The sequence below is a fragment of the Staurois parvus genome, unplaced genomic scaffold (genome assembly GCF_062004578.1).
Source record: "Staurois parvus isolate SC_StPar_1 unplaced genomic scaffold, SC_StPar_1.0 ptg000287l, whole genome shotgun sequence".
NCBI classification, from domain to species: Eukaryota; Metazoa; Chordata; class Amphibia; order Anura; family Ranidae; genus Staurois; species Staurois parvus.
Window position 1 is genome coordinate 12,412,228 of NW_028318083.1, and position 72,089 is coordinate 12,484,316.

The window sequence follows — 72,089 nt, forward strand, 5'->3', positions numbered from 1 at the left end:
TACTGTGAGAGAAGAGGAGACATGCGCAATGGCAGGAGCAGAGGAATGATGTCCAAAGAAGGGTGTTTTAGTGCCCCCCCACCAATGTCAGGGCTCTGGATCCTCCTTCTGGGGATGTATAGAGGCTGGGGATGCTGGCTGCTCAATTAGGGAAGGAGCTGTAGTACCTCCCGCCGCCATTGGGGGTCCGGAGCTCATCCTCAGGCTTACGGCCGTACTTCAGGCCGGGGATTGCGGCCTAGCGAGGAACCGCTGGAGCGGAGAAGGCCACGGGTCTTGTGGCGGCAGGGAAGGGGGCTTCCAGCACCCCATCTTCCCCATTATTCCTCCCCCTAAGTGCCAGGCTGGGTGCAGGGCTTATGTGGGGAAGGGGGGAAAAGTCAACCCCGTAGTATACACAGGAGAACACCTTAAAAGAACATCAGGTAGGCTCATCGCTGAAGCTAGGAGGACGTTGTGAGGTACGAGAAAGACGCTTCCGGCCCCCACGAACTGGTGTCCAAATCTTGTTGGGGGTAACGGAAGGGTGAGATGGAGTAGGTGGCAATGAGGAGGAGTCGTCCGCTAAAGGAGCAATTGGTAAGTTTCTCCCCCCTGAAAGCCTGGTCTTCCGGAAAAACTATTGGGTCCCTCCTCACTGATCAAGCACTGGTTCTGACAGTAGAAGACTACACATTTACCTGCCGATCACTTGTCCAGCTACTTCTACCTCATCAGATGTGACCTCGATGAGCTTCTGAAGGAGAGAAAATTACCTTCTTTGGGCATGCCCAGGAACACAGGGAGGTGTGGGGAAAGGAGGTAAAGGAGTTGTGGCTGCAACTGAGCATGGTAAGTAAGCACTCTTCTACAACATAATATATTTGATCATTTGCCTTGAAAGCACCTCAGAATATCTTTTCTCTTGGCAAAAATGTTTCTTTCTACTCCAGTGCTCTATGCTGGCATAGCAGAGCATTCACACCCCTCAACTACCATAGGAATGGAAATTATTAGAACAATTTGAATAATTTTTTTCTGTGTCCATTGGCCTTTAAACCCATGTTGCTATTTTCTATTTGCAAACCTTATAAACTAACAAATGAAAGGACAGATGAGCAAATGATGTGTTTCATTTGTATTTATAATGACAATAAATATCTATTATTATCATTGCTTTAAAAATAAAATGAAGGAATCTTTCTGCTACAGGTTTAGCGACTTTCTACAGGTTGAATCCTGCTGTAAGGAAAATGAAAAATGCAGATAGTATAAGATGCACCCTAAGAAGTCTACACAAGTCAGCAGGGAGCCAACGTGCTTTGATACCAATGCTGACAAGAAATCTGCGTATATTTATTGATCTAAGTATTAGTGTTGAAAAGACAGCAACAGGAAAATAACACTACAGGCAACAAACAGACTGATCAAACAAAGGGATGTCAGTTTTCTAAAGACCGTCTTTTTTTTCTGAAGTGTGCTGCCCTGTTCTGATCTATGACCAGGTTACTTCTAATTACCAGAATGCTGTAGTCAGCAGGTCTTGTGAATGCCCCAGGACCACCTCATCTTAAAGTTGTTTTGAAGCTGGTCATTAATTGCTAAGAACACTTCATTTGTCAACCTCTCCGTACAAAGAAAATACTTTTTTTTCCAAGCTCCTTTTCACTGGTAGTAACTTCTTTAATCCTGCTGTATAAAACTTAAGGACAGAGCAAGGTCAAATCCATATCTCATAAGGGAAGAATAGACTTTTGCTCTCATCCATTTGCCAGAGCTTGCAATCTAGAGGACTACAAAGGATAAATAGTAGGGTTCTTTTCACGAAAGCACAAGCAGTGACCTCAGCTGCTTCAGTAAGAGAAATGGCTGCTATTAGACTGAGGTAATGGTTGCAGCAACAATATCACTCTTAACTTTTCTATCTCTACCAGGGTGCAGAATAAGAACTCTACATAGGTGTTTATTCTTTTGGTAAAATCTATTGATTTAGGAATAGAAAATAAATCCTCTATATACTGTAGTATATAGAAATTGCAGAATTTGAACTGTATATCCAGGCAATATAACAAAAACATATTTATTACATCAAAAACACTGCTGTTTTTGATCTTCCTCCTCAGAAGACCCATAAGTGCCTCAAAACCAGTTTTGGATTTATATGGATTTCTTTCTGGGTTAGCACCTGGGCATTTACCTTAAAAAATAGAGTGCCTTGGCTAACCTTGGAACTGAATTTAAAGTGTATAGCCAGGCAATATAATAAAAAAATATTTAGTACATCTGTATAATACATTTCTCCACAACGTTTTGTAAAGCCGCAAGTGCAGAAAAATACCTGTTTTCTGTGGTGTTTAACTTCCTGTTTAGGATCACAATATACTGCCTTTGTCTTGTGTCTTTTCTGCACTAAAATCCTGGCCAGCATTGAAAGCCTTGCCTGCTGGACTACAGAACTCCACCTATCCTCCTCCCCAATCTGTCTCTTTACACATGCATCCACTGATTTTTTTTCCTAGCAAACCAATGCTGTGTCTTGACTCTGTGTAGGAGAAGGGCTCTTAAGAGATGTAGTTCTGGGGATGTGCCTATATTAATAGGAAATTACCCCCCCCCCCCCACAGTTGCCTTTGGAAGAATTTTGCAAGCCTGGTGATGATGTCACAGGGAGTAATAAAAGCTGTTTGTTCCCACAAAGTAAAAGTATAACTGGGACAAGCTCTAGAATGGCAGAATGAATGAGGTTTTGAGTAATACCTACTTTCAGTGAATGTCGCACCCCTAATTAATATCAAGTTATTGCAAATATGAACACACACAATTTATCACTAAAGCAAATTAATAAAATTGAAAAAAACTAAACATAATATCTTTTAGTGATAACTGAATAGTAATAGTCCCAAAAACATAATGTGATCAAAAAACAAAATGTGATCAAAAAAACATATCGTGAATACAGCAAAAAAAAGTCTCTGGTGATGAAAAAAGTGACAAATCCCAATAATGTGATTCAAGATAAATAATTGCAATTTCCAGTGATTCTTTATTGTGATTAGGTTATGCGCTCACCTCCTTTTCAGCCTATAAAAGGCTTACTGCACTTACTGTGTGTTTGTTCATATTTGCAATAACTTGATATTAATTAGGGGCGTGACATTCACTCTCTATATATTTGTACTGTATACACACATGGTCAGAGGATGTGTTTGATGTCAGCGAACCTCATATAACTATAACAAGTGGCTCACAAGTAATATTTAATTTATTTGAGTAATACCTAGACACACATTTTGCTAAAGCGATACATAATGAATCAAATCAAGTACTCAGTCACAAAACTACTTATGTCACCTGTATGCATAGTTTATTAAAAGAAAGTGGTCAGGATTAGGGTTGGGCTTCATGTTTGAGTTGAACATCAGTTCGACTCGAGCATGGGCCATTCCTGAGTTTGGCGAACACACAAACAGTAAGGGCATTCGGCAGGCTGTTCGACACAATGCACTGCGTCCTGTGCCTTTTTTAGGTTGGCGGTGGCGACAGGCATCGTGATTGACATTGGATCACCTTCTTTGGGGACATTTTACCCCATACTCAATCACATAGGGAAGAGCTGGGATCTGGGGGTCCCCTTGTTGAAAGGGGCTTCAAGATTCCAATAAGCCCCCCGCCCACAGACCCCCACAACCATCGGCCACAGTTGTGGGGAAGAGGTACTTGTTCCCATCAACATGGGGACAAGCTTCTTTGGAGGGGAGCCCCCCTGCCCCAAAGCACCCCCGATGTTGAGGGCATGTGGCCTGGTATGTTCAGGAGGGGAGGGCACTCGCTCCTTCCCCCCCTTTCCTGACCTGCATGGATAAGGGTCTGATATGGATTTTGGGAGGATCCCCACGCCATTTTGTAAAACATTTGGCATGGGGGCTCCCATCAAAATCCATACCAGACCCGAAGGGCTTGGTATGGATAGGGGGGGACTCCATGTGTTTTTTTAATTGCTGGACAACGTCGGAAATTCTTTTATATTCATCTGTGAGCGGGGAACCCAGCTGGCAGCTGAAACATTAAAGAATGTTTTAATTTCTAAAATACCGCATGACCTAATAATATAACTCATGAGGTATTTTAGTAGCTGTGCGGTATCTTACCACATACTCTGATGAGGTAAGATACCGCTTAGTGAATTTTCCCTCTTCAACGTTTGTGGTTGAACTTTCAGTAGGTTCGAAGGTTCGACCGTGAACCGAACAGGGGTTATTCGACCCATCACTAGTCAGGATAGAAATATGGAGGCTGTAATTGCTGGTTTATTTCTAGAGGTGCATACTCAGTGGCTGTTTTCATAATTATTGCTTCCCTTCACAGTTGCAGAGTATGTTTGCAGCCTCTGATATTGTCACTCCTGACCTGCACACTTGTTTTGGGTCAGTGACTCACTAGGATGAGAATGGAAGGCTCATTATTTTTGATTAAAAGAGAGATAGATGGTTGTCCTAAAAGTCCATAATTATTTAGTGCTGAGACAACAATAAATTAAAAATAGCCAACCCAATTCAAGGCCAACAATCCTCCTTTGGAAAGTGGAAAGTGTTCTATGTCACGGAAGTGGCTATAGGTGTGTATTGGAGATGCAGAGCCCCGAGACATGTTGACTACCCTTTATTTTCCTGTGGTCTCATTTTTTCAGCCATAAATGATTATGGACTCTTATGACCATCTGGTGTTCTTTTTGTGGCCTTGCACTTTAAATTTTCGGTTGGGGAGGCCATTGTCCCTTGGGTGCCCTGATTTGTAGTAGAGCTGCTTTGGCTAAGTCATCAAGCCCACACAATACCACATACATTTTTTTCTTTAGTGTTCCTGTCACCTCTTAAAGATCCTCCTGCTTTCATGCAAAATGACATAGCTCCTAGATAACACAAGGGAAGGTTAATGCTTCACTAATAAAAGTGCACTGTTTCTTAAAGGGTTAGCTCACCTTTGCCAAAAAAAACTGTCTATGCAGATAAGCACTGCCTGTGCAAAAAAAAAAAACTGTGCAGCCTTGAAATGAATTAAATAATATTCTTGCTATAGGTGTAGGCCATTTACATACCTCATGAAGCCTGACTGGAAAATTCCCAGGACATTGCTAAGTGAAGTCCAGTCATTACTACTCACATATAACGATAAAAGGTATGCAGCGCTATATAAGGTATTGCAATAAAATGGTACAAGAATCATCCGTATAACCCAGAATCAGCATAAATCAATTCATAGAGAAAGATCCATATGAACCGTCAATCAACCGTGAACAGTCTTAAATGTGATGTAAATGGTGAGGAAGAAAAAGTGACAATAACACAATAGTGTTTGGTGTATTCCAGATCCAGTTGGACTTGTAGAAGAATCCAGTAAAATTATGCGCTTACCACAAAGACATACAAACTGAGCGTTGTATGTATAACAGCAGACATCAGGGCCTGGTCAGTAAATAAAGCAGCATACGGTCACCATGGTAGACACTTGGGGATGATTGGATACACACACGGGGGTCACCTCAGGTTTCACCGGCAGGTCCAACGGAGTCCACTCCTGATAATACTCCTCCAAAAAGCTCCACCTTGACGGGGCTCGTAAATAACGAGCCAGGGGGCAAAATGGTGGTGATAGTGAAGTACGTGTTTAATAGGTGTAAAGAAAATTGAACATATATTGAACTCATATCAAATAACATTGAATGGCCTCCAGGCCTAATATCTAGGCTCCCTGGTGGCTAATGGCTCCCTGGTGGTTAATGGCGTCAGTTGGGCGGATCCCCTTTTAATGACAATTCATCCCCCTGCCATAAAAGAAACATGTCATCTATGTACCGTCTATAAAATATCAGTGGTGGCCAATCTCGGGAATAAATCAGATCCTCCTCCCACCTGGCCATGAAGAGATTGGCCAGGCTGGGGGCAAACTTAGCCCCCATAGCAACACCAGTGGTTTGCAAGTAAAAAACCTGGTCAAACCAAAAAAAGTTTCTTTGCATAGCAAAATCCAGAAGTTCAAGAATGAACTCCTTTTCTTGTATAGGAATGTCTGATGAGGTATTAAGATAGAACTGAGCCGCCTACATACCATCACCATGCTTAATGTTGCTATATAGAGCAGATACGTCAGCCGTAACCAAATAGGTTTTCTCATTAACTTTAAAATCCTTCAGATCAACTAGTATCTGCTTCGTGTCTCGTAAATAAGCAGGTGTTGTTTTAACCAAAGGCTGCAGGAAGAAGTCTACATATTCACCTATACGAGAATTAAGTGATCCTATGCCACTAATGATGGGTCTTCCTGGGGGACACAATGGATTTTTGTGGATCTTAGGGAGGCAGTACAGAACCGGCAGCCGAGGAGCCGCTGGGCATAAGTACGCTCTTTCTTTTTTAGTTATTACTCCCTTGTCAAAACCCTTTTTTATGATACTCTTTAATTCCTTCTTATAAGGGGTCAGCGGATTTTTTGGGAGTGGCTGATAAGTTTCCCTATCATTCAATAAAAGAAACACTTGGGTCATGTAATCTTTCTTATCCATAATGACCACTCCCCCTCCCTTTTCAGCGGGTCTGATGACAAGATCCTTATTGGCTAACAGAGACTTAATGCCATCGTTAATCTTATGTTGATTACGTAAATTTTTCACTTTGATCTTATCCAGATCTCTTAAGACCATGCTCTAAAAGGTGTTGATATTTGACTGCGCTGGGGGGATAAAAAGTGAAGCGTTTCTTAAATTAGAGAGTTTAAAAACACTAACATTATTAAAAGAATTACGTAAAGGAGGCGTAGTTAAAAAATACCTTTTTAAGGATAATTTACGGGTGAACCTGTGAATGTCCACATAAGTACCAAATTTGTCCAGTTTTTTCTTAGGTGCAAATTTTAAACCTTTATTCAATAAATTGAGCTCAATTGTGCAACCTCTGTAGGGTCCAGGCATCGCCTCATGCTACCAGTAATGACACTGACCCTAGCCAAATGCAAAATTAGTGAAAAACAATCAGAAAAGATGAGTAGGGAAAAAAATTACAGTGGCCTCCACCTGTAAAACTCCTGTTTTGAGGGTCATCTCATTGTTGCCCATCTAGTGCACCTGTTGTTAATTTCATTAAGACCAAAGCAGCTGAAACTGATTAACAATCCCCTCTTCTACTTAACTGACCAGATCAATATCCCAGGAGTTTAGTTGACTTGATGCTATACTCTGATTAAAAAGTGTTCCTTTAATTTCTTTGAGTATTGTATTTCCAATGCATCCAGGTCAACTTCGTACAACGAAGGCATTTGTTTTTCATTTAACAATAACCAAGGTAAATGTCCTAACAATTGTTGGTACAGGCATGAATGTGCATTTTGTGTGGGACCACATCCTGTTACAAATTGTTTCAGGAAATTGTCCATCTCTATGCAACCACAATCTAAAAAATTCTTTCTTAGAAGCTCCTTACCAGTGATTCAGTGAAACATCACACCATGGCTACTCAAATACCCAGACAGACAGATGGTTCAGCTACTTTCTAACGTTTTCAAGGATATTTTTCTGTTGTCGGGCTTTAATAGTGTAGGTTGCAAATTGGTTGACAATTTAAAATCTGTTTCTGAGTTGCCTAAAGTGATCAGAGCAAAAATTTCCAAAGAATTATTCGAAGGTAGATTAGCAGGCCCATTTAAATGCCCACCTTTTGTTAACTTTTATATTTCCCCTTAGGTATTTTACCAAAAAAAGGACAAAATACTTTTTGGCTCAAACACCATTTGTCATTACCTTATGGTAGTTCTCTCAACGATAAAATGCTATTCATATGCTGAGGAATTTAGGCCAGGGTAAAAGGGGATATAAAGTCAACATTACTACCAATTTATCTACACAGTTCCTTAGGATTTCAGTTTGAGGGGCACTAATATTTTGACTTTGCCCATGGGGTGTTCGCTTTCCTGTTCCTGCTTTGAATCCTTTTCAACTTTTGTGTAATAGGTACTAAATTATGAAACAGGGTCCTCATTAGTTTTAGATTTGGATGACTTCCTAATTTTAGGTGCATCTAAATCACCTGCTTTCCTCTCAATGTTAAATTCTTTCTTTAGTATCTGTTCACATTTTGTTATTCCTTTAGCACAAGAAAAAAAACATTTTGGCATTATTTTCAATTGAAACACTTTAGAGGGAAGCTTCCAAAGCCTGTAAAAGAGGATTGTAACCCTTTTGAGCATTTGTTAGATACACGGAAGATGGGAAACACAGAACTTCTAAAATATATAAGATTCTCACTAAAATAAATGGGGCGGAACAGTGGCTAAATGGTTAGCACTTCTGCCTGGCAGTACTAGGGTCGCTGGTTCGAATCCCAGCCACGGCTCCACCTGCCTGGAGTTAGCATGTTCTCCCTGTGCCTGTGTGGGTTTCCTCGGGGTACTCTGGTTTCCTCCTACACTCCAAAGACATGCAGGTAGGTTCATTGGATCCTGTCTAAATTGTCCCTAGAATATGTATGTCTGAATGTAAGTTAGGGACCTTAGATTGTACACTCCTTGAGGGTTAGGGCCTGATGTGAATGTACAATATATATATATATATATAAAGCGCTGCATAAATTGACAGTGTAAGTACCTGAAATAAATAAATAAACACTGATATAAGGCCTCCATTTATAGAAAAATGAGAAAGGGATATAGGAATAATATTGGATGCAGAAAAACAGAGGAAAATGTATAGAATAATTAATGTAAATATAAATATGCAGGAGGTAGAAATTAATTATAAGTGTTTGGCAAGATGGTATATCACACCGAGTGTGGCACATAGATTGAGTGGAGATAATTCACCCTTATGTTGCCGTGCATGTGGAGATAGAGGCACAATGTATCATATATGGTGGGAGTGTCCTAAAATCCAAGAGTATTGGGGAAAATAGTAAGTTTGATTCAAAAAATTTCAGAGGTTGATGTATTAAAAGACCCAGAGACTTGCCTTTTTCATAGAAGCAAGCTTTCAGTCAAAAAATATAAAAAATCGGGTTTATTGTATTATTTGAATGCAGCAAAGGGATACCCAAGTTCTGGAGGAGACAGGTGGTGCCGAAAATAAAATATTGGGTTGACAGGGTGGATCAAATATGTAGATTGGAGGAACTTTATCATATGAATGAAGATAAGATGGAGAGTCACCATATAAGATGGAACAAATGGGATGAATTTAAAAAGTCAAAGTTAAATCTAGAGTTGATGGGGGGCTAACATAGAACAATATGGTTTTACTCGCTTCTTCCTTTGTTGTGATTGGGATCTTCAGAAAGGAATAAGAAACCGCAGAGTTGAGGGGGGAAGGGTTGGAGGGTGGGGGGGGGGGGGGCAGGTGGTGCATAGGTAGGAGGGGGAGGCTTGGGGGGGATAAGATGAAAAGATTAATGTTTTTGATACTGTGTTTATGTTTTTATAAAGGCTATGTTTGTATAACTTGTTAATCTGAAAAATCAATATATATTTAAATTAGAAAAAAAAGAAAAAAACAGTTTTTCCTACTACCTGTTTAGATTTTTTGGGGGCTTTACACTACATGCCTGTCCTATGGCCTTTCACTTTCCTACAGAAAAATAAAAAAAAAATTCAGATTCTCTCCTTACTATGGTTCGTACAAAAAAAGTTTTAATAAAACATATGCAAAATTTATTGGCATTGCTAGCATTCGCAACAAGGGTTTCGCCAATTGGCAGATTTTCAAGAAGACTCTATTTGGCCATATCTGGTTTTAAAAAAACGCCAATTCACATGTGAGAATAACTTCAGACATGCAAGAGGATATGTTAGTATTGATCCAGTTTTTGGTGCATTTAATGGTAGAGACATATTGCAGCATGCTTTTATTTTAGATAGTCAAGTTTGTTTATTCACTGGCTCAGCAGGTTCAAGATTTTAAACAAAACATAGTTCTATTAGAACTTTTTCCTATAGTGGTTGCAATCTAAATTTGGGAAGAGCATTTTCAAAATAGGAGAATTCTGCTTAGTATGGACAACAAAGGAGTCATGATTTCAATTAATTGTTTATCTTCCAAATCACCACCAGTGATAAAAATATTGAGATATCTTGTTTATAAATATCCTTACCTGAATATATGGGTTAAGGCAAAATATATTCCAGTAATCATAATATTGTCCGAGATGCTCTTTCTTGGTTTCAGATGTCTTGTTTTTTTGATCTTCTGCTGGAAGCAGACATGGAACCTTATGCCAGCAGCACTTATGGGATTTAATTTGATATATAATTATACTCCTTAGCACCATCTACTTGTTCATCTGCATGGTTTCTGTAGTTGTCTTTTTTGAATGCACATCATACTTCTTTGTTATCATTCTCTGAAACTTTAGTTTTTTTATTCATTAATTCACTAATGTAAAAAAATTATTCATGGTCACATGTCAACAAAATTTTGCTTGAAGTTTCCTTTGTCCTTAAATTACAAGGTCTTCCATCCTATTTCAGTTTCTTTTCAGTACAGCAGGCAATTAAAAGTTATAGGAAATTAAAATATTCAGCTGATAAAAGATACCCTATTACCCCAAAAAATTTATGTAAGCTTTGCTGCTGTACTAAAGACATTTGTTTCTCCCCACTTGAAGTTAGTTTGTTTAGTGCTGTTTTTTCAATATGTTTCTTTGTGGCTCTCTGTGTAACAGAGATCGTACCACCTAATATAAATAATTAGAGTGGTCTTCATTTTAATGCAATAAAACTTGGGATGGATAACGTTAAAATTTTTCTTCCTCGTTTCAAAACAAATCAATTGGGTAAAGGTTTAATTTTCGGTCCAAGCATGTAGGCCCTTTACAAAATAATCTAGAGTGGGTGACTGGGGACAAAGAGAAGGCAAATTTATGAAATACCTTCTTCAGCTCTGTGTATACAAAGCAGCATGGAGGAGCTCTTGTCCATAATGGGCATGCTAGTGACACAGCTCCAAATGATCCACATTGGCTCACAATTGATATGATCCAAACGTTTAGACAGTATAAAGGTGAATAAAGCACCTGGACCAGATGGCATACACCCAGGGGTCCTTAAAGAATTGAGCTCTGTCATTTCAAAGCCATTGTTTCTAATTTTTAGGAACTCTTTAATGACTGGCATAGTACTGGCATAGTACCACTGGACTGGCGTAAGGCCAGTATGGTGCCAATATTTAAAAAGGGGTCAAAATCTTTGCCAAGTAATTATAGACCTGTTAATTTAACTTCTATAGTTGGGAAGATACTGGAGAGTTTAATAAAAAAAAACACATATATGAGTTCATGCTGGAAAAAAATATTTTAAGCAACAGACAGCATGGATTCATAAAAGACAGAAGTTGTCAAACAAATCTGATTTCCTTTTATGAGGGGGTGAGCAAAACCTTGGACAGAGGGGTGGCGGTGGGCGTGGTATACTTGGAGTTTGCAAAAGCATTTGACACAGTTCCCCACATATGGCTAATGTGTAAGGTAAAGTCTGCAGGCTTGGAAAAATGTGTATGTAAATAGATAGAAAACTGGCTAAAAGATCATATTCAGAGAGTGAAGGGATTAGCCCCTAAGTTTGATGTTCCACCATCTTGTTTCTCTTAGCCAAAGCCCGTCCATTTTAGGAATCAGCATCCATTTCAAGCCTGTATCTTAAAAGAATTGACTTTCTTGTTTTAAACGGTATTTTGTCAGGAGTTAGGAAGTTCCTCTTTTTCTTCCTTGTCCAGGTGCAACTTCCCCTTTTTCCCTTAACTAAGCCTAAGACTGAAAGTCTGCGGTGAGCTACATCCTGTTGAGAGTGTATTAATAATTTTAGGCCAACGGTAAAAAAGGAACTGTCTGCTTTCTGAGGTGTCTGAAAGTTCAAGCATTGACGTATATACTAATAATTAACATATATGCCAACTGATTGGGCATGAGTGACGTATGTAATATTCTAATTGGTTAAATGCATACCTGTCAATTGATTGGCTCTTATATTTCTATGCTTTGTTTTAAGTTTCATATATAAGTTTAAACACGGAAGAATAAATTCAGTTCATTCTGAGATACTACTTTGTGTCTGTCTGCCATTCCTTTGTGTCTCAGGTGAACTCCGGATCCGAGGTAATTTTTGGTCGATGCCAGGGGCTGACAGAAGTCAGTGCAGAAGGGGACGAGGTTCACATTCCTTTCAATTGGGGGCTCGTGTCCGGGATGAGATAATCATCTTTTTTGGTAAGTAAGATTTTTTGTCATTTTGCCAGATAGTCTCTTGCCAGAAAAGCTCTGATTGAAATCTCATGCCCTAAGGTAAGCACTGGGCTTCGTGTCTAAAGACGCTAGTGGCCAGGCGCAAAAAAAAAGTGCTGTGGGAAGCACAAAGGTCTTTTGGAAAAGACTAGAGGCAGTTTTGGGAACTGCACAATTTCTTATAAGAAGAGATTGGAAAAGAGTTTCTCTGAGAAGAAACCAGGAAAAGCCCGGGGTTGACCAATAATTCACCTGCAAACCTTTGCTTTTCTTCCTATCGCATAGAAGTATAAGATAATTTGTTTGTGTGACACAAGTGCCCAGGTGGTAAAGTGTATGGGCCAGTGGTCACTGAAGGTATTGTCAATTTCCGTGTGACATGCCCCACCCCACACAGATAAGCCTTATTGGTTGATGATCTGGGTGAGGTGATTGCGTGGTAACGCCGAGTTGGGTGCCTATGTAAATGTTTTGTTTAAATTGTGTTGTAAGTTAGAAAAGATTGGCAGAATATTATTAGAAAGTATTGTACACCCAGGTTATAATCTTCACTTTTATCAGTCACTAGAGAAAGACTAGAGAAAGTATCTTAGGTCCAGGCATTTTTATAGGATAAATTGTCATTACAGCCTATAGGACAGATTTGTGATACAGATATATTCAAGTGTAAGATATGGGGAGAAGTCAGAGTAGGAATAAGCCCCCTCTCCCAAAAGTTGGTGAATCGTGTATAGATTATGTAGCCCGTATCTGTGGGACAAATTATTCTTTAATTCATCCCTGGGTAGATAGATTAGCAGAATGGAGTGAAGTAATGGGCAGTGTGGATCCATTTCCCTATAGTGGAAGCAATGGTATCTTTCACATGGACATGGTTAGGGGACTCTGTCTGGGAGAAAAACAGTCATTTCCGTGGTACGAAGGAGATCCAATGTGGGACCCAAGGTATATGGCCAGGGGTGGACAGAATTGGGTGACGTTTGCTCCGCTTTGGTTTTATAGGAAAAATAAGCGGCAAAAGAAGGCGGAGGTGAGGAATAATGATGCAGCGAGAATACATTTATTAGAGTCAGAAATAGACAGATCCACACACCCTCTCATGTTACTCCCTCCACCATACGGTTATCCCACCCTTACAGAGGAAATTGTTGATTTCCTAACCAACCATTATGTAATTCCAAACCCCATTGCCACTGCACCGCCCGCATCACCGGTCTTAATATCTGCACAGACACACCAAATAACTAGTGCAGTCCAAATTCCTGCCACACAGCCTTCTACAGTTCAGGCTCCCGAGGATTCTCAGAGTGTAGTTCAGACTTCTGCCACACATGAAGCCGCAGGGAGAATTGTTCTCACTCCAATTACTGAGGAGGATTTATTTTTTGAAGAATCCTCTGGTTCAGGTTCCCTGGTATTAAGGGAGAGTGATAGTCTGGATGTAACAGACATCCCGAGTTCACCACCTGAAACAGTACGTGGAGAGGATTCGCTGAAAAAGTGGAAAACTCTCTATAAGAACAGGTGGGAAACCCACCGACATTTTTAAAGCACCACCTTTTTCAGTTTTTTTTGTTTTGCTGCTAGAGCATTTATTCAAAATCATACCCAATTGTCCAGTTGATTTGTTCTCTTGGGAAAGCTTAGTGTTAATCTAAAACTCTGGGAAAGGAGGTATTGTAACTTAATCTGCCGGGATACCAACTGTCCCTGTTATGACAGTGTTTATTGAAATATGACCCCTCACTCTCTGCTGAAACAATATAAAGTTTGAGCGGACAGTTCCTTGGATGTGGGATTCATTTCCTGCATTCCAATACAAGGCCACACTGTGTTTCATAGATAAGACCCTTTTGTTTAAAATACAGGAGCTAAGAATAGTGTCCGTGGTGGAGAATTTGTTTCAAGGCAAGAATCCTTGGAAAGATGATTTCACCATACAACAGCCCAATAAATCTAGTTGAGAAGCCAGACGGTTCTTACAGATTTGTGCAGGACCTGAGTGCTATAAATGTTCTTGTAATTCTCATTGTCCCAATAGTACCTGACGTACCAATACTCATTTCCTCCATCCCACCTGATGCCGAGTTGTTTTTTTTTTACAAGAGATTGATTTGACAAATTGTTTTTTTTTAGCAAATTCCTGTTGTTAAGGAGACATGGCTAATTTTTGCCTTTAACTTTAGAAGTAAAAGTTTTATCTGGAATGAATTTCTCCAGGATTATACTGTAGTCCTCCAGGCCCCAAGCCATGAACTCCTAGCCATGGTTTAGTTGGTTTCAGTGCGGACAGCCAGCCAGGTGGAGTGTGTATCTTATATGTGATCATAAAGTGTCTAAGCAAAGTTATAATGGTGTTAAGAAACTGTTGAATACCTTGGTTTTGTCCTCACAAAAGGTGATAGGAAATTCAGTCACAAAGAGAGCTGCGGCTCTTATGGGTCTGCCCCGCCCATTGACCAAGAAAGACATGCTTACCTTTCTTGACATGATTGGTTGCTGCCGCCAATGGATACCTGACTGTTCCTACTATGACAGTATTTTGAGACAAACCACAGGTTTAGAAATGTCAGATCTTGTGAAATGGTTAATTGAAATGTGTAATGTTTTTGTGTATCTGAAACATGCTATGGTAATAGCCCCTGGTCTTGGTCTGCCCGCATATGATCAAATGTTTTACCTGTATGCTAGGGAAAATTGTAAAACTATGTCAGGAGTCCTGGCTTGGGGAGCATGGAGGTATACTCCGCCCTTTTGTTTTGTTTTTTTCTCAAAGATGGTTCTGGTACAGGTTCAAGGCATGCCTGTGTGTCTCAGAAGTTTGCTATTATTTGTGATGGTGATTCAAATGACTATGTCATTTACTCTTGGACATGAGACCACCTTACACACCACCACTTAGTGAATATGAGGTTATACTGTTGTTAAACCCCAAGTTGAGAATAAAATATATTCCTCCCACTTTAGATCCTGCTCCAATTTTAAATGTCACTGTTAGATCAAATATTGCAGTACATCTGCTACTTCTAAAAGATATTAAGTGGAATGTAGTTAGTGTGACCAAAGTTCCACTAACTGGACTTTGTGTCACAAGAGGGGAGACCATGTATTCTAGAAGCTAGTGCACCTCTGTTCATCTTACAGTATCATGGGGTAGGTCACAGCTCACAGTATTATGGGATAGGTCACAGGGGATGGCAGGTTACATGTGAACTGCTGGATTTTTTTTCATCCCTGGCCCCCCTTTTATGGTAAAATCATATGTGTCTAGATGCATTACATATATTAGGAACAATCCTCACAAGACAAGACATTAACATTTTTTATCCGCTCACAGGTAGATTTTACACACATGCCAGAAGTAGGAAAAGGACAGGAATATTTTTGGGTAATTGTGGATATGTTTAGCCGCTAGGTGGAAATGTCCCTCAGAGTTCAGGTATAGAGATAAGGATGATTCCTTCTAAGAAGACAGGTTACCCCCCTTTTTAGGTTTTAATGGATAGGTTTTTTCCCACTCCCTGGACCAGACAGCCACTCATGGTAGAAAGAGGGGATTTGGGATTGATTCAGGAAGAATATGTGAGAAAGTTTATTGAAACTTTGGACAAAGTTGAAAGAAATGTTGCTGGCACCTTTTTCTTTTTTTTCACAGGAACCAACTTGTTTCCGTGATCACTGTCACTAGGACCGCTGTTCTGACTGAGGATTCCAAGGCCTGGATCCATGCCAGCCGTGTAAAAAGGGTGAACCAAGCCCCTAAGAAGCAAGACAAAGGCAAAGACACAGATACAGAAGAAGCAGCCAGAGAAGTCCTGAGAGATTGATCTGAACTACATGGAGTGCTTCGTCAGCCCTGGAAACTTCAACCCATCCAAAGAACTTGAACTGAATGAATCTATAGCAAATGACAAACAATTCCAAATCCCTCAACAAGCCAACCCAGGTGAAACCTTGCATCAAAGGTTCTATGGCCTTTGGGTGGCGTTGCTAATTATTAACTCTTTTATTTTTTTGATGGGCATAATACTGAACAGTTTGGCCCTTTATGTGTTCTGTTTTCAGACCAAAGTAATGACACCCTCTGTTATTTACACCATTAACTTGGTAGTGACAGACCTCTTAGTGGGTCTCTCTCTACCAGCGCGAATTGTTATGTATTACCGTAATGTAGAGACCTGTTATATCTGCTATTATGTTCACAGTTTTACGTACTCTGTGAACATGTATTGTAGTATTCTTTTCCTGACCTGCATCTGTGTTGATCGCTACCTGGCCATTGTGCAAGCCAGAGCCTCATGCAGATGGAGAAATCCCAGTTATGCCAAATGCATCTGTGTTTTGATTTGGATATTTGCTGTAATTGTAACTTTCATCATACTGACCACAACGATTAACCACAAACATTGTTGTTTTTTCCAGCTACTTATGCTGACAGGTTTTGAGTATTTTGTTCCCTTGGTGATTGTTGTTTTCTACACCCTGCGGATCATGTGGACTTTGTCCAAGTCAATACAAATGAACCAAAGCCGAGAGAGACGGGTGAGGGCGGTACAGCTCCTCATAATGGTGCTGGTCATCTTCACAGTCTGTTTCACTCCCATTCATGTTAGTCAAGTGGTTTTCTGTGTCCGCAGTGAGGTGTCTCGGGATGTCATCCTCATTGTGTACCATGTCACAGTAACTTTGAGTAGTTTTAATAGTTGTATGGATCCCATTGTTTATTGTTTTGTTACTAGCCATTTCCAATCCGCTAGGAATAGTATTTTCAGAGAACAACCGCCACCAGTTCCTTTTAACAGTCCCTGCCCCTGCCGTAGGCAGCTCGCCCTGGTGGCTAGGAGAACACAGGAGTAATGATGCAATCAAAGGATAGATTAGGCATTGAGACTGGTTCCCTTCTTTTTTCAGGAAAAAGAAACTAATATGTTCTGTCTAATTAGAGTGTACAAAGATAATATCACTGAGAAGGAATGTACTGATTTGGTTAAGAAAATTCCCTGTTACCAGATTATATAATTTACTTTTAAGTCTCTAAACCAGTATCAGGAAATTTTGCCTGATTTGAACATAGTAATGTTGTTACAGAATTTGTATTATATGGGTACAGTTTAGCGGGAATGTAAATTGGGTTAACTACATTGGCTATGGTTAACAAAAGTTTGGTAGAACCATACTGTTTTGATATGTTATTAGCTGATAAAGGGAAAGTATGTAAAATGTTTAACTCCTACGGTTGTACTCTTATTCCCCATAACACTGTTTCTGATGGAAGTATTATTAGAGCCCTTCACAACCTCCAAATATTGTTTGAAGAATTAGCTGAAAGCTCAGGAGTGGAAAATCCACTGGTCAGTTTATTTGAAACCTGGTTTGGTATATGGGGAACCCTGATTACCTACTAAGGGCCCCAGGTACCAACCTGTGACTAAGGTGTAAGGTCACGTGTGTGACCTAAGAGGGGGTTTGAAGGGATTAGCCCCTAAGTTTGATGTTCCACCATCTTGTTTCTCTTAGCCAAAGCCCGTCCATTTTAGGAATCAGCATCCATTTCAAGCCTGTATCTTAAAAGAATTGACTTTCTTGTTTTAAACGGTATTTTGTCAGGAGTTAGGAAGTTCCTCTTTTTCTTCCTTGTCCAGGTGCAACTTCCCCTTTTTCCCTTAACTAAGCCTAAGACTGAAAGTCTGCGGTGAGCTACATCCTGTTGAGAGTGTATTAATAATTTTAGGCCAACGGTAAAAAAGGAACTGTCTGCTTTCTGAGGTGTCTGAAAGTTCAAGCATTGACGTATATACTAATAATTAACATATATGCCAACTGATTGGGCATGAGTGACGTATGTAATATTCTAATTGGTTAAATGCATACCTGTCAATTGATTGGCTCTTATATTTCTATGCTTTGTTTTAAGTTTCATATATAAGTTTAAACACGGAAGAATAAATTCAGTTCATTCTGAGATACTACTTTGTGTCTGTCTGCCATTCCTTTGTGTCTCAGGTGAACTCCGGATCCGAGGTAATTTTTGGTCGATGCCAGGGGCTGACAGAAGTCAGTGCAGAAGGGGACGAGGTTCACATTCCTTTCAGAGAGTAGTTGTTAATGATTCATACTCTGAATGGTCTAGGGTCATTAGCGGTGTACCCCAGGGTTCAGTGTTGGGACCCTTACTTTTTAATATATTTATAAACGATATAGGGTCTGAGATTGAGAATCCAATTTCAGTCTTTGCAGATGACACCAAGCTGTGCAGTGGAATAATGCCCTTACAAGATGTTTTCAACTTACAAGCCGACCTCAATGCACTGTTTAATTGGGCAACTATGTGGCAAATGAGGTTTAACGTTGATAAATGTAAGGTTATGCACTTGGGGGCTAAGAATATGCATGCATCATACATACTAGGGGGAGTTCAATTGGGGGAATCAATGGTGGAGTTCTGACCAGCTCAGTGGATTGCTTAAAAAAAAAAGCCTGGATTGTTTCTTAGATACACAGAATATAACTGGATACTAACATTTATAGGTAAAGTTGATCCAGGGAATATCCGATTGCCTCTCGGGGGATCAGGAAGGAATTTTTTTACCAGCAGGAGCAAATTGGATCGTGCTTTGCTGGGTTTTTTGCCTTCCTCTGGATAAACTGTGGGTATTGGATTATAACTTTTTTTTTTTCTATGGTTGAACTGGATGGACTTTTGTCTTTTTTTCAGTCAGACTAACTATGTAACTATGTAAAGGTTATAGATTATGCTGTAATGTTTGTCCACATTCTCTCATTTGCCCAGTTACTTTGCTCCATTATTACTTTAATTTTGTCCTTTTTTGAATCCTAGGTAAGAAGTGAATGATATGGATTATTAGGCATTCATTTGTATTTTGGGGCCACAAAAGAGCAGCTGACAGAATCTACGGAAATAATTTGCATTTGGATACACAGCTATTTCAGATTTGTTTGGTCAGGTAGGTGAGGAATTCGTTGGGAGGAGTTAATGTCAGAGTTGGGCAGATTATCTTACGATTGGCCACTACCAGACATACTGCTGATCCATTTAGGTGGCAATGATGTTGGCCGGCTGAAGACATTGGATTTAGTTTTTCATATGCACTCAACTATCCAAAAACTTAAAGCATTATCTCCCAGTACTGACATTGTTTTCTCCTAAATCATTCCTCATCTAGTTTGGCTACAGTCTGACCTGTTCAAAACCTTTGAAAAAATGTGGAAATCCATTAATAGGATGTTAGAAAAATGTATGAGTTTAGGATATGGTTTTTAGTTTCAACATAGGGATTTATGGGGGGGGTCCAGGCCTATATAAAGAAGATGCAATACATCTTTCTGACATAGGTTTGGATATAATCAATTTAGATTTCCAGACAGCCATTGAACAGGCCGCAGGCTGGGGATTGTAGTCAGGAGTCTGTTACTCAGCCTCCTGCCTATTTGGGGACAAGTTATAATTGGATTTATTTCTGGTTAATACAACTCAAGCTACAAAAGCTGAGTTGTTGAGTAATTGTATTTATGACTGGTTTTAAGCTCTTTATGATTTTAGTAATGTGATGTAATTTTATTCATTTGAATTAAATCAATAAATAAAGGCAGCGGCCAATTGTTATCCAAAAATACATTGCTTCTGAGTATTTATTGGATGTCTGGAAATTAGCTGCTTGCAATCCCATTGGTCTTTACATTTCTTTAGCTTCACATTTACTAATGATAACTTTACAAAGCATCTACAATAAATAATATTTTTAGGGTAAACATAGTTTGAAAGGAAATGTATCTGCCTATATAAAAGAGGAACCCCAGTTTCAAACAAAAATAAAAATGCATTGACATACTGTATACTGTACATAACCATGATGTAAATAATATATTGTGGTAATGTGTTTTGTACCTGCTGATATATGTACACAGTATGCAAATTAGTTACTTTGGCAAACCTGAGAACCAGAATAATTACTTGTTGGCATATGAGTCATGGCTGCTCTATGGGGAGATGTGAGTTCCAGCATTTCCTATTAGTGCTGCGAACCATAAACTTGCTATATGCACAGCACTACGTAATTTCTGAAATGGAGATTGATGTCTGTAGTGAAAAAAAATGGATGCATGGTTTTCAGCTGTTTTTGCATGGCTCAGAGTTGCCAGGGGTGATCTTCAGGCATAGAGGGGAGTCTCAATGACATGATGGATATTTTAGCTTATAGCCTGTCAGGAACTGCTAGAGCCACTCGTACACTAAACACAAAATCTTTGCACATAGAAGGATTGCAGTTTATCTAAAATTGCAGTCTTTGATATGGAGATAGTAGATAGAAACATTGAACATTAATTAAATATGTAAGTTTAATTACTAACTTTTGTAAATATACATAGAACCACAGGATTTGGTTCTTTTCACAGTATGGGGTAGATTAATTAAAACTGGTGCACTCAGAATCTGGTGCAGTTGTGCATTGTAGCCAATCAGCTTCTAACTTCAGCTTGTTCAATTAGGCTTTGGCAATAAAACCTGGAAGATGATTGGTTTCTATGCAGAGTTGCACCAGATTTTGCAATCTTCCATTTTAGAAAAGAACCCCCTCAACAGCATGTCGATAAATAATTTTAGATTTCCCCAGGAATTAATTTAAAAAGTTCCAAGAATTGATTTTGCACAATTGTGAGATTTAAATTTTTTTTTTTTTGTATTAACAATTTTTATTGGTTTTCAAATAAGTAAATTATAAACAGAACAGAGAGAAACATCGATGGCATAACTACATATAATCATGTCCAATAGAATCATACAAAGTCATACAAAATCAGTGCAGAAACAATCAGGATCTTAGATTCGAGTCGGCAAAGAGGAAATGAAGGAATCCCATGGGAGCCAAATCAACTCAAATACAGCAGACAAACAATTATGTAAAGCAGTCAAATACTCCATCCGTCTTACTTCAGCAATAAGTTTGTACAAAGTCAGCAGTGTGGGGGGAGTAGAAGATAACCAACCCATTGGAATACTTCTCCTGGCCGCGGTCAACACGTGAGCAGCAAGTTTTCTGGCTGGATTAGATAGACCCGGGAATGGCAAGCCCAGCAAAAAATGCAGAGGGTCAAAAGGGAGCGAGGCATGCAGCATTGATTGCAACAAGGAACGGACATCCTCCCAAAAAGGAACAATAGAATTACAAGTCCAAAAAATATGATAGAGAGAACCTGAATCCTTACCACAGCGCCAGCAGACAGGAGAAGCACTCGGGTTGAAAGCATGAAGAACCTCAGGTGTTTTGTACCATAACATCATAATCTTATAAATGTTTTCCTTAAAAACCACACAAACAGAAGATTTAGATGCATTTACCCAAATATTCTTCCACGTCAGTAAATCAATATCACGTTGTACAAACTGGGACCACCTACGCATGTAAAGGTGAGTTTCATTAGATAAAGGGGATGCAGCCATAAGAATTTTATAAGTATTGGAGATAATACCCCTTTGGTGGGGGCTTTGCATACATAAACGTTCGAAGGGTGTAGGCTTCCCCAGAATCAATGAGGGTGATAGAGTAGAGAAAAAATGGCGTATTTGGAAATATATATATAGGTGATGAGGAGGTAAAGAAGCTTTTTTCTGGAGATCCGGGAATGAATGTAATTTACGAGTCACCGGATGTACCAAGTGACGCAATTGAAAAAGGTTAGATACCACCCAAAGAGACATCCGAGATATGGCCATATTGTCTGGCAAGTTAGGGTTGTAGAGGATATTTGTCAAAGGGGAGCATTCAGAGGCTAGAGTAAATTGAGTCTTACATTTCTGCCATACCGTCAATGAAAATTGCATGGGACCAAGGAATAGATGGCGGAAGGAAGAGATATCCACTGCCGCGGTGGACCAAAGAAGGGAACATGGATGAACTGGGGACAGTTGTAAAGATTCAATCTCAGTCCATGTGTTGGGAGGGTGTTGCGTGGACCATGACAGAAGAAAACTAAGGTGAGTTGCATAATAATACTTGATTATATCTGGCGCTCCCAGACCTCCCCTAGAACGCGGAGAAAGCAGAACAGAACGTGCAATCCTGTGCCGCATATTGTGCCAGATAAAGTGTAGGAAAGATTTCTGAAGCGAGTGAAGCTTGGACATGGGAACGGGAACGGGGAGAGTTGCAAACAAGTACAAGAGTTTGGGTAACACGGTCATTTTTAGAACGTTAATGCGACCGAGAAAAGAGATGGGCAAGGCATCCCAACGTTTCAGAGAGCGAGAGATTGCTATAAACAAAGGGGGGAAATTGGCCTCGTATATGGATTGGTAAGAGAGAGAAATATTAGTACCTAAATATTTTAAAGAGTGTGTGCACCACCGGTAGGGAAAGGCTTCCTGAAGCGAGGACAAAACGATAGGAGGGATATGTATTGGGAGTGCCTCAGTTTTGGACGTATTGACTTTGTAACCTGAAATAGCCCCAAATTGTTTCAAGGACTTATGCAAAATCGGTAAAGAAGTATGGGGACTCGTAAGCGTGAGAAGAATGTCATCTGCAAATAACGATAATTTGTACTCATGGGAATGTGACTGTATCCCGCGAATATCTGGGTTTGACCTAATAGCGATGGCTAGAGGTTCCAGACAAAGAATAAACAGTAAAGGAGAGAGTGGGCAGCCCTGACGCGTTCCGTTTGACATCTGAAAGGGAGGCGAGAGAAAAGAAGCTAATCTGACCTGTGAAAGGGGGAATGAATAGAGGGCCTTCAAAGCTGCTACAAATGGACCTTTGAAACCAAATCTCTCCAAGAGCATGTCTGGCAGGTACAAAGCCCACTTGATCCCTATGTATGATCTTGGAGATGATTCCGGACAATCGGTTGGCTAAAATTTTGGTGAAAATCTTATAATCGGAATTGAGTAGGGCAATGGGGCGGTAGTTGTCCACGATAGAATGGTCCTTATCGGGTTTAGGGATGACCGAGATATATGCACGGGAAAATTCAGACTGAGGTATAATTCCCTTAAAAAGATCGTGATATAGAGAGAGGAGATGCGGTGCCAGAATACCAATAAATGTTTTATAGTAGGAGTAGGGCAGTCCGTCCGGTCCCGGAGCTTTACGAGAAGGGAGAAGTTTGATTGTGTCCAGTAATTCCTCTAGGGTAATGTCAGCATTAAGGGTGGCAGTGTCCGAAGGTGAAATACTCGGGAGTGACAATGTATCAAAAAAATTATCAAATAATGACTGTGTGAGGGGTGGGTGCAGGTCCGGGGTTAAACAGTTATACAATTTCCCGTAAAATGAGCCAAAAAGAGTTGCCATAGCCCGAGGATCGTAAGTGGGGCTTCCATCTGGCTGTATTAGTAAGTCAGGCATCGTGGAAGGGGACTGAGCTTTGAGACGATTGACCAACATACGATGGGGCTTATTGGAAAATTCATAGAATTTCTGCTTGACCCAAAGGAGGGATTGAGCAGTCCTACTGGAGTCAAGAGCTTTAACCTGATCCCATAGAGAAATTACCCTCTGGAGCCCAGGAATAGATGGCTTAGCCAATAACCGACCTTCCGCCCAAGATAGCTGTTGTATGAGGGAAGCCCTAGCACTCACCGAGGACTTTTTTAAACGAGAACCCATAGAAATACAGAGCCCTCGAAAAACCGCCTTGTGAGCCTCCCATAGAGTTGAGGAGGAGTTTACGGAACCAACATTATGGGTGAAATAAGTATCAAGTCCCTGTGATAATTCATCTCTAAGATGGTCTGTGGAAAGAAAGGTCTCATTAAGGCGCCAATGACAAGGTTTGGATATAAGAGGGGGGAAAAAAAGGTTTAAAGTCAAAGAGGCATGGTCGGACCAAGTAATGGGATTAATATCAGAAGATACCAGAAGTGGAAGCAATGGAGCAGAAACGAAAAAATGGTCTAGGCGAGAATAACTACGGTGAGGGGTAGAGTAAAATGTGAACTGTTTATGGAGAGGATGTTTAATCCGCCATGCGTCAAAGAGATGATGCTCCCTAATTAATCCACGAAAGGATTTTGAAGAGGAGCATTGCCGCTTCGAGGGAGAGGACTCAAAAAGAACCTTCCTGTCTTTATGGGGGGACAGAATCAGATTAAAATCTCCCCCAACTATCACCTGCAAAGTGGAAAAGGAATCCAGTTCGGCGAGTGTTTGGGATAGAAATTGCAATTGGCCTGTGTTGGGGGCGTATAAATTCAGCAGAACTATGAGAGTCTCACCAAACATACACTCCAGAAGAATGAAACGACCCTGTCGGTCAACTTTGGAGGAAACAACCCGAAGGGAGCAATGTGACCCAATCAAAATTGCCGCTCCGGCCTTCCCAGAAGGATCAAAAGCCGAGTAGGCACGGGGAAAAAATCTCGAGGCAAAACGAAAGGAGCCTGTAGATTTGAAATGGGTCTCTTGGACAAAAATGATATCTGCTCCTGAGGATCGAAATTCCTTCAAAGCCATCCACCTTTTTTGAATAGAATTGAGGCCCTTAACATTGTATGACAGAAACCTCAAAGCCATTATAGAACAGTGGCTGGGCTACATGTGTTAGCATGACAAATGGAAAAATTACCATCGATGTAGTAGAAAGAAAAAAAACAGAAAACAGAAAACATAACACAACAGAAAAAAATACACAATGAAGAGCAGGTATCCGCAAGGATATAAACTTGGGAACGTCAACTAAGCCCAAGTCGTCTAGGCCATTGGCTAGACAGTATCGAGGGCAGCACGACATCCGACACTTCCTCCGGGAGGACGTCAAACCCGGCCAGAGAAAACAAGAACAAAATAAAATGCACCCAGCAAGGCTATGGCCGAACAAAACACCCAATTCGGCACAAAAGGTCACCCCTGAAAATCATCAGGCAGGAGGGTCGCTTGATCGGGGAGGGCGTGGACGTTGCGGTGTGCGTCTCCTCCGACCTCCGCGGACTGGTGTCCATATCTTGGAAGGGGTGGCAGAAGGGCGGGATGGAGTAGGCGGCGGCGAGGACATATCATCAGGTAGAGGTGGAAGTCCCAACTGCTTAAGGAAAGAATCCGCCTCTTGAAGATCACGGAGGACAACATGGGTGTTGTCCCTAACAACCACCAGCTTAAAGGGGAACCCCCAACGATACAGGACACGATGATGTTGAAGATGTGTGGTGATCGGCTTAAAAGCCCGTCGCTTAGCAAGAGTAATCGGAGAAAGATCACAGAAGAGTTGGAGTTTATCACCTTTAAACTCCAAAGAAGATTTGTGGCGGGCTGCTGATAGTAAGGCTTCTTTACTTTGAAAGTAGTGGAAGCGGATTATAACGTCACGTGGACTGGTTCCCTCAATCGGTTTAGGGCCCAGAGAGCGATGGGCCCTATCCATCCGCCAATCCGCCTCTGGGACCATGGGGGCAGCAGCGATGAAGAAGGACAGTAGATGCCGGTGCAATTGAGCATCAGCAACAGATTCGGACAAACCACGTATACGGATATTTTGGTGCCGTTCCCTGTTTTCCAGGTCCTCTTGCTGGAGCAGCATTTGGGACACGGAATGTTTCAGATAGGCATTATCTTCCTCCAAAACGTGAACGTATTGCACCAAATCATCAAACTTACTTTCCAGCTGGGCTATTTCCCCTCTGAGCTCATTAGCCAATTTTCCCACTTCAGCGGCTATAGAGGCGGTAATGTTTCGTAAAAAAATTTGCAGCTTGTCGTCTAACGCGGAGATTGTGAGCAGAGGAGACGACTTTGTCTGCTGAAGATTCAGACCAGGGGCTGGGAGACCCCCTGGAGTAGGGTTGTCCATAGCCTCTCCTGCTGTCAATTGGGGGTCATGATCCCCCATGTGTGGAAGGATCGGAGCAGAGGTTTGCAGCTGTGCTGGGATTATATAGGGTGCAGTACCCTCCGCGGCCGCTAGAGGTCCGGGATCGGTCCTCGGACCTCTATTCTCACTAGAGGCCGGGGATTGCGGCCTATATAGGAAGCGCCGCAGAGGCGAGGGCCGCGGGTCCTGAGGCTGCGGGGAGGGGGGCTTCCAGCGCCCTATCTTCCCCATAGAAGCCTCTCCCTGGTGCTGGGCCGGGTGCTTGGATAAACGTGACTCACCCGAGGCAGAGGATCAGCTGTAGTGCGGTGCGGGTGAGTCACTCCTGGCCGGGGATGAGCGGAGCTCAGCAGAACACGTCTGCCATCATCCCTGGCCGCGCATGCGCCGAGATTTAAATTTAATATCATGCAAATGGTAGTTTTTTTTTAGCATTACAAAAACTGTATCATACTGTTACATGATGTAGAAAACATTTATTTGTTGTACATGCAGAAAGAAATGACAGCTAATCTGCACAGGCAGTGGTACTGCCAATCACAGTGAGATACCTCTTTCCTTTTCACACAGCATCACTGTTTGTCATATGTGAAAGCCATACATTACTCAAAGAATAAACCAAAATGCCAAGCACTACAGGTAAGCAACAGAGATGAGATTTGAGTTTGCAGCCATGTAGAGTCGGACCTGAACCTTATATGTTTGCAGGTCACTGAATAGGTGAACTAAGTGGCCCACCAAACATCTGTCTGCTGTAGCCAGAATCATTTATTTATTGGTGGCATCACTACCTATCAGGAACCATAAACCCGGCAGAGACAGAAAGTACAGTTAAAATCACACCTTTAATGAAATAGCAAAAATAGCACAGTTCAGGACAGTACTTGAAAATAGGAGCCAAGGTTTGGATGCCAGAGTGGGTAATCAGATGAGCTGGGGTCAGGAAACCAGAAGTCAGTGTAGCAAAAATCAGGAACAGGAATCAGAAGAGGAATCAGTCAGACCAAGTTGTACAGAGGAACACACTGGAGATCATAGACCATGCAAGCGCAAGGAAGAAATTAATTAAGCTGATAAAATAGCTAAAAGGGCTGGCTGTAGTCTGGACTAATGAGGCAGGTAATGGTATCCAGGTGAGTCACTTGTGAAGACAACGAGTGGCTGGCAATTAACTGACAGCTGAGCAGCTTCTGAGCACTGAAAGAAAAGAACTTCTCGTTAAGTAGCAGGAGCCCAGCCCTGACACTACCACCACTAAACGATTGACTTCCCACTCCTTGCCTTCTAAGACACTGATGGCTGCCTGCATCCTAGCAACTGAGCAAGCTGGTGTACTGTTTTCTAGCAACCAAATATTTCACTGGTTGCTAGGACACAACCACCGCACAATCGTTGCTTGTTCATTATAACAACCACTGAGGCTGTGGAAAAAAATCATTTTAAAAAAAAAACAGCAGGGTCCTACCCAAAAATCCATACCACACCCTTATCCTAGATAGGGGTTTGGTATAGATTTTAAAGTGGAACACCACATAAACAGTAAGCATGGGGTCCCCACAAAATCCATGCCAAACCTTTATCTGCAAATGAAGCTTTGCTGGTCAATAAAGATAGGGACAGTGAGTGTGTGACCCCCACCTTTCAAAACCATACGAGGCCACATGCCCTTAACATGGGGAGGGTACTTTGTCATATTGATAGGAACACGGGCCTCTTCCCCAAATCCCTGGCAGTCAATGTAAGAGACTGCAGGGGTGGCTTTCTAAATTTGGAATCCCCTTTTAAATAAGGGGGCCCCCAGATATCCACTTCAGCATGTGAGTGAGTAAAGGGTACATAGTACCCCTGGTTACTCATTCATAAAAAAAGATACAAAGTAAATTAACATACTACACTATGATGATAGTACTGCATGCACCAAAAACAAGTCACAGATTGCCTCGATGCAGGAGTGCTGTCTGTTTGGAACCATCAAGGCAATCTGGGAAGCCCCATATGTATATGTTGCAATTCTGACAGGCAATGTGCCTTGGTCTCTATGATAATGGACTAGTGGCCATGTGCTCTTTGGGACCATGATAAGTGACTTGTCTTTGGTGATTGCAGTAGTACAGTACAGTTGCTATGGATTTATTGTGATCATCTATGTGACCCCTAGAGCTACACCTTGTGACATTTAGTCTGATTTTCTCTCTGGGACACTGTTAAGTGACCTAATTGGGTGTATGCAGAACTGTGCTTGTTGTATATCTACTGTGACCATCCATGTGATCCTTAAAGTTATAGTTAATGACACTTTGGCCCTGATTCACTAAGATGTGAGTCTATCAGCAGAGTCTGACCATTCAGGCAGACTCCGGTCAATCAATCAGTCGTCTGACCAGCGTCTAGCAAGCTCATTAACGAGCGTCTACTGACTACTTTGCCATTAGTGAATGAGGTATCCCGTCTGGCACATCTTTAGGTGCAATACCGGATATATTCGCTAGATGGCGCATAAGCGCGGGCTTTATTAACATTGGCGTTTTCCTGATAGAAAATTCTAATACAGCTGTACTATTACATTCTGAAAATTCTCTTTTGCTATTTTTTTTTTTTTTGCTGTTTCTCCAAAATGATCAGGAAAGTATTGCATTTACTAATGAATGTCATACATTCTATATTCAAATGTTAAACATTTTCACACTTATATCTCAAATAATTTATATACTTCTAATTTCCCAATATAGTTATATATCTTCATTCTCTTTAATCACATAACTATTCTATGTTAAAGACAAGTGCAGCGCTATAAATGCATGTGATCAATAATGAACGCATGTAAAAACCAAAAAGTGCAAAGAATTGCAATAATGATGTAAACTGGTAAATCGTGCTAAAATAAGTTCATAGAATCATTCCTGAATAATGGAATGTCCTTCGTGTGAGAGTACCAACTCAGAGAGTGCCTATGAATGGCACGTGTGGTCTCTCCGTGACGGACAGTAGTGCATGAACTCGTGAAAGGTAAACCACCCTTGGGACTGGTCTACACTCACCAGAAAAAAAGTATTAATGTGCATGGGTTATACACATCGCACATCTGGGGGTGCAGCGGTATGCTGGCAGCTATGGGTTAGTCATCCAGCTCCATCCATCCATCCATCAGGGTGGGTGCCCAAATGGTCCTGGGGAGGAATTAGCTCAGCCACAGGAGCCAGAAAGGTGCTCAATAGTGTAGTACACTGTCACAGGGGTGGATGACCTTTCACGAGTTCATGCACTACTGTTCGTGGTTATATTTATCTTGTGTAATACCATTTTACTAGTCTATATCATTTGACCAGCGCTCGCTTTATCATTTTTAAACAATGTAACTATTCTACATTATAGCTCAAACTGTGTTTCTGTCAGGGCAGGGGCCGAGGAATGGACAGGCAGGCCTAACAATGTAACGCACTGGCTGACGACAACCACCACCCACAGACCAAAGTCCCTCAGGGCGCGGAGTCTAAGTCCCAGGCTGCCCTTCACCAGGGCCCCTGATGGTGGGGATGGACTTGACGCAGCCAGGAACCAGGTCGCGGCCCCCGAGACACCTCAGCTGCGGTAATGGCCGCCGCCAATGGCGTGTAGCTGGTGGAAGAGACAAAAGAGTAGTCAGACAAGCCGGGGTCAACAACAACAGGACAGAACAGTACAGGACAGCAGACGAGAATCACAGGTCACGAGCCGGGTTCAGCAACAGAGGGTCAGATCAAAGGAGAATACAAAGAATAGTCAAGACAAGCCGAATCAGATACCAGGAGAGTCACGAGAGTCAGAACAGAGTAACAGCAACACAAAGACACAAGACACAAGTGCAAAGAGCATGTGCGGGCCACAGGCTTATATGTCATCAGCCACACCCCTCTGGAGGATGGACCACAGAAACCTGAAGGCATAAAAGGGCTCCCATCATGCACAGCAGAATCCAAGATGGACACCAGCACATGAAGTAACATAACCACAGGAAAAAGGTAGGACCTTGACAGTACCTCCCCCTCAAGGACCCCTCCCCCTCCGCGGCTCAACAAAAGGTTTCTGAGGAAAGCGGGTATGAAAAGCGCGGAGGAGGGCAGGAGCATGGACATCCGCGGAAGGAACCCAGGAACGCTCCTCGGGACCATAACCGCGCCAATGAACCAGGAACTGTAATTGACCGCGCACCAATCGAGAGTCCAGGATCCGGCTCACCTCATACTCCTCATGACCGTCAACCCGGACAGGACGGGGCCGAGGAAGAGAGGTAGTGAAGCGATTGCAGATCAGAGGTTTCAACAGGGAAACATGAAAGATATTGGAGATCCGCATCCCAGACGGAAGGGCAAGTGCATAGGCCACCGGATTCACTTTGCGGAGAATGCGGAAAGGACCGACAAAACGGGGAGCCAGTTTGGGTGTGGGCACCCGAAGATTGAGGTTGCGAGTAGACAACCACACCCGATCGCCGACCTGGTATGAAGGAGCGGGCAACCGTCTGCGATCAGCCTGGAACTTCTGGCGCTGAGCTGAGTCCCTCAAGGCCCTCTGGATCTGCCCCCAAGAAGAACGCAGGGCAGCAAGATGGTTCTCCACAGCCGGAATGTCCTGTGGTGAGAACCTCTCAGGTAATACCGCGGGTTGAAACCCATAGTTGGCCATGAAGGGAGACATCCCGGTGGAGGAGTTGACCGCCGAGTTCCTGGCAAACTCTGCCCACGGCAGGAGATCGGCCCAATCATCCTGATGGTCTGAAATATAACACCGAAGGAATTGTTCTAAGGCCTGATTGGAACGCTCCGCAGCCCCATTGGACTGCGGGTGGTAGGCTGAGGAAAAGGAGAGACTAATACCCAACTGGGAGCAGAAGGCACGCCAGAATCTGGACACGAACTGACTCCCGCGGTCTGAGACAATCACCTTAGGTAACCCATGCAGGCGAAAAATCTCCCTGGAAAAGACCGTGGCCAGTTCCTGCGCTGTGGGTAATTTCCTGAGTGGAATGCAATTGCTCATCTTGGAAAACCGATCGACGATCATGAGGATGACCGTATGACCCCGAGACACCGGGAGGTCTACAATAAAGTCCATCCCTAGATGTGACCAAGGACGCTCCCCATTGGGAATGGGTTGCAGAAGACCCAAAGGGAGATGCCGTGGAGACTTATTCTGGGCACAGATCGAACATGCCGCTACATAAGAGGCAATGTCGGCACGGAGGGTTGGCCACCAGAATAAGCGAGAGACGACCCAACACAGCTGGTTCTTCCCTGGATGCCCGGCAGTTTTGGCGTTATGGTAGGTACGCAGCAGGTGGGTGCGCAATCCCTCGGGTACAAAACATCTACCCTCCGGCCTCTCGGGAGGAGCATCAGTTTGAGCCGCCAAAATCTGCTCCCCAAGGGGAGAGGTCAGACTGGTGCGAATGGCAGCCAGGATCTGATCTGGAGGTATAAGTGAGATTGGCTCAGAGTCCTCCCTGGACAACTCAGAGTATTGCCGTGATAACGCATCAGCCCTGACATTCTTGGAACCAGGCAAATATGAAACCACATAGTTGAAGCGTGACAAGAACAGAGCCCATCTGGCCTGGCGGGGTGTCAATCTCTTGGCCTCCGAAAGATAAGTCAGGTTCTTGTGATCGGTAAGAATGAGGACCGGAACCGCGGAACCCTCGAGCAGGTGCCTCCATTCCTTGAGAGCCAGAATGATGACCAACAACTCCCGATCTCCAATCTGGTAGTTGCACTCAGCCGAGGAAAGCTTCCTGGAGTAGAACCCGCAGGGAAGTAGGGGTCCATCGGGCGACCGACGCTGAGACAGGAGAGCCCCTACTCCCGTCTCGGAAGCATCAACTTCGAGGATGAAGGGCAACCCAGGATTGGGATGCGAAAGAATCGGAGCCGAAGCAAAGGCAGCTTTCAGAGCCTCGAAAGCTCTGATGGCCTCGGATGGCCACTCGTGAGGGTTACTCCCCTTCTTGGTTAGGTCAGAGAGAGGCTTTGCCAATGTGGAGAAGTTCCTGATGAACTTCCGATAGTAGTTGGCAAAACCCAGAAAGCGCTGAATGGGCCGAAGACCATTGGGACGAGGCCACTGCAGAACTGCCGCAACCTTCTGAGGGTCCATGGAAAATCCCTCCGCGGAAATTATGTAGCCCAAAAAGGCAACCTGGGATCGATGGAACTCGCACTTCTCGAGTTTACAAAAGAGTCCGTTCTCACGCAATCGTTGCAGCACCTGCTTAACATCCTGGACATGGGACTCCATGGAGGTAGAGTAAACCAAGATGTCATCCAGGTAAACCACTACGCATTGCTGCAACAAATCACGAAGGACATCGTTTATGAATTCCTGAAAGACCGCGGGCGCGTTACACAATCCGAAGGGCATCACCAGGTATTCGTAGTGCCCAGTTCTAGTGTTAAACGCGGTCTTCCACTCATCCCCCTGTCTGATCCGTACGAGGTTGTACGCCGCCCTAAGGTCGAGTTTGGTAAAGACCGTTGCTCCCTTAAGGCGGTCGAATAACTCAGAAATCAAAGGAATTGGATATGCATTTTTAATGGTAATCCGATTGAGACCCCTATAATCGATGCAGGGCCTCAATTCCCCACCTTTCTTCTTTACGAAAAAAAACCCCGCTCCTGCTGGGGAAGTAGACTTACGAATGTGCCCCCGGGAAAGCGCATCCACCACGTACTCCTCCATGGCCTTATTCTCCGCAACCGAGAGAGGGTACACCCTGCCACGTGGAGGAGTGGCCCCGGGTTGCAGGGATATGGCGCAGTCGTAAGGACGATGCGGTGGTAAGGTACCAGCGCGTACCTTATCGAACACGTCCCGGTATTCCCCATAGTCGGTGGGCAACGCAGAGTCTGAGGAGGCACACAATACCTTAACCGGCCCCCGGATGCACCCGGCCCCACACTGTGGAGACCATGAGAGAATCTCGGCTGTTTGCCAATTGAAGGTTGGATTGTGCCTCTGGAGCCAGGGATACCCCAAAACCACCGAATAGTGTGGGGAAGAAATCACCTGAAAACAGGCCAACTCCCTGTGAACAGCCCCAATGGCTACCTCTATTGGCAGGGTCTCGTGGGTAACCTGCGGCGGCTGCAGGGGCCTGCCATCTATTGCTTCGAGAACCAATGGGGCAGCACGAGCCTGCAGGGGAATGGAGTGCTGCGCAGCAAACGAGCTGTCCAAGAACAACCCACCGGCCCCAGAGTCTACCAACGCCTGGGCCGTCACCGAGCCCCCTGTCCAAGAAAGGACCACGGTGATCAGTGGCTTATCCTTGCGGGACGCCGGGGACGAGGAAACTCCACCCAAGATCTGTCCCCGACATGATCTCAGGTGCGAGCGTTTCCCGGACGGACCGGACAAGACTGCCGAAAGTGCCCACCGAGGCCACAGTACAGGCAGCGACCCTCCCGACGCCGAGCGGCCCGCTCCCCCTCGGAAAGGCGAGCAAACCCCAGCTGCATGGGTTCCCCACCAGACAAGCCATCCCCAGGAGGCGTGGGAGGAGAGGGAGGAACGGGTGGGACAGAAAACGCAGGTGCCAGTCGATTGGAAGGCCTCCACAGGCGTTCCTTGAGTGAAGGCCTCTCCCTGAGCCTGGTGTCAATCAGGATCAGGAAAGAGATGAGCTCCTCCAACACCACAGGCAGTTCCTTAGCTGCAATCTCGTCCTTCAATGAGTCAGAAAGACCATGGGAAAACGCAGCCACCAGAGCCTCATTGTTCCAACCGACCTCTGCCGCCAGGGTACGAAACTCTATAGCGTACTCGGCCACGGTCCGTGAACCCTGATGCATGGTCATGAGCAGCTTGGCCGCCGAGGCGGAACGAGCCGGTACGTCGAATACCCTACGGAAGGCATCGACAAAACCAGAAAAATCTTGAATCACCGGGTCGTTCCTCTCCCATAAGGGATTTGCCCAGGCCAAGGCCTTGTCTGAGAGTAGTGAGATGAGGAACCCCACCTTTGACCTCTCAGACGGAAAGGCGTGGGGTATTAATTCAAAATAAATACCCACCTGGTTGAGGAACCCACGACACTGACTCGGCTCACCCCCAAAGCGCTGTGGAAGAGGGGCTGAACCGGTCATACCTCTGGACACCGCGGGTGCCGCATCAGCCGCGGCGGTAGGCACAGCAAGCGGAACGGCATCGGAAGCGACCACCGGAGCGACAACCGGCCTAATAACACCAGGAGTAAGGTGCGCGGTGCGTGCAAGCAGAGTTTGCAACGCCTGAGCGAACTGATCCAACAGGTGATCCTGCTGATCGAGTCTGGCGACTAGCATTGGGAGCGAAGGCGTGCCTGCACCGTCAGGGTTCATGGCACTTGTGTAATGTCAGGGCAGGGGCCGAGGAATGGACAGGCAGGCCTAACAATGTAACGCACTGGCTGACGACAACCACCACCCACAGACCAAAGTCCCTCAGGGCGCGGAGTCTAAGTCCCAGGCTGCCCTTCACCAGGGCCCCTGATGGTGGGGATGGACTTGACGCAGCCAGGAACCAGGTCGCGGCCCCCGAGACACCTCAGCTGCGGTAATGGCCGCCGCCAATGGCGTGTAGCTGGTGGAAGAGACAAAAGAGTAGTCAGACAAGCCGGGGTCAACAACAACAGGACAGAACAGTACAGGACAGCAGACGAGAATCACAGGTCACGAGCCGGGTTCAGCAACAGAGGGTCAGATCAAAGGAGAATACAAAGAATAGTCAAGACAAGCCGAATCAGATACCAGGAGAGTCACGAGAGTCAGAACAGAGTAACAGCAACACAAAGACACAAGACACAAGTGCAAAGAGCATGTGCGGGCCACAGGCTTATATGTCATCAGCCACACCCCTCTGGAGGATGGACCACAGAAACCTGAAGGCATAAAAGGGCTCCCATCATGCACAGCAGAATCCAAGATGGACACCAGCACATGAAGTAACATAACCACAGGAAAAAGGTAGGACCTTGACAGTTTCCCACAGTGGTTTAGTGGTTAGAGCTCAGAACTTACAGCACTTGGGTCATGGGTTCTAATCCCAGTCTTAGCAGCATCCCAAAAAAATGGAGATCAATTTTCTGGGTTGTGGCAGGAATATTGATCAATCAATTATGATTTTGCCTAGTGACTAGAAAGTGGATGAATGTTACTTGCGTACTGTTCTTCTGCCAATTAGGTCATGTGCAAGTTTCATGCCGTGTATATTTCATTGTAACTTTTTTCTCTTTTAAATCTGTCTCCTTATACAACTTGACCCCCTCCCCCACCCCATCATCACCTGTCCCATATGCAAATCTATGGATCACCGCCCCACTCTTTAACTATCTATTTACTGATCAAGTGAATGTGTCTCATTTTCTATCAGCTACAGCTCAGATCTCACATTATTATACAATTGCTGATTGTATCTCACCACTAGTCTGATTGAATTCACAATTCCTGGTCAGTCCTGTTCCCTGACCTCTAATAACCTTTAGGGCCAGTTCACACTACATGTGTTTCAGTTGCTTTTTCAGCATCACAAACGCACAGAAAGAAGGTTATATGGTTGTCAATGTCATAGTTCACATCAGCGCTGCATTGTTTCTGCACAGAACTGTACTGGAACACATTGAAACGTCCTTGAATGTACTAAAACGCACATGTCCCTAACTACATTGAATACAAAGAAAATAGAAAAAAATAAGTGGAAGGGATACAAAAATGCAATGTAAACATGTCCAAAACGCATCCAAAATGTACTGGAACACACTAAACATGCATGCCAAAAGGGCATGAAAAAACCCCATCAGGAACACATCTAGACTGTTTCTATAGTGTGAACCAGCCCTTAGGACTTGTTCACACCATTGGTGGTGCAGAAACGCATGCAAGAACACACATTTTCCAGCACAGCAAAGAAATGCAATGCCCTATGTAGATGTGCGCAGGTACCATGATGAAAACGTTGTTGCACCTACACACGTCTATTAAAAACAGCCCCATTCACAGCCACAAATACGCATGGCACCGCACTACTGTGCGGTTAGGTGCGACACACTTGGAAAATAACATAAAAATAAGCCAACATGGCTAAAACATATCTTGAAAATATGGGGACTCTGATATCCGGCGACAGTCCGTTCACGAACGAGAAGCAATTCTGCACCCTAAAACCAACATAGAGGAAAGGGATGGTCAAATTGCTGTGCTGCTTCCAAACCACCTCTGGCATGCCAGGGTCATTATGCAGGTCCTCGATGCCAGTTCTTGCCTGTGGCCACAAAATATCCACTGGCCACAAGTGAAGGTGAGTGGAGGACGTGAAGGTGGATTTCTACCAGCTTCAACCGCAAGCAGTACCACTCCTGAAAAATGAGAGCAAATAATCATTGACACGTCATCATGACAGTCAATTCTCAGTGCAGGCTATCTAGAGTGTCTTTCCTTTTTAACCATTTCAAGAGTTCAAGGAAACATTCTTGGAGCATCTACTGTGTTTGGAAAGGCCAAAGGCCCCCCCCTCCCCCAGGCACACTAATGCTTATGCAGGCCATAGACGGGGAGAAAAACAGCCGATTTTTCTTTTAAAAAATGAAAAATCGGTTGTTCAAGCGGCCGACGTTACCAGCAATGGTAAAAAAAAAATCGGCCGATTTTCATCCCGTCTACAGCCGGCAAAAAGTGTCCCTGCAGAGAGCTCCGCTATTTCTTTGACAGTTCTTTGACATTTATAGCGGTTGCAACAATGTATTTGTATCCATTTCGGATACAGATGTTTTTATTCGGAAACAAATAGATACAATGTTGCAACCGCTGTAAATGTCAAGGAACTGTCAAAGAAATAGCGGAGCTCTCTGCAGGGACACTTTTTGCCATACTGGAATTCCTCTCATTTTTCATCCTTCTTCTTCCTCTTCTTCTTCCTCTTCTTCTTCATCATCATCCTCTTCTTCCTCTTCATCATCTTCTTCTTCTTCTTCTTCATCATCATCATCCTCTTCTTCATCATCTTCATCATCATCATCCTCTTCTTCTTTTTCTTCTTTTTGTCTTCCTCTTGCAGGTCACTGCTCATGTGCAGATTTTTTATCAGTAAAAAAAATCGGCCGATTTGCCCATCATTGCCGCGAAAATTGGCCGATCGGCAAATTCGGCCGTTTTTTTCCAACTTTACCAAAAAAAAAATCTGCCAAAATACCGAAAAACGGCCGAACAAATAGCCCACTAACGATCCGAAAATCGGCCGATTTTATTTTCGGCCGAAAAATCGGCCGATTTTCGACCCATCTATGGCCTGCATAAGATATGGTGTGGCCCTAGGGTCAATGTGTGTTTAGAATACTTCCAAAATGCACATACAAAAACACTACATCCAAATGCATGTTGCATTTCTATAGCATGTTAAACAGAAGAATAACGCACTTCCATAATGTTAACATGCGCAAGTAAAAATAGACAAAATCCACATCCTTTTATTCTGGCTTCACATACATGCATTGTGGTCTAACACCGCACTCCTGGGCAAATCACATGCAATTTGTGTGCGTTGCAATTAGAGACAAACATTTTGCACACCTCAAATTGCACCGCATCCGGGCCAAAAATGTGCAGGACCCTTTTTCAGGGTATGCACATGGGTGTGAATAGGCATGCCATCCAATTTGGCAAATCGCAATACGCTTTGTGTACCAATATTGGTGTGTTGGTAACTTCACCTAGAAAGCCGCAGCAGGTGGCATGAAGGGGTTGCGGTTGTGATGCGGTGCAGCGCTTGCACAGAAAACACTGCAAATTTCACATCGCATCTGTGTGACACCAGAATGTGCCAATATGTGGCTTGACAAAGCACAGTGGTCAGTGCAGATTATTTTCAATCCATGTTTTTTTACACTTTTCATTCACTGGTTTAACTCAGGTGATCATTAATCACAATTATCTCCGGAGATCACATGCAGCCCCTCAACCATCTACACATATCTCTGGAAATCTATACAGATCTCCTTGAAAAAATGTCTCCTCTCCTCTTCGGAAAACAATTGTCCTCCACCTCATAAACAGGGGGACAGAGAAGACTTCTCCTTGATAACTAAAATCAGATGAATTATCTGTGCTTAATAAACATACACCAATACTGCAAATGCATTGTACTGTCCAAGGCATTGCACACGAACGCATTGCACACTAGAAATGTCAAATGCGTTAGTGTGTACAGTGCATGAGTGTAAAATGCTTTAGTGCACACTGCAGTGTACAACGCATTGCACACTGTAATACTCTGTACAAAGTAATACCGTGTACACCCACACATTGTAGACTGTAATGCACTGTACTCTGTCATGCAGGATGGAGCAACGCATTGCACACTGTGATACCGTGTACACCCACACATTGTAGACTGTAATGCACTGTACACTGTCATGCAGGCTGGAGCTACGCATTGCACACTGTGATACGCTGTCCACTGTCATGCAGAATCCAGCAACGCATTGCACACTGTTATACCATGTACACCAACACATTGTAGAATGTAATGCATTATACGCAGTATACATGTCCAGATATTCAAAGATTAGCCATGAAGGCCTAGCTGGTTACCTATTTGGCGACCGCAGATAGCCGAATAACGCTACACTGCATCCAGGCAGCTCTGGGAGGGTGTCATATGACATCCTGGCAGAACGCGCTCTCCATGATTGCTGTGTCCTAAGGACACAGCTGATCACGTGATGTGGTAAAGACCAATCACAGCGGCTTTTTACCATGTGATCAGCCATGTCCAATGACACGCTGATCACCGGGAAATGCATTTGCCGGGTCTTGGCTGCACTTTCATCACGCTGTCAGAATGTGTGGAAAGTACTGCCGAGAACCAGCAGTTATCAAAGCAGGGGTCGGCCCCGATGATCAGTGCCCACCAGTGCCACCCAACAGTTCCGCCCACCTGTGGCCAGCAGTGCCGCCTCATCAACGCACATCAGTGTTGCTAAATTACCAGTTTACCAAATGTTATAATATAAACAGACTTTTATTCATTATGAGCTATTTTGTGGTTTATCGAGCAAAAAGTGAAACTCACAGCAGCAAGTCAATACCACCCAAAGAAAGCTCTATTTGTCTGAAAAAACTGATACAAATTTAAGATGGGTACAATGTGGCATGACCGCACAATTGTCATTCAAAGGGTAACAGTGCAGAAAGATGAAAATTGGCCAGGACAGGAAGGGGGTATGAGTACCCAGTAGGCAAGTGGTTAATATAATTGACCCATCAATACCCAGGAGCTAATGTACAGATAAGTAGCATGTGCACCAAGTGAGATTCTGCTAGGCCCCACCCACAAAATTACAATTACTTGTCCCTCACATGTTATAAACATATTTGCAATGGCCACAGTTACTTTACATATAAGGATCATCTCCTCAGTTGAGAACTGTGCTCTCGCCATGTCCAAATGCCAATAAAGTTATCAAAATTTTCAACCAACACAAAACCTCCAACCACTTCTCATCCACTTACACTCCCAACAACCACTTCCGGGTGCGCGCGCACCAGATGACGGACTTCCAGGAGGATAGCTGCTCGTGCGCCATGGGGGACACCTGTTTGGCGTTTATTTGTGCACGATCGCGCATGTCTATGCACGATCGCTCATTTCTATGCACGGCTATGATAGCTTTCGCGAATGTGTGTTTTAGTGATTTTTTTCTTTTTAAACCTTGGCTAATATATATTTGTTGCCAAAGGCCAAAAATCAACATACAGTGGGGATTATTTTATTACTGTAAATCAAATTGTAGAAAACCTGTAGCTGGCTGCACAGTGAATGTGACATTCATTAGTACATAATATTGTGGTGCAAGCAGGTTCTTTATTTTTTTGTTTGGTTTTGAAAAAGCCAGTTTGCACCCACTTGCATATTCACGCTCTTACAAGCTACATTTGAGCAGATTATATAAGTATACAAAGTAACTATTAAGGTTGTTCATATATTGAACATAAAATAAACACAAAAACATCGGTGAAACATTTATTGATCAAATATATCTTCATTTATTTGGTCAGCAGGAACAAGTAGGTACAGTCAATATCTTGGTGAGTCACAAAAATAGGATTGATGTGGCAAAAATAAAACACTCCTGCTCATAAGAGCTTACAATCTAAAGATACTTCTAATGAACTGTGTGTGCTCAGGTTATAGCAGGAAACAAAGAGGAAGATGAATCAAGTAACATTTTCGTGCACATAAGGTTTACTTACACAATCATTTAGTATAAAGATCCATTCACAAAAAAAGTCTACACATCAAAATATAAAGAAAACAAGACATATGTGAAAAACCCCTCCCACCTCTACAAACACCCTACACATACATTTGTCAGCAGGTTTGTAAGAAAAAAGCATTTGAGTCTAAATAAGCAAGCAAAATTAAAACAAGAGCAGATTTTAAACAAAACGATTGACATGTGTGAGGCTTTCAATGCAAAAAGAAAAAACACAATCATTGTGCAATAACACACAAACACACTTTACAAGGCCAAAAATATGCAAACATTTCCAGCCCACTTCCAAACACAGCCTGAGTGGTGTCTGGGGCAATTCAGCACAAAATCTCTTCTTCCCCCAAACCACACCATGCAAGGACTTAGTCACAAACCACCCGGCCTAGTAACAGGCCAAATCACTCCCTACTGCACATCTTTATATAAGCTAGGTTGTATTTGGAGCGTGCCAAACAAGGCCCCACACCCAATGAAGCCACACCCACCACTGACCTTAGTTTGGTCAGTGAAAGTGTTTTCACCTGATGAATCGGCTTCCTACCTGCATTAACCCTTGGTATACAGGCCCCACAAATCAGAAAGATATATACAGTGAAATGTACGTGTGCAGCATACAACAGAACATTGAGCAGGGATGTGAAAGGGAACCCCAATTGGAACCTTTATTGCTACTATGGTCACAATTCCCTCCAGATTCTCGCATGAGTTAAGACAGTCACATGACCACATCTTGTATGCAATACTGAAAATGACAAATCGATTTGACTAGTATGGTGAATTTCCCATCAATTGGTAAAACACTCCAGAAATCAAACATCACCAAACATTACACTCTGGGCAAAGCTGATTTACAAATCATGCAACTTACAGTAAAGTTGACCATTTCAATGCAATTTTCAAGACATCTGACACAGATCTCTATGCAAATTGCCACTAAAGTAGTACATGTACTACTATAGAAATCAGTGTTTGAAACGCACCCATGTGGTCACTGTAATAGCAGACAATAGGGTGCGACTTTGCAGATGATTTACAGCTTGCATGTTGTGCAAATCACATGCCAAGTCCCACTCAATGAGCACGCTATTGGAGCGTTCATATTGTTGTGGTTCAAACTTGGTAGGAGCCGCAAGTAATAATAGAGTAATGAATACACTACTTTTCATGCAATTTGCTGAGAGATCGATGTCGAATGTCTTGCAAATTGCACTTGAAATCACCATGTACCCCGACTTTGAAATCATGCAACTTCTATGCAAGTCACATGATGTGACTGTGGTGTCAATAACACCACTTAGAAATCTGCTTTAATGTGACCGGGTAGCCCCCAGTAACATTGTTTGCGATTGCCATGCAATTGGCATGACAGGCGACTTGCAAATCGTAGACCAAGTCGCACCCTATTGGCCACTGTAGGCTCTGTTCACATCCAATTGGATTGTGAACTCGTGCAACTTCACTGTAAGTTGGACAATTGCCGCATCGGATTAGATGTGACAGTGGTGTTGGCCCCCAGTAACATTGGGTGGAATTTGCCATGCAAAGAGCAAGCTGCTGGCCATGCCAATCACATGACAAGTCACATCCAGGGTGTGCAATTTCAGGTGCGATTTGTGCATTGACATCGTACCTGATATTGGATATAATGAATGTGAGTGTATTAACATACACCATTTGTTGCAGCGAGAGTTCAAAGGTATTTGAGAATTGTGGCCATTTATTAGCAATTTAACATCTAGACTCAAATAGAAATCGCAATGCTACACACAATTGAAAACACAACTAGTTAGTAATTCTCTAGAAAACACAGTAAAATTGGCAACTTAAAGAGTAATTTTCAATTGCATATAGTGTGAGCAAAGCAGGAAAATCAACAAAGGAAATAAATCTTTGAAGGCGTGCGGTACCTGCCTGCTGGGATAAGGGTCTGCTATGCATTTGGGGGAAAAATGCACGCCAGGATTTGTGACAAGTTTGATGTGTGGATTCACCAACCGAGTCTTTTCTCTCTCGCTCACTCTTCTGAATGTCTCTCTTTATCACTCCTCAGTATGTATCTCTCGCTCACTCTTCTTCGTCTCACTGGCTCGCTCTTCTCTCTCGCTCACTCTTCTTCGTCTCACTGGCTCGCTCTTCTCTCTCGCTCACTCTTCTGAATGTCTCTCTTTATCACTCTTCATATGTATCTCTTGCTCACTCTTCTTCGTCTCACTCTTCTCTCTCTCTGTCAGCTCTTTGCTTGCCAAATCCTTCACAAAAGTGGGTGGAGTGTAAACCATCATTATCAAATCTACTAGTGATTCAGGCCCTTATCTTATACCATTGTATGACATTCACATAAGGTGCAGCTTTGAAGGTGTTTCAACAGACAAGGCCTCATTCTAATTCACATTTTAGGGATCATTTAGACAGAATGCAAAGATGTTGCCAGAACATGTATGTGAAGGCAGCCACACACGGAGATCATGCTACTACCTCGCCGGGGTTGGGATTCGAACCGACAACCCTAGAGTTGTGAGGCAGCAGTGCTAACCACTAACCCATGGAGCTACATTGCTAACCCAGCCTGTATTTCTGTGCTGTGATTCAATCCTAGGTCCCTGGGCATGGTCAGTTTAACTAGCCAGATATCTCCAATGTGACACAAATGTTGTGCTATGTTGCCAATTCACATGTATGATGGTTCTATGTATCCCAATACAAAGGATTGCAATACTAATACAGGCGTACCTCGGTTTACCAACGCCTCAGGGAACGTCATATTTGGGGTACAAATGCCAAACCATTTCAGTTAATTGGTCTGTTTACAAATGTTTGAATAATTTGGTATGGGCATGTGGCCTGGTATGGTTCAGGAGGGGGGGAGGCGCTCGCTCGTCCCCCCCCCCCTTTCCTGACCTGACGGGCTGCATGCTCGGATAAGTATGTGTTATGGATTTTGGGGGGTACCCCATGCTGTTTTTTATTTAATTTCAGCGTGGAGGTACCCCTTAACATCCATACGAGACCCGAAGGGCTTAGTATGGATGGGAGGGGGGACCCCACGCCAGTTATTTAAAGAACTGTTTCTAAATCCCTGCAATACTTTGACATTCAACTGTCAGTGGGGAAATCCGCCGACAGCTGAAACATGAGCGCTGCATTGGTTTTCATTACTAAAACGCCGCATGAGTTGATAACATAACTCATGCGGGATTGTAGGAGCGACAGCCATGAGTTAATGTTTCATCTGTCAGCGGGGTTCCCCACTGACAGCTGAATGTAAAATAATTCCCTTTATTGCATAAATAATAGAAAAAAAGCGTGGGTCCCCCCTCCCATCTGTACCAAGCCCTTCGGATCTAGTATGGATATTAAGGGGGAACTCCACGTCGAAATGTAAAAAAAAAAACAGCGTGGGTCCCCTCAATATCCATACCAGACCCTTATCCAAGCATGCAGCCCGGCAGGTCAGGGAAGGGGGGGGGGGACGAGCGAGCACCCCCCCTCCTGAACCATACCAGGCCACATGCCCTCAACATGGGGGGGGTGCTTTGGGGCAGGGGGGGCTCCCCCCCCAAAGCACCTTGTCCCCATGTTGATGAGGACAAGGGCCTCTTCCCCACAACCCTGGCCGGTGGTTGTGGGGGTCTGCGGGCGGGGGGCTTATCAGAATCTGGAAGCCCCCTTTAACAAGGGGGCCCCCAGATCCCGCCCCCCCCCTACGTGAATGATTCTGCGGTACACGGTCCGCAGACTCATTCACAAAAAAACTAAGTGTGGTGTAAAAAAAACACAGTACAGGGTCTTTGACAAGTCCTTTATTAAAACAATGTCCCCCGAAGTAGATCCAACGTCAATCGCGGCGGCGGCAGGGACCCGAAAAAAAAAATAAAAGTTCCGCTCCCGTCGGAGGCTTCCAGCCTAGTGAAGAAGAGGCTAGCTGACAGTTCTTATATAGGTATGGGGCGGGGCCAGCCGGGGACATCATCTGAGTGACCCGCCCCATGTCACATGCTTGTTGTTCCCGGCTGGCCCCGCCCCATACCTATATAAGAAATGTCAGACTGTCTCCTGCATTCAGCTAGTTAGCCTCAGTGGAGAGACAGGGTGACATTTCTCAAATAGGTAAGGGGTGGGGATGATGTGCCCGGCTGGCCCCGCCCCATACCTATATAAGAACTGTCAGCTAGCCTCTTCTTCACTAGGCTGGAAGCCTCGGACTGGAGCTGAACCTTTTTTTTTTTTTCTTTTTTCGGGTCCCTGCCGCCGCCGCCGCCGCCGCCGTGATTGACGTTGGATCTACTTCGGGGGACATTGTTTTAATAAAGGACTTGTCAAAGACCCTGTACTGTGTTTTTTTTACACCACACTTAGTTTTTTTGTGAATGAGTCTGCGGACCGTGTACCGCAGAATCATTCACGTAGGGGGGGGGGCGGGATCTGGGGGCCCCCTTGTTAAAGGGGGCTTCCAGATTCTGATAAGCCCCCCGCCCGCAGACCCCCACAACCACCGGCCAGGGTTGTGGGGAAGAGGCCCTTGTCCTCATCAACATGGGGACAAGGTGCTTTGGGGGGGGGAGCCCCCCTGCCCCAAAGCACCCCCCCATGTTGAGCGCATGTGGCCTGGTATGGTTCAGGAGGGGGGGCGCTCGCTCGTCCCCCCCCCCCCCTTTCCTGACCTGCCGGGCTGCATGCTCGGATAAAGGTCTGGTATGGATATTGAGGGGGACCCACGCTGTTTTTTTTTTTAAATTTCAGCATGGAGTTCCCCCTTGATATCCATACCAGACCCGAAGGGCTTGGTATGGATGAGAGGGGGGACCCACGCTGTTATTTTAATTTTATTTTTTTTTATTGCGGACCTTTATTTTTACATTCAGCTTTCAAAATAAATTTTATCTAGACCTTCAAAATAAGTAAAATCATAACAGAAATAATTATAAAGGATAACAAACAAAAATATAATCACTAAAACGAAGGAAATCTAATTAGATTACATGAAGATATGCTTAATGCTGTTTATTAAACACAGTAGTCGCGACCGAGTGCCGGCTGTCAGAGGAATCCACAATCAGATTCACTATTAGTCAGTGGCTAAAAAGCAAACGCCCATGGCAGAGGACTAAAATGTGTTCTGCACATGCTCAGTTCTATCTGCCAAAGACACTGCACGGGCATCTAGATTTTTACTGTGTCGATTTCCTTGAGAAAAACGTTTTTTAACACATTCTTAATTTTTTTGGAAATAGCAGATATTGTTTAAAGTGAAGTCCTGATATTTGGCAAAGCAAATTTCTAAGTGAACATGTCTCTGCAGTGATTTTTCATGGTGTTAGACGTGCTTCTTAGCAAGTCTGCTTTTGTGAGTCTGATTCCGGGCGTGTGTCTTTTTGTGAATTAGATTGGGCGTCTGCTTATGGGCTCTGCTCAATAGTGAATTAGGTTGCAGGGTCAAAAATGGACGGACGCCCATGAAAATTGGGCTTAAGCCCATAAATATGCGCCCACGCCCAATAGTGAATCAGGGCCTTTGAGTCTAGCTTGTTGTCCTTCTCTCTCATGCCATTTGAGTGGCTTTATTTTCTCTGCACTTCACATGACTCTGCTGGAGGTCCACCATATAGGACATGCATTTTTTTTATTATACTTTTTTCTGGACCATTTCTTTTCTCTTGATGAAGGCTTGTTAAGAGCTGAAACACATTGAAGTCTCAAGGTCTCAAAATCCACCTGAAGATACCTTTCCAGATGGAACTTTATCAACTTATTTAAGAAGTCAGAAAAAAGCACAGATCGGTTCATTATGTGTGATATGTACAATTTTAACTATGTATAAGTAAATATTGTAATTTTTTACTTCAATGGCGTTGTTGACTGGTACCTGGAGAGTCCCGCCCTTCTTCTCTTCTCCTCCTTTTATTATATAGCATTTTGGGATGTGGTACCCATATATTGGCGTTATATATACTGTGATTCCTTGTGAGCTATTATGAAGTGAGGCATTCAGTGGGTATAATACAATTATCTACTTGTCTAAATGTGATTGGTGCGCTGGCACTTACACAAACTCACTTAATAGTGTAAAATCAGCAATATGGGTATCTTTATAGTGCCGCGCTCCTGTTTGTGTATCTATAAATCTATATCCAATCTGTTCTCATTCTGATTGGTAAATAACTAAATAAATCAAATATAAATCATTGTGATAAGTGATAGTCCATAGACTGATATATCTGGATAATTACCAATATATTATTAGTACATTCATCAAAAGACCTTAAGTTCATGTGGTGGATGATAATCAATAGTGAATAAATAAATAAATGGTAATAAACATATGAGTGTAATTACTGCCACTCTAAATTATATGTGATCAATCAAACCCTAATTGTGCAAAAAAACATATTTGAATGTGCACGTGCATAAGTTCATAAACAAATAAAGTCTTTAGAAAGTGCAAAAAGTGCAGGTGATTCCTTAATTCCAGGTGTCTTGTGGTCTCCCTATGTGCTCACCTTTATATTTGCCTGAATAAATTCAGGCAAATAGACTTTTTGATCCTTCCAGGATCGGTGGGTTAGTATTCATGTGTTAGATATTCCAAGGTGTAGATATAGGTGCTCCTGTTCTCTCCTCCTTCTTCTTATTCAGCTGCTCATACACCGATAATAAGACCAACTCTATCTCCTAATTCCCCTCCAGGGGTCACCTCCTTCTCATATCCTCCTTCCACCAATGTGGAGTTTGAGAGTCAGATGTGGAAGAAAAGAAAGGAAACCATAGTGTCTTATCCTTTTAGAATATTGAAATTTATTTCTGCCTGTAGTGGTATTACACAGCAATATGCGGTTCCTTGGTGGTCCAGGGCAGCATAGATATCACAGTCAACAGTAAGTAATCCTCTACCACTGCTCTCCCTCCTTGCCTGCCTCTGCCTTCGCTGGAATCGCCGAGCCTCTCCGATACAGCGTCGTGACGTCAGAGCCCCTCCCCTACGCGTATCGTCACAGGGTCACGTGACTTCATCAGGGGGAAATTGATTGGATCCAATCAATTTCCCCCTGATGAAGTCACGTGACCCTGTGACGATACGCGTAGGGGAGGGGCTCTGACGTCACGACGCTGTATCGGAGAGGCTCGGCGATTCCAGCGAAGGCAGAGGCAGGCAAGGAGGGAGAGCAGTGGTAGAGGATTACTTACTGTTGACTGTGATATCTATGCTGCCCTGGACCACCAAGGAACCGCATATTGCTGTGTAATACCACTACAGGCAGAAATAAATTTCAATATTCTAAAAGGATAAGACACTATGGTTTCCTTTCTTTTCTTCCACATCTGACCCTCAAACTCCACATTGGTGGAAGGAGGATATGAGAAGGAGGTGACCCCTGGAGAGGAATTAGGAGATAGAGCTGGTCTTATTATCGGTGTATGAGCAGCTGAATAAGAAGAAGGAGGAGAGAACAGGAGCACCTATATCTACACCTTGGAATATCTAACACATGAATACTAACCCACCGATCCTGGAAGGATCAAAAAGTCTATTTGCCTGAATTTATTCAGGCAAATATAAAGGTGAGCACATAGGGAGACCACAAGACACCTGGAATTAAGGAATCACCTGCACTTTTTGCACTTTCTAAAGACTTTATTTGTTTATGAACTTATGCACGTGCACATTCAAATATGTTTTTTTGCACAATTAGGGTTTGATTGATCACATATAATTTAGAGTGGCAGTAATTACACTCATATGTTTATTACCATTTATTTATTTATTCACTATTGATTATCATCCACCACATGAACTTAAGGTCTTTTGATGAATGTACTAATAATATATTGGTAATTATCCAGATATATCAGTCTATGGACTATCACTTATCACAATGATTTATATTTGATTTATTTAGTTATTTACCAATCAGAATGAGAACAGATTGGATATAGATTTATAGATACACAAACAGGAGCGCGGCACTATAAAGATACCCATATTACCCATATATTGGTGGCCATAGACTTGGCACATTTAGTATTTTTTTTTTTAACTTTCATTTTTTATTGAACGTTTACCAGGTTACAATAATAGGCAGTGGTTTCGTAATATGATATTACTGATTTGTAACAATGAAAACATTAGAATCGAAGTGTGTTTAACAATTACATACAAACGATATAGGTTATGTTTCTTCAACAGTCGTTACTATCGTTAATACATTTGTTTAGAGTTCATATAGCGTTGTTTAAGATTTCAGTAGTATAGTAATTTAAGAGAGAAAGTGGAAATTATGAGAAAGGAAGAGGTATAGAAATTAGAACAAAGTAGTAAGGTGAGAATTAGGTCTTTAACCACTTCCAGACCGGACACTTTTACCCCCTTCCTGACCAGGGCAATTTTCAGCTTTCAGCGCTATCACACTTTGAATGACAATTGCGCAGTCATGCAACACTGTACCCAAATTAATTTTTTACCATTTTTTTGAGACAGATAAAGCTTTATTTTGGTGGTATTTATTCACCACTGGGATTTTTATTTTTTTTGCTATGTAATGAAAAAGTCCAAATATTTTGAACAAAAGTGTTTTTTTTTATAAAATTTTGCAAATAAATAATATTTCATCATACATCTTTGCCAAAATGTATTCTGTTATCTTTTTAGCAAAAAAACAAAAAAAAAACAAATTAGTTTATAACCAAAAATTATAATTTTTAAACATTTTTTTTTACATTTTTATTTTATTTTTTTATTATTATTATTTTGTATTTATTTTTTTTTTTTTTACATACTGTCACCCTAGCAGTACAGTGTCACCATGGTGACACTGTACTACTTGTGGGGGGTGATGAAGATTTTTTTTTTTTTACTGATTGCTTTTATACCCATATAGGATGTAAAAGCAATCATTTCTCTTTCTCTCTGTGTGCATTCCTGCACTCATTGAGAAATACTGAGTGAGCTGTGATTGGTCACAGCTTGTCACATGGTACAAGGCTGTTGTGAATAGTCTTGTACCATGTGACCTCTGTGATCATTCACAGATTTCACACATAGTAAGCAATGATGTCACAAGTGACATCTTGCTTACTACTTTGCATGTGATCACTGATTGGCCAATCAGTGATCACATGATCGGGACCTCGTACAGAGGTCCCGTCCGACGATCGGTGTTTCACTGTGTCCGGAGGACACAGCGGGCACCGGATCGCGGTGCTGCGCGCTCCCAGGGAGCGAGCACAAGCAGGGTGCGGGGAGGCCGTTCATAAACGGCCACCCGACCCTGTACTGCCACCGTCCGGCCGTTTATATACAACGGCCGGTCGGGAAGTGGTTAACATTACATTTTTCCTTCAAGATAACATAATTCTTTTGATACACGTATCATTGCATATATGAGACGTTGAATATTTAGATTAATGTGAAGAGATGAATGAGGGTGTGCTTATAGGATAAGTCAAGGAGTGTTTTATACCATAATGCATCGATGATCTTTGAGCAATAGGTTCCAATTTATTTTAAATCCGTCAAGTGAATTGTGTATCTGAGCAAAGGTTCTTTCAAAGGCCATGTTTGTGTTCAATAAATAAAGTACTGATTGAGTGGATGGTGATGTTTGTGTTTTCCAGAGTCTTGCAATACTCAGCCTTGCGGCTATCAAAGTATGAATTAGTATATTTCTGGATTGAGGTGGCCAGGAATCTATTCCTATACCCAGGAGTGTCAAGGCTGGATCAAGAATTGGAGATGAGCCTGTAATTTGTGCTATAAGTGAAAATACTTCTTTCAAAAAGGTGCTAATATGCGGACAGTCCCACCATATGTGGTATAAAGATCCCATTTGGTGGCTGTTCCTCCAGCAAAGTGAAGAATGTTGGGGCGGTGATCATGTTGCCAATTGTTGTGGGGTTAGATACCATCTGTGAGTTAGCTTTTGGGCTGATCCCAATGGTTTATACATCTGGAAACCTTTTTAGTCCAACGTGCTGCACTTTGCCATTTTTGTGTTGGGTATTGTATTTCTAGGTCTTTTTCCCATTTGTGCATTGCCGGTAATTTATCTGGATGAATATGTTGAAGGAGAGTAGTATATATCAAGGAAATGCCGCGTTTATGAGAATCTGTCTTTTCATAAAAGTTAGAGATCGAATATGGAGATTTTCTTGGTATTCTAGATTTTGGAACATATGACAGATCCTTAGGTATTCGAAGAAGTCTTTAGATATGATATTGTAAGTTTCTGAAAGTTGGTTGACAGATTGTAGAGTTCCGTTTGCGCATAGCTGAGCAAGGTTGTGGATACCTGCTCTATTCCAGGATTTTAGCTCAAGATCAGGTGTAAGTGCTGAGATGGAGAGTAATGGTATAAAGCCATTAACTGTGGGACTGCTGTAAGGAGGAGATTACAGAAGGGACAACCAAGTGCGGAGGGTTATTATTATTGTGTCCAGACAGTATTGTGGGGTTTTATGAATCAGAGTAATGGCTCCCATGGTCGCACGTGTCACCAGGAAGTAAGGCTTGTTCTATTTGCACCCACCTTTTCTCTGTTTGGGGTGACCACCAATGCTGTGCCCGATCAAAAATTATTGCCTTATAGTATAATTTCAGGTTAGGAGCTCCAATGCCTGAATTAAGTCGAGAAGAGTATAAGGCAGTTTTGTTGATACGTGCTTTTTTGTGTTCCTAAATGTAATTTTTCAACAGTGGTTGCAATTTTTGTATAGATGAAGTTAGCACTGGTATTGGAATGGCTCGATAAAAGTATAATATAGGTGGCAAAATAAAAATTTTTACAATAGCAATTCAGCCTGCTCAGGACACAAAGTTATGGGATAGTTCTTTGCATAATTTTGATATTTTGATAAGTAGATTTGAAAAATTGATTTTGAATATGTCTAGTATGGAGATGTTAGTTGTATTCCTAGGTATGTAATTTTTGAGGAAGTTGCCCAGGAGAAAGGGGAGATCAATGATATTTGTGTCTGCAATTTAGGTGAGATTTCTATAGGAAGCATAGATGATTTTGTTTTGTTTATTTTGTATAAGGATATTGCACTAAATTGTAATAGGATTTTATTTAATGCCACTATTGATGTGATGGGGTTAGTTATAGTAATTATGATGTCCTCTGCATATAGTCCTATTTTGTGTGGTGTTTGTCCTATTTGGATACCTTTGATGTTGTGTTGAATATGTATTGCTTCTGCTAGCAGCTCTATACATAAGGCGAAGATCATGAGTTATAAAGGACACCCTTGTCCAGTACCATTAGAGATCTGGAATGGTCCTAATAGTAGTCCTGATTTCCATACTTTGGCACTGGGGTGAGTATATAGTGCCATAATCGCTTTCCCAAAGGTTCCTGATAATCCAAATTTTGTAAGGATCAGGTGTAGATAAGGCCAGTATTTTCTGTCGAACGCCTTCTCTGCATCCAGTGAGATAAGCAGAGAAGGCGTTCGTGTATGGTGTGCCCATTGAACTAAATTTATGATTCTTCATGTGCCATCTGGTGCTTGACGCCCATTAATAAAGTCTACTTGGTTTAGGTTAATTAAGTTTGGCATTAGTGATTGAAGTCTAATGGCTAGAAGTTTAGCGTATATTTTCGTGTCAGTATTTAAGAGTGATATAGGTCTGAAGTTAACAGGTGATGTGGGAGGCTTACCTGGATTGGGTAAAGTGATAATAAGGGCTTCTAATGTTTCTCTTGGGATGGATTCAGACGTAGTTAGTTTGTTAGTGAAATTACATAGATATTGAATGGGAGTCAGATTGAATGTTTTATAATACTCATTGGTGTAGCCATCTGGACCAGGCGATTTATAAGCTGGAAGACTTTGAATGACTTTATTAATCTTGGTGATGGTAAAAGGTTGTGAGAGTGATTCTAATTGGTCCGTAGATATTTTGGGGAGTTGTAGTGAGTCTAGGAAGGTGTTGATGTGCTCATTCGTGGGTGGAATAAATTCCTGGGAATTTTTTATATTATAAAGTGTTGCGTAATATTTGCTGAATGCATTGGCTATGTCTAGCGGGTTCACAATTTTTCCTTTAATTGGGTCATTTAGGTTAGAAATTTTAGATTTAGATTGATATTTTTTAAATTGTTTTGCTTAGTATGGGCCTGCTCTGTTTGCTTGTGTGTATGAAATGAATTAAAAATATTTCACCATAAAATCGTATTGTTCGATAAGACGGAGTCTTAGGTTCTCTCACAGAGAACGCAGTTGAGATAGTATGATTTGGTCAGGAATTTGTTTGTTTTGTTTCAAGGACTTTAATTTGCGTTAGAATGTCTGTGATTTGTTTAGTTTTCCTCTTTTTCTTGTATGCTCCTAATTGATGATTACACAGTCATCCATATCATTATTAGAGTTAATTTTGAAGTATGAGAGTAGTACTTTGTCTATCTGAGATTTGTATGTGTGGTTTGTAAGTAGGGCTGAGTTCAATCTCCATATAGAGTGAGTGCTGGGCAATGCTGTTGTAAAGAGTTTGGATGTAAGTGGGGCGTAGTCTGACCACGTTACTGATCCGATCTCTGTTTTTGTTATATGTTGTAAGGATTTTTTATCTACTAATAGTAGGTCAATCCATGAATAAGATTGTTGTGATTGGGAAAAATATGTGCAATCTTTTTCTTCTCCATGGAGACATCGTATAGATCTTCTGCCTCTAAAAAAGAGGAGAGAGTGTTGGATTGTCTACGTGATTTGTTATTTGTAGAGACTTTAATGAGATAATCGACATAAGTCTAGACTCTACCAACTAAAGCTCCTTGTCTTAATATGTTAATTTTGGCTGATAGTGTTTTAAAGAAGGATTTATGTCCCTTGTTGGGAGCATATACATTTACTAGTGTCATTAAAGTGTTGTCCATTTTTGCCACAAAAATAATGTATGTGGGTCTGAGAATATTGAATGAATTTGAGTCGTTATGGTGTCTTTTATTGCAATCATTACTCATTAATCATTTTTTATCAGAGTTCGCAAAAAAGTAGAGAGTGAATTTTTGGTGTTTGCATATGGGTGGGTTTGTTTTATTGAAGTGGGTCTCTTTAATGCACAGGATGTCACATTTAGTTTTTAGGGATTCTCTCCATAAGGCTGTGCGTTTGTATGGGCTGTTGAGTCCTCTAGCATTAAGGGACATTATAATAACCATTTTGGGTTCTGTAGGTTTGCATTACAGTATGTAGAGATAATATTAAGGAATGTAGGTACCGAGCACAGCATTGTAATCCCTCCTTACGTCTGTGAGTGCGTAAATTTCCTCATATATATCCAGCAGTACAAATATACATTTCTTGCTGACAGAAGGAGTATGTATCAAACATAGTAATAACATGAAAAAATAACAAGTAGAAAAGTAACAAAAGTGCACTAAGTTTGAGTATGTATAGCAGGCTCATTGATTCATGGGGTGTGTAATATACCTGAGATATCCAGGAGTTATCGTCTCCCTGTTAATAAGAAAGTAGGCAGTATAAAAGACAAAGGAGCCAGTGTTCAAGTGTCAGGAATGATGTTCCATTCTGATGGAATTTTGGTTTGCTTTTCTTTGCACATGTGATGTGGTTCTGTTGGTATAGGAATATTCCAGGATGTCAGAATTTTCAGCCCTTCAATGGGAATCAGAATTGGGGTCACTTTGCCTTGATAGGTGGCTAAGATTTTTGTAGGGTACCCCATTGGTTTTTTATTTTATGGTTTAGAAGTGTCGCTGTGATTTGTTTAAACTCTTTGCGTTTTTGTGCAGTGTATGCGGATATATCTGAGAATATCTCAAATTTCTCATGTGGAGCTGGAAGAGTTTTGAGATTCCTCATAACCCTCGTGAGTGCTTCTTTAGCGTGGTAATAATGAATTCTGGCAATGACATCTTGTGGGATGTTATCAGGTAGATGCTTAGGTTTCAGTAACCTGTGAGCTCTATCCATAATAGGTTCAGCTGGTGACATTGATGGTCAAAGCGTTTTAAGGAGTCGACCCAAATATTGGGGTAGTTCAGATGGGGTTATTGATTCAGGGAGCCCCCGAATTTTACATTGTTTCTCCTTGAGCGATCTTCCATGTCAGCAATTTTTTCTTTAATTTTTGTGAGCTCTTGTGATTGCGCTTCAAATGCATCTATCAAGGTATTATGTGCTGCTACACATTCTTGAATTTTCCTTTCTGATGCGTCTATACACTCTACAAGATGTGTGACTTGTGATTGGATATGGTGCACTGATTTTTGCAGATCCAATTGTATATCTTTATATAACGATAATAACATTTGTTTCATGAGGAAGGCTGTAATAGGGGTATGTGTGGTTGGTAGTTCTGCCATTACATGTATAGGTTCGGATAGTCCTGGGTTTTCATCAGAAAAGTATATTGATTTTTTTTTGTTCACTGGGGCCTTTGTACAGGGTGAGTGCAAAGGAGGTGAAGCCGATCTCTTACCGATATCTTTCACAGAAGATGAAGGATCTGCGTTATCTGTGTCAGATGCTGAAGGGGACAGGGATGTGTCGTCTTGCTGCAGCTCTGACCGCTCGGCCTGTGTCCTTGCTTCAGCGCCATCTTGGCTGGCTGCAGAGTGAGGCCGCGGGAAGAACTCTGTGAGACTCCACAGTCCTTTAGGGGTTTTTTCCCCTTAGGCATCTCCGCTGGGTTGTGGGGTGTCGGAGCGGTGTGTGACCCGACTTTCACAGCTGCCTATAGTTGCTGCGGGTTGCTGTTGAGCAGGGCGACAGCGGAGCTGCTGGGTCAGGGAGCCATCTGCCGGACCACAGCTGGACACGCCCCCTCCACATTTAGTATTTTGTCCTTAACAAAAGCTAGAAAAAAATTGCAAGGTTCAGCTCCCACTGACCTCAGCGGGGTTTGCTAATTGTTTCAGTTGTTCAGTGAACATCAAGAGAACCAAACTCTGTTTAGTGTGCTCACCACCTTCAGGATTATGAAACCACAACTCCTTCCTATTGTCTATACCAAAAGAAGGATATGGTTCTGTAGTCCTTAGATAACAATGCAATTGATAACAGTCAACACAGACAAAGAGCACAAAAAGATATCAACTCAGAAGACTTCTGGCAGGATTAACAGGTATTTATTATCTTAAATTAGAACTTTAAGAAAACTTTGAGGGTAGTAAGGATGTGGAAAACACTTCCACAGTTGGTGGTGTCAGCGGGAAGTATTGATAGTTTTAAAAAACTCTTTAACGGGTATCTAAATGAACACAGTATACAGGGATATGAGTAATGTTTTTTGGCATGAACACTCACACACTAACACATATTGAACTGGATGGACTGGTGTCTTTAGTCAACCTTACCATCTATGTAACTCTTCTATTAAAAACATTGTTATTGCAGTAAATTCTCCCTCTAGGTGAATCACTCAACTGTTTTCTGCAAAATTATTTACCAAATGATGCTTTTTAAAAATGATAAAAACTGACCCCTGTCCAGTATTTCTATGCAATTTCCTGCTTGTTGCACTAGAGAATGCATTGCATATAATGTGCATGTGCCCTCCTATCCCTCCTTTAATAGTTTTTGCAGCAGAGGATCAGGATGGGGCCTCTTTGACTAAGGAGAAGGCTGTGCCTACAAACATTATGATTTGAAAATTTGGAAGTAATGCCTTTGAGACATGCATTGGTATGATAAACTGTCATTTGTTTTGGGAACGGGCACCCCCCCGGGGTACAACTATGCTCCACTTAATGGGATAGTGTCACCAGAGGAGAGGAAGTGAGGATGGGCCATGTAATCGATGAGGATTTAGAACAGAGCACAAATAATCAATTTTAGAGGAACAGACAGCAAGGAGATACAGGAGGAGGAGCGGTAGGAAATATGTTAGAAGAAGAAACAAAATAACACTAATGAGCTGCAGTGCAGTATTTTTATATGAATGTACAGTACATGTTGTGAGCATATCGCATTGATGCTTTGTTTTAGAGCACATAGCTATGAATGGTATTGCACAAAAATATATTGATTTTGTACCTTTGAACAGTTTTAGCATATGCAAATCAAAGACTTGTGAAGAACATTTAAAAAAAACACAGAAAAAAGCACCAAATAACATATATTTTACATATGTCACATTTCAAGGTTTTAAGGCAATTTCCAATTGTGTTCATTCCTCTACAATGGATACAAGGTAAATGAACACTTGCATGATCCGTATATGAATGATTTACATTGTGCGACTAGATAAAAATCTTAAGGGCATATCCTTTTTTAATACCCTTTTAGATTTAACAGAAAAATGTTCCCAGTTCTTTCAAAGTTCTACTAGCTTCTGAATGCAAATGGAAAGTGAGTGATCATTTAGTTAGGATATTTGTTTAGTTATTTATTTTTTGCTTACAACTGCCAGCCAGTAATGGTAAAATAACTATGCCTGTGAATTTGTTCATCAGAATACTATTTTGCTATTTTTCTAGTAGGCTGGTAATCATGATCTAATGCTCACTGGCACTGCTATAACTAATTCTCCACATGGTGTCTCTGGGTTCAACATAAAATGTTTTGCTTTCAGTTTTTCCTTTTACTAAATAATTAAAACATTTAAATAGTTTTTATTCTATGCATTTGAGTTTTATTAGCAAGGCAGAGAGAAATACAAAATGACAGACCCTGCACAACTCGATTCCACTATGCTTATGCAAATACTGTACTGCAAACTTCCTTGATAAAAAAAAAAATATCAATGAGCTGTGTTTCATTCATTAGAGCTTTCAGTTTATTGAAGTTTGTTGCAATTAACTTCAATGAACTTCAGATTCACATAAAAGGAAAACAGTCATAAACAGAATTTTCAACTTGTCAAGCATTTAATACCATCCATGTTTTTGTTTGTTTTTCCCCATTTCAAACATTTTTTAATTTTAATTTTTTACAAAATTAAAAAAATAAATGGTTTCCACAAAATCATATCATAATACCAGGGTAGAATACTAGCTGTAAAGCTGGTTTCCTAATGTTTGGCCCAAAGCATGTTGGCCCCTAATATGCTGTATCCAGCCTTAATTTCCTTGAGTACTGGACAGTTGCTTCAAGATGGGTGCCGTAAAAATATACTCACTCAAAATGCCAGTTGGGTTGCTAGATACTTTTGCTTCACACAGTTTAACTCCTTAACACCAGCACCTTCCAGCCCTTTAAAAGCTTTCTGATCATGTGACCACTGTGATTGGCTGTCACAGTGGTCACATGATCAAAAAGCTCCCGATCACAAGTAGAGATCAGGAGCTTTTCATTAGCCACCAGTAACTGTGCTGAGAGCACACAGGGCATTCCTTGGTCCAGCAGTGTCCTCACCATGGCTGGTTTCACTGGCTGTCTTCTCTCCCCGGCGGTGCCATCTTCACTGTGGGCACCTGGCTCTGATGGCTTGACAGCTGGGTGCCTACTGCGCATGCATGAGTAGCACTGCGCTTTGTGAATGGTCCTATAGTCCCTAGGGATCTGTCACACGTTTCAGAAGTCTAGGGGGGTTAGGTCATCTGCTGCTTCCGATCACCTTAGGCGATTGCACCTGAAGTGAGAGTGGGTGCCTGTCAAATTCAGTTACCCGCTCCCCCCCACTCCTCAAAGGTGCCAATCCTTAACGGAGAGTGGGGGAAAAAGGCTTAAAGTGGAACTTTTCCTTTTGGGTGGAGCTCCGCTTTAAGACAGCTCTCAAGAAGTTAAGACAACTTTTATTTTAAACATTTTATATTTTAAACAACCAAAAAAATCACAACACCTCCACCCACACCACCTATGAACCTACTAAGCAGTGAAGTATATGTAGCTGTAGAAATCACCAGGAAACTGATAATAGTCAAATAAACAAACTTACAGCACAATAAACCTCACTGCAAGTCAAACTTGTCTCGTGATAAGATAAAAAGATGAAAATCATAAAATCTGTGAACTTTTTGTGGACACTTCATGGACTCTATAGTTACACTCACATGATCTATTTTATTTTAAATTTCACATTTAATCATTTTCATCTATTTATCTTTTCACAAGACAAGGTTGACTTGCAGTGAGGTTTATTGTGCTGTAAGTTCTTTTCTTTAGTTTAAAAAAGAAAACTACTCCTCATGTGAAGGCAGCACATATTAACATTAGGGGCAATGGTGGTCAGAGACGCTGACATCATCACACTGTTCTATGAGGTAAGGCAGGCACTAGGAAAGCCAGTGCCGCAGATGTGTATCTGTCTTAAGGAGACATACTGAGCCTTTAAAATGCAGTGCACCAGAATACTGCACATTAAAATTTGTGTTTTATTTGGTTTTAGTAAAGTGATTGTGTTAGGAGTCTGCAACTGGAGGTGTGTAGCTACACACAGAAACTGGGACCAGACCATATGTCTATATCTTGAAAGTGATATTTATTTACAGTGAACAATAAACACACACCAACAGCAATAAACCTGAGAACACATGAAAACCAAAACTGAACAACCACAATGCATAAAACTAACAACTAAATATACAAATGTATACAAGTATGAAATATGCAAGGCAGAGGAAAACTAGGGGAACAAACTGGGGAAGGGGCAAGGCAGCAAGGTTCTGGGTACAGGGCAGGAGCAAGAGCAGGATCAATAGTTAATGGCAACTGAGTCTGGCAGCAGCAAGCAAACAGGGTACAATGCACAAGCAGCTACAACACTGATGCAAGGAGTCACAGCAGAAGTGGAACTTAAGTACCCTCCCAGCAGGTGTGGCCATGTGAAGCTGATTGCTGGAAGCTGCTGACTGCTGGAAGACACCCACTGGTGGACACTAAAACTGCAGCTTTCCACCCAGGGAAACACAGTGCCACCAGCAGGTGAACCAGGTCATGACAGTTCCCCCGCCTTAACCAGTTCCCTACCACACTATAGCTGAAGGACGACTGCAGAGCAGTTGTCTGGTTCTGGGATGACGTCCATGGACATCATTCCAGAACACGCCCTCTGCGCTCCCCCAGCACTGCCAGTGATCGCTGTGTCCATACCACGGGATATGGTAAACGGCCAATCAAAGCAGCCTTTTACCACGTGATCAGCTGTGTCCAATGACACAGCAGATTACCGGGTAAATACAGTTGCCGGTTATCGGCTGCACTTCGTGAGGAAAGTACTGCCGATAACCGGCAATTGTCAGAGAAGTGATCAGCACTGATCATCAGGTCACTGATCAGTGCCCTGGTGATCAGTGCCAAGCAGTGCCACTCACATGTGCTCAGCAGTGCCACCCACCTGTGCCCTGCAGTGCCACCCAGCAGTGCCACCCACATGTGCCCATCAGTGTCACCCACCTGTGCCCTGCAGTGCCACCCAGCTGTGCCACCCACTTATGCTCATCAGTGCAACCCACCTGTGCCTAGCAGTGCCACCCAACTGTGGCCATCAGTGTCATCCACCTGTGCCTAGCAGTACCATCAATGCCAGCTCATCAGTACTGCCTAACAATGCCACCTATCAGTGCCCATCAGTGCTGCCTATCCGTGCCACCTCATCAGTGCCCATCCGTCATGCCTATCAGTGCAGCCTCATCAACGCACATCAGTGAAGGAGAAAAATTACCTATTTGCAAAATTTTATAATAGAAAGAAAGAAAAACGTTTTTTTTCAAATTTTTTGCTCTTTTTTTGTTTATAGCGCAAAAAATAAAATGCCCAGTGGTGGTTAAACACCACCAAAAGAAAGCTCTATTTGTGTGAAAAAAATGATAACAATTTCATATGGGTACAGTGTTGCATGACCGTGCAATTGTCATTCAAAGTGCGACAGCACTGAAAGCTGAAAATTGGCCTGGGCAGGAAGGGGGTATAAGTGCCCAGTGGGTAAGTGGTTAAGAAGAGGTCTCAGGATGCTTCACTGTGCCCCACTGCCAGGGTCTGAAGGCTGATTGAGTACCTTGTCGCTGGGGTCTAGGGGCTGGTCAGATCCCTAAGTAGGTGCAACACTGAAACCTTACAATTCTTTAATGCAGCATGCATCCAAACACTGGGATTTTGAAGGCAACCTGAAGGCTTAACACTGGAGTCCTTGGTCTATACAGATACTCTGGAGCCAGGGTGTCCTATCACAACTGGACCTTCTCCATCTCTGTTGCTACAGACTGCTCCACATTTTACCTGCCACTCAGGTCTACCCACTACATAGGTTACCAAACCCAGGTCCCCAAATGCACCAGGGATTGCAGAGATAATCTGTCCATTAGGATTGAAAATGGTAGACTTAAGACCAAAACCTTCAGGAAACAAACTGCAGCGTATACACTTCTCCATGTCTCTAGTCACCACCCTAGCTCCCTGATTAGAGGCATACCAGTAGGCCAATTTACATGTATTCAGAGAAATTTCTCCAAAGATGATGACTATAGGAGAGAAGCAGGGGATCTTTATAGTAGAATCAAAGAGAGGGGCTATTCACATCGATCACTTAGAGAGGCAAAGAAGAGGGCTGCCACAAGGGAGAGACATGGCCTGATAAGATCCAGGGTGGCTGTGAAAGCTCTATCTAATGGTGGTCCAGTGAGAATCATTACTCAATTTGGGAACCAGTGGAATGAGGTACGTAAGATCCTTAATAGGCACTGGCATATACTGACACATTCACAAGATTTACAAGCAATTGTTGGTCCAAGACCTTTTATGGTCGCTAAGAGGGCCAAACATTTAAATGATGTGCCTGTACAGTATGAGTTTTTTTTAGAACAACAGGTAGAACCTGGTTGACTGACCTCCCAGAATTAAAAGGAATGTTTCCTTGTAGACGTTGCAATATATGTAAATTTGTGGAAAGAACTAAGGTGTTCACTGACTCTAAAAGGAAGAAAAACTATCGAATAAGACAATTTATAAATTGTGCTACAAGAGTACTTTACATTATTGAATGCCTGTGACGTGGGCAAAACTAAACGCCAACTTTGTATCAGGTTGGGTGAACACCTTAAAAGTATTAGGCTAAATGAAGATACACCATTAGCCCAACATTTCGCTGAATTCCACGGAGGTCAAACAAAAGGTTTGAGGTTTAAGGACTTTTATGCCCTTAAACTGTCTCATAAAAGAGGAGACTTTAATACTTTGCTACTGAAAAAGCAAAGGGCTTGTTCTTTAAACTTCAAACTCTGACTCCTCAAGGACTTAATAATGAAATGAGTTTAAAAGTGTTCCTTGAACCATGAAACATTTTTTGTTTTTTTTTCCTCTCTCTCTATTACCCCCATCTCCAATAAGGTGGACTTTGAGTGTTCCTATATTTAGGTCTGTTATCTGCTTGATAAATAACCTTCATTATTGCCACAAATTTCTATCTCCAGTTTTCAAACCCATGTGACATTGAACGGATGGTGTACTTAAGCTCTATACTTTATGAGTGTAGATATTTTTACGAGACTTGTAAGAATTCAAATGTCACTTAGTTTGCCTTTTCCTTTTAATACCAATCAATGTATTTCACGACTGCTGTTCTTTTAAATATGGGACCGCCCCCGGCCACCACAATTGGTTGAAAGGGCTGTCAGTTCCTTTTAAAGGCTGGGGGTATGCATATCCAGACATCCTGACGAAGCTCATGGTCACATGGGAGTCAACTAGCTCTTGGCCCCACCCCCACTGACGGCAATGTTCTGTAGCCGCCCCACGCTAGAATATCAGATTGCGGAAACCCCCACTTACCAATCACTTGTGAATCTCCTAATAGAGCTACTGGTGGACAGCACAACACTTTGAAAGTTTTGCCTGGTGTATGGAGGCCGCTAATTGGAAGGCACAGAAAAAACAACTCTATCTTCATTTGTGCAAACTTTCATCACTAAACAAGACCATAAGGTCATTGGCTCCACTACACTGCAAGGGACATACCTTATTTATACCCTATTGTAGATCCTCAATAATTACACTGTTTTTTTATTGACTGCATATGATTCACCATGTTATATGCTTAGGGCATTGGCTGCATCTGGATATACTGGTGTTATCATCATCCAGCTCACTATCTGCCATTATGCCCAGGTTGTGGGCTTTACCAGCCTGCCTAATCCATTGGTACTATATACTGTCGGCCCACTACCCCATATGTATAGGGGTATATAACTCTTTTTTGATGCCCTGTTGCTTGACATGGACTTCCATATGCCAATACTGCTGTAACTTGACCCCACTGTGGCCACCATTCCCGGGCCTCAGTCACTATATCACTCTTTGAGTGCCAGTAATTGGGTAGCGGGCTAAAGACATCATATTGCCTACCAGCACCCATTGACTGCTAGTCTGGAGATCGTTGGCCTGATATGTTATGCTCTCTGTGGGACATAGTTAATGCCATGTAGCATGTGTGAGTGGATGTGCAGTGCCCGGGCTTGTATTTTAAAGGTGATAATGTTATCTAACCTTATTTTAATGGTGATTGGAGGGTTGTTGGCCACTTGGTCTAGCTTTACTTAATTCTGATCTCACTAAAGTTGTTTAGTTTGGTTACACCATGGCTGGTTCTCTTTTAAGCCTCTTTCCAAGTGGGTCCTGCTTGTTCCCCATTACATTTTCTTTGATATTACCCTGGGTTCTGAGGACCCCACCACTTATATGGTGAGTCGGTTACCTATCCTAGCATTTTGAGATCTCCCCTTTTGGGTGAGGTATATCCTTGTGTTAGCCTTTTTTTTATTACATTTCAGTGATACCGCCTGGGTTAGGACAAGGTTCATTTGGAACTCTGCTTTTCCCCCAGAGGACCTTCACAGCTGGGGCTATAATAGAAAAAGCAGCTCTTATGTTCAGAGTGGATATCTGGACCTCCTGGCCTTGCCACAACAGGATCGACTACCTGCAAAAAGAACTCAACATAGTCCAGCTGGGCAGCGCCCTGGGAATCAGCATAATCCAGCTGGGCAGTGGCCTGGGAATCATCATATTCTGGCTGGGAAGTGGCCCCAGAATAAGCATAGTCTTGCTGGGTAATGGCCCAGGAATCAGTATAGGCCAGCTGGGCAGCCCAGGAATCAGCAGAATTCAGCTGTGCAGTGGCCCAGGAATCCGCATATTCAACTGGGCAGCTGAAAGCAGGTCACCGGGGGCAGGCTTGGCAGAGGACAGTAGGTCATCAGTGACAGACTCGGCAGAGGACAGCAAGTCACCAGCGGCAGGCTTGGCAGATGATAACAGGCCACCAGCAGCAGGCTTGGCAGAGGAAAGCACGTCACCAGAGGGAGGCTGCACCCCATCAACAGGCAGCATAGAGGCAGGCTGCACCCCATAGGCAAGCCTAAAGGCAGGTTGAACCCCATCATCAGGCATAGAGGCAGGCTGAACCCCATCTGCAAGCATAGAGGCAGGCTGAACCCCATCGGCAGACAGCATGGACTCCATCAGTAGATGGCATAGAGGAGGAATGGACCCATTAGCAGGCGACATGGGGGAGGAATGGACCCTATCAGCAGGCGGCATGGAGGAGGAATGGACACCATCAGCAGGCGGCAGTGAATCCTGAATTAGCTGAATACCGGTTGAGGCAGCAGTGGCTAGTGGCAGGATTGAATGAGCAGGAGAAAAGATCTTTTTCTCTTTTGGTTTAGATATTGGAGTCTTGCATGCAGCTGCATGGTGTTGACCAACAGCAATAAACATGAGAACACATGAAAATCAAAACTGAACAACCAAAATGCAGAAACCTAACAACTAACTAAAACTAGGGGAACACAACTGCTAAAGGAGAAAGGCAGAAAGGTACTGGGTACAGGGCAGGAGCAAGATCACGATCAAGAGTTAATGGCAACAGAGTCTGGCAGCAGCATGGCAAACAGGGTACAAGGCAGGAGCAGCAAAAAACACTGACACAAGGAGCCATAGCAAGAGTGGAACATAAGTACCCTCCCAGCAGGTATGGCCACTTGGAGCGGATTGCTGGAAGCTGCTGACTGCTGAGAGACACCCACTGGTAGACACTAAAACTGAAGCTTTCCACCCAGGGAAGCACAGTGCTACCAGCAGTTGAACCAGGTCTTGACAGATTGTTTTTCAATGGAAAGCTCTATGATGATAATATATTTATTTTGAGAAAATTACTTGGTGGTTTGGAGGAAGGTGGAAGGGAGAGCTGCTGGCCTTAAAGGGGAAAAAGCTGTAAATGTTATCTGAAAGGACCTCAGAGGGTGATAGGGACAAATGACCATCCAGAGATTGGAGAAGAGAAAACCAAGGTGTATTACCCCTTAAAGCTGAAGACTGTGAGTGACCTATTTTGTGTATTGGTCTATATTTGCATGTGAGAGCATAGTGTCACAAAAACTCAACCCCATAAAGGGGATATAGTGGCTACTTATGAAGAAAAAAAGTAAGGACTGGTATGAAAAATTGTTGTAGTTTATTAGTATAATTCTCAATCAAAAAAATCTTACAAATCACTTGTGAAAAACCTATTCAAAATTACTAGTGTGAATAACAAGCATTGGCTAGCTGAAAACACGTGGACATATATATAATGCATGCAAGCAGGCAAAACCAAACATGAACAAATATACAAATTGATGATGTCCGGGCGCCTATTATAACCATACAATGGGATATAACATGGCACATGCCACATGTGACGCGTTTCGCTAGAGGGCAGCGTAGCTTCAACTGGGTCCAGACAAAGCTAAACTACCTTCTAGCAAAATGTGTTGATGTCATATATCACGTCACAGGACGCCATGCTCACCACTCGGGTACTCCATGCTGGATAAGCGGAGGCTTCCTTACACACCAAAGGACAGTGAAACATGCAGCAAATCATATGACGTGGTTGGTAAAGCACTGAAGAACAGTTTGATTGGAACAACCATAAACATAAGCTGGAGATGTAAGGAACTATATTCAAAAATGGTGGATAGGTAAGCCGGACTAATACTTCATGATGGAAGGTTTACACACAAAACGTTTCCCATTCCACTTAACTACTTGAACCAGCCCAGTTTGTACATATTTTACTCTCTGCTCTGACTGCTATTGCTATGCATGAACAGCTTTGCATTCCTAGTTACTATGCTGCATGTCTTTAATTGAGTGCTAATGAGAGACAAATGAATATATACATTGGTATGGCAAATGAGTAAACCCGTTTTTCACTATTACTGCTGGGCTATTGAAGTTCTACATTTAAATAGTTCTTTATTCCAATAAGCCACATTATAGCCTTGACTGCTATCATTCTGCTCTCTGCTCTGACCGTACCGCTACGCTACAACAGCTTTGCTCCTTAGACTGCTGCGCTCTATGTCCTTAATTTACCTCTGCTGTGTCCTCAATTGCTGCTTCATTAGTAAGGACTGGATGTCACGCATCCTATTCAGGCCTTATATTCCACTCACTGTGGACTGTATATTTATTATATCTTGCTTCGACAAGGAGGCTACCATCTATGGATGGATAGGATTGATAATACTTATCATTCTTCTTATTTACAGTCACATGTAGCATGTGCCACAGTATATCCCATTGTTTAGTTTTATTAGGCATCTGGACGTCATCAATATATATATTTGTTCATGTTTTGTCTTGTCTGTTTGTCTGCATTATATATATATGTCCACATGTGTTTTAAGCTAGCCAATGCTTGTTATTCACACTAGTAATTTTAAAAAGTTTTTTTCACAAGTGATTTGTAAGATTTTTTGATTGACAATTATACTAATACACTATAACAATTTGTCATGCCAGTCCTTACATTTTGTCTTCATAAGGAATGCCCATATCCCCTCTATGGGGATGAGTTTTTGTGATGGCTTTATGGGTTATGAAGACAGCACCTAATTTTAGGTGACGGTATACTGGGTTACCAGCTCTTTATTACCCTCGTATTGCGTTTTTGTTGAGAGCATAGTGTGGCTGGTGGAGAAACACTAAAGAATGGACTGTAGAGGGAATCAAGGTGGAGCACTGAAATATTGTTTAAGACTGTAATATTACTATTAGACTATACTTAATAAAATAGTATGTTTAAGTCATATCGAGCTGGATAAGGGAACTTAGCAGTACTGCACCAAAGGAAAAATATGAACAAAAAGGGCAAAAAGGGCAACTACTCTGAACACACCAGTCCAGAAGGCCCACAGAATATTGAAACACTGAAACCTGGTTTCCCAGCTAGTAAAGCTTCTGGTGTACAAGTTTCCAAACATTATGAATAAACATAACTCTTCTCAGTTTGGGCACCTGCAGGGCCAGTGCCACCTGGGGGCTTGCACCAACCCTCAACTATTAATTAACTGCTCCTTTAACCTCTTCACGCCGGTCGCACACAAATGTGCGGCCTCCCGGCTTCTTGCCCTAGACGCCGAGTGGCCGCACATTTGTGTGCAATTAAGAAAAACATATGTGCTGAGAGCGTGCTCCCAGCACACATGTCCGGTACTCACGGAAAGGTCCCAATCTCCTCTTTCAGTCGGGACCTTTCCAGATCATGTGACCACCGTGACGGCGAATCACAGTGGTCACATGACCCAAAAACCCCGCCCCGCCTCCCAGCTTCTGAAACCCTTAAAAGGCCGGGAGGCGCCGGCGCCAAGGGGTTAAGCTAGTGGCCTGAGGCAAACTTTTATTCAGTTGATGTGCACAGTGTTCTCTCTGATGAGGACCCTGATGTAATTGGGACTCTGAATGTAAGGTAGGAGCAGGGACGGACTGACAACTCATGGGACCCCTGGGCAATAGGGGATCATGGTGCCCCTGTGTCCTTGCCCAAACTCAAAAAAGCCTATGAAAAAAGGTACCAGGGGCATCTCATGGGGCCCCCTACTGACCCTGGGCTCCCGGGCAGTGCCCGAGTTTCCAAATGGTCAGTCTGCCCCTGGGTAGCAGACTGATGTGGACTCTGATAAAAGGAGGACTCTAATGTAAGGGGATTTCTGATGGGGAATCTATTGTAGGACATTTGATGGTGGCCTTAGTAAAAGAAGGGGTTCTGATGTGGACTCTGATGGGGACCTTGATGTAATGGGAACTCACATGGGGACTCTGATGTAAGGGGGACACTTATAGGGACTCTGATGTAAGGGGGAATCTGATGGGGACCTTGATGTAAAGAGGAACTCTGAAGTAGATTCGGATGTAAGAGGGGACTCTGATGTAAGGGAGCGCTGTGATGTAAAGAGGAGTCTTATGGTGGTCCTGGTTTAAAGAGGATGCTGATGAGAAAGGTGCAGACTATTGAATACAGTGAGCACTATCCAGTTCTCTCTGTTTTGTATGCCTTCATTCTCACTATGAGGAATATCTATCTAGAGTCTCTGTGTTGGGTGGTGATCCAGGGGAGAGATTGTATTGCTAGTTTAACTCTTTATGGGAAACAAGCTTCTCATATCATCCAGGGGGTCATTTTATTAGGGTGTGCAGATAGATTTGGCATGAGGTGAAGATCCTTGCACTTGCACAGAGTGATAGTGCACTTGGGAACTGATTTAATTAGTATTAGACTTCTACTTTTTTAATATTGATTCTAAGTGTAGTGCGACTGCTATTGGGACACTTTATATACAGTTGCAAGAAAAAGTATGTGAACCCCTTGGGATTACGTGGAGTTTTGCATGAATTGGGCATAAAATGTGCTCTGAACGTCATCTAAGTCACAACAATAGAAGAACACAGTCTGCTAAACATAATACTACACAAACATTAGATGTTGCCATGGTTTAATTGCACATAACATGTAAACATTCACAGTGCAGGGAGGAAAACGTATGTGAACCTTTGGACTTAATAACTGGTTGACCTTCCTTTGGCAACAATAACCTCAACCAAACGTTTCCTGTAGTTGCAGATCAGACCTGTATAACGATCTGGAGTAATTTTGGACCACTCCTCTTCACAAAACTGTTTCAGTGCAGCAATATTCTTGGGATGTCTGGTGTGAATCGCTCTCTTAAGGTCATGCCACAGCATTTCAATCGGGTTGGGGTTTTGATGTTGGTGTGCTGTGCCTTTTTTTCTCCACACATAGTGTTGTGTGTTCTTCCCAAACAACTCAATCTTGGTTTCATCTGTCCACAGTATATTTTGCCAGTAGTGCTGTGGAACATCCAGGTGCTCTTTTGCAAACTTCAAACGTGCTGCAATATTCTTTTTAGACAGCAATGGCTTCCTCCGTGGTGTCCTCCCATGTACTCCATTCTTGTTTAATGTTTTCCTTATTGTAGATGTGTCAACAAAAATGTTAGCATGTGCCATAGATTTCTGTAGGTCTTTAGCTGACACTCTGGGATTCTTCTTTACCTCATGCAGCATTCTGCGCTGTGCTCTTGCAGTCATTTTTACATGACGACTATGCCTAGGGAGAGTAGCAACAGTGCTAAACTTTCTCCATTTGTAGACAGTCTGTCTTACCATGGACACATGAACATCAATGCTTTTGGAGATACTTTTGTAACCCTTTACAGCTTCATGCAAGTCAACAATTCTTGATCGTAGGTCTTCTGAGAGCTCTTTTCTGCGAGGCATGGTTCACATCAGACAGTGCTTCTTGAAACCAGTAAACCCAAAACAGGTGTGTGTTTTTTAAGCACAGGACAGCTGTCAGCAACACATCCAATATCATCACATTGATTGGAGTCAAGGTTGGCTCACTCCTGGCTCCAATTGGCTCTGGGAGAAGTCATTAAGCTAGTGCCTCACATACTTTTTCGTCCATGCACTGTGAATGTTTACATGTTATGTGCAATTAAACCATGGCAACATCTAATGTGTGTGTAGTATTATGTTCAGCAGACTGTGTTCTTCTATTGTTGTGACTTAGATGACGTTTAGAGCACATTTTATGCCCAATTTATGCAAAACTCCACATAATCCCAAGGGGTTCACATACTTTTTCTTGCAACTGTATATTTTTAACACTCTTATTATAGTTTTGCATATATTTTGTTATGTATGTATAAAGGTGATCCAGAGTAAATATTATTTACACATATATATTCGCTTGGAGACGTGTTGATTTACATGATTATTTTTGCATTGTGTTTAGATGTTTTACACTGCATAAAATAATAACACTTAAATGTTTATTTATTTGAATATACATTTTATAGCGCTGCACTGATTATTTGTTAATAATTATTTATAAGTTTATTTAGAATGTTGTTGCTTTGTTACACAGAAGATATTTTTCTCTGTTTTGTTCTCTATCATATCATGCTGAAACAAACACTCTCCATTCATTTAAATTTCATTAATTTGTTTTTAAAATAGTTTTTTGGCTCAAAAATATGTGTAAAATATATGAGATATACACTTGCAAGGTGTTAACTCACTTTATGTATTCTGTGTGCAGAAATGCATATGGAGTGGGAAACTTTTATTATTTTTTTTAATGATCCTTTGTCTAAATGTTTGTGTCTGGCTGTTAGATACTTGCCAGATGAACAGCAATTAGGGGCATATTTTGTGTATAAAGGCACTATGGAAAATCTTCATTTTCAGTGCACACAGAAAGCAGAACCATGTGCTATTTCCAAACAGAACCATGTGCTATTTCCCCATGCCTCTTTAGACCAAGCCCACTGTTCAGAAGGAAGTTGCCATGCACACCATTTACTTTCCTCCCTTTGATGATGCTGTGATTTATTAATAACATATTTCTTCAATATGGTATGCCTGTAAAAAATGTGTGTATGTGTGTATGTTTAAATTGGTGGTGATAAAATACTTTATATATAATGTACAGTATAATAATATAATCATCATTTGTGGACGGTATATACAGTATAATTACAGTATATAGTTAGCAGAGTCAAGTGGATGCCATATATCAAAAGAAAATGCCTGTATCTCTGTAGACCTCTAAATATGTAGATGGGTATTCCCTTTCAGTATATGGCAAGCACATTATTGCAGAAATACCAGTTCCTAGGATAGAGAAGCATAAAATCATAATTAAAAATGGTAGGAAATGCATGTAACTTTTTCTTTTCAGTATGTCATGGCTGTCGATGAGGATCATCACAGTGAAACCTAATGACCCTGCCCAACTTGTTTCCACTATGCTTATGCAAATACTTCCTTGATTAAAAATTATCAATGAGCTATATTTCATTCATTAAATCATTCAGTTTATTGAAGTTTGTTGCAATTAACTTCAATGAACTTCAGAATCTCATAAAGGGAAACATTCTTAATCAGAATTTTAGCACTAGTTGGGAAATATGTAACCCAAAGCAACTGATTTTAATTTACTCTTAATCATGTTTACCATATAAAAAAATTACTGCTGATTAGTTGCTGTAGGTTAAAGTGACCCTGACATTAAAAAGAAAAATCTCAAGCAGGTATACCTGCCAAAGAAAAGATTGACCATTGCCCTTGTTGCCAGAATGCTTCATCGTTTTAGAGGAATCCTCCACTAAAGTCAATTGGGAAACTGGCACTTCCAAGAGTATTAATAGCAGAGGATTAATAATAGAGTAGATACATGAAGTGAACTTCTGCACCTACTATACAATAGAAATAAACAAATGAATAGATGCTGCTGCTGACATCAATTGTGTTGCCACAATATTAACTAAATAAGTAAATTAATTAAAGGTGATGTAGCACTGCTAATGGACATCAATTAGTACTAATAAACAATACAGGTGAATAAACTGGGCTCCTAATCATAATGTGAATAAATGACCAAGAACATACACCATAAATATAAATTAATTAACAATGTGAATAAAGATACTAAAGTGCTTTCAATAAATGAGTTCATAAGTTTCCAGATTAACCACTTGCCCTCCAAAGGATTTACCCCCCTTCTGACCAGGCCATTTTTTGCAATACAGCACTGCGTTACTATAACTGACAATTGCAAAGTCATGCAACGCTGCACCCAAGTGAAATTTACGTCCTTTCTTCCCAAAAATAGAGCTTTCTTGTGGTGGTATTTGATCACCTGTGCGTTGTTAACCACTTCTAGTCTAGACACTTTCACCCTCTTCCTGTCCAGGCCAATTTTCAGCTTTCAGCGCTATCACACTTTGAAGGACAATTGCGCGGTCAACACTGTACCCATATGAATTTTTTAGTATTTTTTTGAGACAAATAAATCTTAATTTTGGTGGTATTTATTCACCACTGGGATTTTGATTTTTTTGCTATGTAAATTAAATGCACAAATTTTTTTTAAAAAAGTGTTTTTCTTATAAAATTTAGCAAATAAATAATATTTTATCATAAATCTTGGCCAAAATTTATTCTGTTACCTTTTTAGTAATAAAACAAATAACCCAAATTAGTTTATAACCAAAAATTATAATTTTTAAACATTTTTTTTTTACATTTTTATTTTTTTGTTTTATATTATTATTTATGTTTTTTTTTTTTTTTACATACTGTTTATATACAATGGCCGGATGGGAGGTGGTTAATTTTTTGCACTATAAACAAAAAAAGACAATTTTGAGAAAAAAAAAACAATATTTTTTTCTTTTTGTTATTAAATATGTCCAGTAAAAAAAATTTAAAAATCTAATTTCGTTATAAATTTAGGCCAAAATGTATTCTGCTACATATCTTTGCTAAAAAAAATCCCAACACGTGTAAATTAATTGGTTTGCGTGAAAATTATAGCATTTACAAATGGCGGTATATATACTGGAATTAATAAAAATTTTTTTACTAGTAATGGTGGTGATCAGCGACTTATACCAGGACTGTAGCCGGCATTCTGACACTGGGGGGAACTGACATGGTGTCACTGACATCCCCAGTGACACCAATACAGTGATCAGTGCTAATAAAAAGCATTGACACTATACCAATGACACTTG

The 72,089-nt window shown here is 42.1% G+C and overlaps 1 protein-coding gene across 1 annotated transcript; it reads left to right on the forward strand.

Annotated features, from left to right (window-relative positions):
* Positions 1-16,067: 16,067 nt before the first annotated feature.
* Positions 16,068-18,196, forward strand: LOC149458389 (G protein-coupled receptor 20-like). The gene has a single exon (XM_089682149.1). The coding sequence runs from the start codon at positions 16,068-16,070 to the stop codon at positions 17,085-17,087; it is 1,020 nt and encodes a 339-aa protein (XP_089538275.1). The 3' UTR covers positions 17,088-18,196.
* Positions 18,197-72,089: the final 53,893 nt, after the last annotated feature.

Bases quoted from the DNA above. Each gene is read 5' to 3' on its own strand.
- LOC149458389 (XM_089682149.1), top strand. From the start codon at position 16,068: ATGGAGTGCTTCGTCAGCCCTGGAAACTTCAACCCATCCAAAGAACTT.